Source organism: Megascapheus bottae, unplaced genomic scaffold (assembly GCF_031878675.1).
Source record: "Megascapheus bottae isolate mThoBot1 unplaced genomic scaffold, mThoBot2.hap1 HAP1_SCAFFOLD_50, whole genome shotgun sequence".
Lineage (NCBI taxonomy): Eukaryota > Metazoa > Chordata > Mammalia > Rodentia > Geomyidae > Megascapheus > Megascapheus bottae.
The window spans coordinates 36,501-97,448 of NW_028327837.1; the positions used below are offsets into that span (position 1 = coordinate 36,501).

Below are 60,948 nucleotides of genomic sequence, written 5' to 3' on the forward strand. Positions count from 1 at the left end.
GTGACAAATATCTTTTAAAATTTATGCCAGCTAGAAAAAGTCTGAAATTCTAACATAAAGTTTCAAGGTGAGGAAAATGAAGATTAAGAACTAACCAAGGGCTGGGAGTTTGGCCTAGTGGTAGAGTGCTTGCCTAGCATGCACAAAGACCCAGGTTTGATTTGTTGGTACCACATACATAGAAAAAGCTGGAAGTGGTACTGCAGCTCAAGTGGTAATGTGCTAGCCTTGAGAAAGCCCAAGGACAGTGCTCAGGCCCTGAGTTCAAGCCTCAGGACTGGCAAAAAGAAAAGAAAAGAAAAGAAAGAATGTAACCAAGCCCAATTCTGGTAGCTCACATCTAATCCAACCTACTTGGAAGGCTGAGATCTGAAGATTGAGATTCATAGCTAACCCAGGCAGGAAAGTTCAGGAGACCCATATGTCCAGTTGATCACCAAAAAGCTGGAACTGGAGCTGTGGCTCAAATGGTAGAATGATAACCTTAAGCCAATAGCTAAGGGAGAGGACACAGGTCCTGAATATTGGTACCAGCCCCAATATTGGTATATGTGTATGCATACACACACACATGCACACACATACCACACACACAATGTAATAGCTGGGTGCTGCTGCTTATGCCTGTGTTCTTAACTATTCAGGAAGCTGAGATTTGTCTGAGGATCCCAGTTCAAAGCTAATTGGGGAAAGAAATGTTTATTTTTATGCAGCAAAAAGCCAGAAGTGGAGTTTTGGCTTAAGAAATAGAGCACCAGCCTTGAGTGAAGGAGCAAAAGGAGAGCACTTAGGCCTGGAATTTAAGCACTAGTCCCATCTCAAAAGAAAAGAAAAGAAAAAAACCTTTTCTGGCAGCAATACATATAAATGGTTTTTCACAAGTATGGTAATATAGTCAGGTATAGGTAAAGGGGAAGTTTTTGTCTCTGAAATTCTAAGGAAAACAACAACATCAATAATAACAAAAAATCACCAAAATCACAAATGAATACCAGGAAACAGAAGACAGCTGGGGGAGAAGAAGCAATAATAAGTGATAGGAAAACGAGCAGAGGCAGGCAGGGAAGCGTTCCATGGGAATAAAGGCAAACTTTTTTTTATTGTAATTAGTAAAAGGGTTACATGATATTTGCCAGATAGAAGGTGCATTAATTCACATACATTGATACCCTTTCACATATCTTGGTACCCGTTTCCCTCCCCCCCCACACTCCCCACCCATCTTGGTTTTCCCCCCTTCCCTATCAAATTTCAAATATCCAAATACAAATAAATTCAATATATCAGATAACAAGATTTTGCTCTATTGTAAATCTCTGCTAGTAGAGCCCAAGGTTTCTACTGATTATGACGAATGAGGGAAACCATTGAGCCTAAGTTCCTTTGAGTCTGGCTTACTTCACTTAACATGATTTTTTCTAAGTCTTTCCATTTCCTAACAAATGGGGCGATGTCATTCTTTCTGACAGCAGCATAGAATTCCATTGTGTACAAATACCACAACGTGTTGATCCACTCATCAACTGAGGGACATCTAGGTTGGTTCCATATCTTTGCTATGGTGAATAGTGCTGCAATGAACATTGTTGTGCTAGTGGGTTTAGTATGTCCTTGTTTCTGGGTGGTTGGGTAAATGCCAAGTAGTGGAATTGCTGGGTCATAGGGGAGATCTATGTTTAGCCTTTTGAGGCACTGCCACACTGCTTTCCATAGTGGTTGAATGAGTTTGCACTCCCACCAACAGTGTAGTAGTGATCCCTCCTGGCCACATCCCCTCCAGCATCTGTTGTTATTCGTTTTCCTGATCCTGGCCATTCTAACTGGAGTGAGGTGGTATCTTAGGCAATGTTATTTCAGGGACAGATAACATAACCATTTTTTCTTCTGTCTTGTGAGTTTTATTATTCTAGTTATCTCACATAAGTAAAATTACCCAATATTGATCTCTGTGTGTATGAATGTAGTGTACCTGTATGTGTATGTACATATATATACATATATATATATGTATATATATATATGTATACACATATTAGGGCTTGAACTTAGGGCCTGACTTTTTCACTAAGGCTGGCACTCTACCACTTGAGATATGGCTCCACTTCTGGCTTTTTAGTGTTTAATTGGAGATAAGAGTCTCACTGTCTAGACTGGCAGAGGAGGAAAGGGAAGTTCTGTAGTAGGAGGAAGGGCAGTGGGCAGACTGGATGCCAGATGGTTTCTGCTTTTGTTTTTGTTTGCCAGTCCTGGGCTTCAGCTCAGGGCATGAGCACTGTCCTTGGGCTTTCTCAAAGTCAGAGCTCTACCACTTGAGCCATAGCACCATTTCTGGATTTTTTTTTCTATGTATGTGGGACTGAGGAATCGAACCTGGGTCTTCGTGCATGTTAGGCAAGCACTCAACCGCTAGGCCAAACTCCCGGCCCCAAAATGAGTCAACTTTTCTTTTCCTTTTTTTTTTTGCCAGTTGTGGGCTTGAGCTCAGGGCCTGAGCACTGTCCTTGGACTTTCTCAAGGTTAGAATTCTACCACTTGAGCCTCAGCACCATTTCTGGCTTTTTTCTATGCATGTGGTACCGAGGAATCGAACTCGGGTCTTCATGCATGCTAGGCAAGCACTCTACCACTAGGCCAAACTCCTGGCCCCTACTTCTGGATTTTTGTCTGTGTATGTGATACTGGGGAATCAAACCTGAGTCTTTGTGCATGCTAGGCAAGCACTCTACCACTAGGCTAACCTACTGGCGCCCCATTTTTGCTTTCTAACGGAAGCTCCAGGAACAGTCACCAGTGGTCATATGGATTTTAACTAAGAACACAGGCTTCGGGGCCAGCATTCCAGCTCTGTCATTTCTCAGCACTGATCTTTGAGGCCTCAGATTTTCATCTGCAAAATTGGGATTGTTTTCTTTTCCTACTCTTGTTGGACTGCAGTGAAGGTGACCTTGAGCTCCAGTTTTTTTTTAGAACAATAAAAGGCAGGCTACAAGGAAAACTAAGATGGGCTGGATGGCTAGACTACCTCTGTGGTGAATAGATAAGAAATTTACTTGCCTGCAAAGGAGTGCTGAGCCATGCATGGCCAAGGGCTAACATTGAAATCCAGTTAGATGCAGTTAGATTTTTATGGCAGCAGGAGAAGCTAAGGCAAGCTATTAGACAGAGAGGAAGTAGGGCAGAAAACCATATGGCCAGCCAAGTTCAAGTGTTCCCAGGACTGGGACTAAGTGTATGGACTGTAGTCCAGGGTGGAACTGGTAAAATAGGTGTCAGGAAGAACCCCAGCATCAACGAAGCTATGCGTGAAGTGACAAGGGCAGGCTTAGCAGCTACAAGTTATGGCCAGGCAGAGAGAAACCAGATGCATTGTTCTGGGACCCTTAGTTCAGTTTATTCCACACCCCCCACTACCTGGGAATCATGTGCTTCTCCAGTGTTTCCTCAGGGACAATTCTTACAATCAGAGTAACTCCACTGTCATTTGTCTAGACCAGAGGGGAGGAGTGCTCAGGTGGTGGAAGAAGTAAATTCATTTGTAAAATTTCATTAGGTGAGAAAAGGTGTTTCATTGTTCACTATTTTCTTTTGGTTTAGAAACAAACCATTTGAAGGAATGAACTTGAATTTGATAGTGAGAAGACTTATTTGGGTCTTGCAAAATAGTGTGTGTGTGTGTGTGTGTGTGTGTGTGTGTGTGTGTGTGTGTGTTGATACAAGGGCCTTGCAGTATCAATTGCTAGGCTTTTCTGCCCATGGCTGGGACTCTACCTCTTGAACCATACAGGCTATTTGTTAGTTAATCATAAAAGAGTCCCAAGGATGTTTTTCTCAGGTAGGCTTTGAACTCAGCTGTGTCTCCCCTCACTTCATGTATCTAGGAGTGCAGGTATGAGGCACTGACACCTGACTGATCCTGCAAAGTCTGGTCCTTCAAAATAGTGAGGTTTGGGCTAAGTCACTTGCCTTCTTGGGGGGTCTCTGGACTGGATCTTTGGCTAACATCCATTCTTTCTGGCTTGCAAAGGGATGGAATCAGCAATTTCTCCATAAAGTGCCAGAAAGGTTTTTATATGCCACCTTGTGTTCTAAGTGTATAGTGCTATCAGGAGGCTCAGGCAGGGGGAAGGGCAGCTTTTTATCCATATCTGGGAAAATTCTTTCCAAGGGCATGAGGCCCTGATCAGGGTAAGAGTATTGTTAGAATAAATTGAGGATGAATTAGATATGGCCCCATAGCCAGAATCTCATCATGACAACCAGCCTATCTCATTGACACATATGAATAATTTATGGTGTGCTTAGCTTGTTGGAAAGAAGGTGAGCATAGTAGCCAAAACTTGCTTGCAATCATGCTACTTCAATTAGAGTTGGTCTTTCATTTTCAGGGATCTTGAAAATGACTCCATTTTCAGGTTCAGATCTAGCTTATGTTTCCCAGCATAGTTATAAAAGCAATCCAATGTCTGTGCTGCTTATTTAGCAGCACTACTTGTTCGCACAGAGAAGAGGTCAGAGGCACCGCTACAATGATCCACCATGGTTTCTTTTATCTCTAGGACTTTAAAAACTAGCAATGTGGGAGAGCCAGGTGTAGGATTCAGAAGGGTTTTCAGAAGAAAAGTGTCTGGAAATAGCCTTGAATTACGAATTACCTACCCTGCGCATACAGGGTGTCAGCAACAACGGCTGTCACAAAACATGAACTAAAGTGATGAAAGAACACAAGCCACAGGGAGTTGTTATTGTTTTGTACTTGTGTTCATTCTTGAACCCTTCAGGATACGGAGGCAAGGTCTCTCCTGGAACTTTACATACCCATTTCCTAGCTTAAATCCTTACTTTTTTTTGCATTTTTTATTGTAATTAGTAAAAGGGATACATAATATTTGCCAGATAGAAGGTGCATTAATTCACATACATTGATACCCTTTCACAAGTCTTGGTACCCATTTCCCTCCTCCCCCACACCCCTCAGCCGTCTTGGTTTTCCCCCCTTCCCTATCAAATTTCAAATAACCAAATACAAATAAATTCAATATATCAGATAACAAAGAGAGATACTATAACAATATGATATAACCAAGGGAAAGCAAAGGAGATGAGAGACAACATAGTACATTAAGGACAACAATCATTCGTTATATGGCTTTTGTTTCGATATCCTGGAGGTCCTTTCAATTAGCTTCATACTATATGGCCTTATGTATCAAGATTTTGCTCTATTGCAGATCTCTGCTAGTAGAGCCCAAGGTTTCTACTGATTATGATGAATGAGGGAAACCATTGAGCCTAAGTTCCTTTGAGTCTGGCTTACTTCACTTAATATGATTTTTTTCTAAGTCTTTCCATTTCCTAACAAATGGGGCGATGTCATTCTTTCTGACAGCAGCATAGAATTCCATTGTGTACAAAAACCACAACTTGTTGATCCACTCATCAACTGAGGGACATCATCACTGCTTGTATTTTCCTTGGCAGGCCACGCAAAGGTCTATGACATAGAGTCTGGGAAAGGACCTTCAGATATTGGCCTGTCAGGAAGGTCACGACAACAACAGTGGGTCCAGCAGTTGAAAGGAAAAGGAGATGTGATACACAACAGTGAAAATTCATTATAGAAACCAGGCGCCAATGAGGAACCACTGTATTAATAGCTTCTCAGGGGCTGAGATGTGGAGACTGAGGTTCCGAGCCATCTCCAGAAGAAAAGTTCCTGACACTCAAAGGTCAAAAGTGGAAGAGTGGCTGAAGTGACAGAGTAGGAGCCTGGAGCCAAGAAGCTTAAGGACAGTGCCCAGAACCAGAATGTAAGCCTCACAACTGTTACCAGGAAAGAACACAAACATTAACCACTTCATATCTGTCTTCCAAGCTCCACTGGAGGCATAAATAGGAACATCCCAGTCCAGAGGTAAGTGTGGATGAGGGGGCATGAAGGGACAGGTGTCCAAGGAATATCATAGGGCCTGCAAATGACATCACCTTTCCAAGCTGAAATGTAGTGTCCCCTAATCCACTGCTGACAGCCACACACTTGAAGGAAATCAAATTTTCCTAACTCCATCAGACAGACAGGATTCAGCCAGGCCTCAATGCTCAGGGCCCTGTGAGGACGGGCTTGTGATTGTACACTGAGAGACTCTGTGTCAGGGGCCAGAACATATTGGGCTGAGCCTCAGTGCTTTTCTGTTTGCAGCTTGGGACATGGTGGAGTTTAGCCCTGAGGCCTGTCCACTGGGCATCCCATACAATCTTTATGGTTCCTCAAATTTCCATTGCCCTGTTCTTTCTCTTTAAAGTCACCAGCTTAGAACATTGGAAATTGTGGTTAAAGGGATACAGGACTGGGCACCAGGAGGCACAGAGCCCATCTGTATCTCCTCTAAGGTGGTGTGGCTGCTGCACCCAGGTCTACCTGGGGAGAGTAGTATTGAACAGTTGCTAGAAGAGTGAATGGATGAGTTCATGCTCAGGACTAGCAAGTGGTGAGAAAAGGGGTCATCTGGGGAGGGTGTGTCAGAAGGAAGGGCTCAACTGAAGGGACCTCCACAGATGACCTCACTTCCTTCACAGTGGAACTTGGAACCTTGGTATCCCGGCACCCACAGTCAACACAAGCCCCCAACTGCTTACCTGTGTGGCTAGCAGACGTTCAGGAGATTTTGCCCGATTTTTCTCAAATGGGAGAGGCTCAGGTCCCATAGAAGAGCGCAGAGGGTGCTTGGCCCACGTGTGCCCAAACAAGGCCAGGCCTGCCCGTGGACACTTCTGGAGATGTTGTTACTGGACCCAACAGGTGACATGGGGAGGTTCAGGGCAGTGAGAGTCTGGGGAGATGAACATATGGAAATTTCCTGGTCATTAACGGCTCTCCTCTCCGTGTGTGTGTGTGTGTGTGTGTGTGTGTGTGTGTGTGTGTGTGTACTTGTGTGTATGTGTGGTTAATAATTCTTTAAGTAATTCACCTGACCCTATGTTTGCCTATTCCATGTGCCTTTTTTTTAGCATAGAGCTATTAAGTATGCTTTGTCAATAGTCACGTGCATGCATACTAAATGAATGACAAACAAAAATCAGAGATGTGTACTCATATTCGTTGACTCTCTGGCTGATCCACACTCGTGTAAACATGTGATGACACACTACTCAGGAGGAAGCATAGGAGTATGCTTGGTCTTAAAAGGGAAGGCCAGGTGAAAGTCATCCTAAGGGAACACAAACATTGCCAGGGGTAAGTTCTTTTGGCTAGAGTCCCCTCAGCTTTCCTGTCTCAGGTTAGTACTATAGTGCATGAGACACACGTTCCTATGGCACTTGGTGGATACTTGGACATGTAACTCTCACAGAATTTCCACCTCAGGCTGCCTTTGAATCTCCTTGACATCTCAGACTCCATAGTAGCTAGAGTGCAGGCATAAGCCACTGTCACTGAGCCTGTTTCTTTCTTTTTTTTAAAATTAATTTATTTATTATACATTCATTCATTTACTTACTTATCCTGACACCCAAAGTACGTATTTTTTATATTTTTATTGTAATTAATAAAAGGGTTACAAGATATTTGCCAGATAGACGGTGCATTAATTTACATACATTGATACCCTTTCACATGTCTAAGTACCCACTACCCTCCCCCCCGCCCCGTCTTGGTTTTCTCCCTTTCTCTATCAAATTTCAAATAACCAAATACAAATAAATTCAATATGTCAGAAAACAAAGTGAGATACTGTAACAATATGAGATGCCCAAGGGACAGCAAAGGAGATGAGAGACAACATAGTACATTAAGGACAACAATCATTCATTATATGAGCCTCTTTCTTTCATCTTAGAAAAGGAATGAATCAAAGCAGTGCAGGACAGATGACTTTTGGATTGTTTGTTTGCTTGTTTTTGTTATGCATTGAACCCGAGACCTTATTCTTAAGATAGACAACCCCCGAGCCTGTAAACCTTAATCACTGTTCTTTTTTCAATAACCGGACTCCTCATTAGTACATTGTTGAGTATGGAGGATATTCAATGGGATAGGGGTACCTTGCTCCAATCCTCCTTATGAATGGTGGTTATCCCATAGGCATGTGGTTCAAGAGACCCGAGGTCACCCACCCACACAGGACTGCAGCCTCTCAGAAAATGTCACTGGAATTGCAGAGAATATACACTGGACTTACAACACATGGTATTCCATTTAAATGCACAGGGCCGGGAATGTGGCCTAGGGGTAGAATGCTTGCCAGGCATGCACAAATCCCTAGGTTCAACTCCACAGTACAACAGAAACAGGAAAACCTGCAAAGAGGTGCCGAGAAACAAGAGGTAGAGCCTTGGCCAGAATCTCTAGGAAACACTAAACCCCAAATAACTACTCCAGAAAAGTAGGCAGTGACCCTGTGGCTCAAATGCTAGAACTCTAAACCTAGGAAAAAATAAAGTTTAAGGACAGCTCCCAAGCATGTATTTAAAGATATCCAGACTGATAAAAGAAAAAAATTATATTTGGCAATTCAGTCTAGGCTTCTGACACTTACATATATCCATAGAAGAGAGAGATGCACAAATATATAAGTATATATAAGTGTGTGTGTGTGTGTGTGTGTGTGAGTGTGTGTGTGCTCAAGAAACTCAAGGGTATGCTGTAACATAGTGGAGATAGAAAGCAGCTGCTCTATGTAGTCGAGAGTTCCAGTATCCCTAGATCTAATGACTCTCCTCAGTGTGTAGGCCCTTCCACTGTTAAAGAAGCTTCATTCTTGTACAGATGTTCCATGTCTGATGATGTCCTGTAATGCTGACTTCTATGCAGTCCAATAATTGCTAGAAAAGTGATTTCACTGCAGAAAATGGACAAACATATTTCTGAATTCAAATAATGCCAATGGGGCTAATAGGCCTCAAAGGAGTATGTCACCAGATGACCATGAAACTCACATTCAAGAAGCTGCACACAGAACATTCTCCAACAATGATCCACTGCCAGGATACACAAATAGCCTAAAAGAATACCGAACATGCACATCCTTGCTCATATCTGGCTGAATGTGGGATTTGTATGAGGTTACACCATAAAATAGACTTCTGATTCAAACCAGTGGAAAGAGACAATGAAGGACACTGCATATTCATGAAGGGAATGATCTAAGGGGAAAACACCCAAGAAGAGGTAAATAAACATTGATGCACAAACCAATGAATCAACTATGTACACTTTATTTTATTTTTATTTTTTTTGCCAGTCCTGGGCTTGAGCTCAGGGCCTGAGCAATGTCCTTGGACTTCCTCAAGGCTGGAGTTCTGCCACTTGAGCCTCAGCACCACTTCTGGCTTTTTTTTCTCTGTACCGAGTAATCGAACCCGGGTCCTCCTGCATGCTAGGCAAGCACTCAACCACTAGGCCAAACTCCCGGCCCATCAACTATGTACACTTTAAAACAGTGTCTTAAGGCTAACCAAAGATGATGGCTCCGTTCAACAATAGATGTTAACAATCTACTCTCAGCAAAATAAAGGATAACCCAACTAAATCATCTGTGAAGACCAGGCTGAAACATATGAGAAAACAATTACCCAATATACTTATCAGTTTGCCATATATATATAAATACATAGCTATATACTGATGTATACATGGGTTAAACAATAGGTATATATACATACTCAGAAACATATCTCTATGAAAGACACTGTATAGAAAAACATATTTTTCTTATGGGGTTTTGCTGATTCTGTTTTCTTATTTTTTTCTGTACATTTGTTTTTGTGTGTATCTTGGGTAGGAACATAGAATTCAGGACAAAAGTGTGAAAATGTCCATCAGTGATGTTCAATAGACATTGTATTGAAAGACATCTACACAAGTCACATGTAGAAACAGAAGCAGGAAACTGATAGTTTGCGGAAGGATTGACACTGGAGAAAAGGAAAAGAACTCAACACATGTCCTATGTAACTAACCATTCTACGCATCTGTGAAAATAATGTAACTTCTTTACATAGTGATAAAAAAATACAGTGAGAGCCTGGTTGGTGCTGGTGGGAGGCTGAGATCAGAGGATCACGGTGCCTGTGCAGAAAAGTCCCCATGAAATGTTCCTGCCACGTAGCCACTGAAAACTCCACAAGTAGGCATGGGGCTTGAAGCTGCAGTACTCTAGCTTTGAGCAAAAAGAGCTCTAGAACAACGTCCAGGTCCTGAGTACAAATTCCTAAAGACAGGAAGGGAAAGGTTGGAGACCTTGACAATACCCAGGTGCTCATGGGATCCAAGCTATGTGACCGCAGCTGGGAGAGACTGCAGGCTACATGGGTCCTCTGCAAGCTGGCCGCCTGCAGGAAGGAGGGGCCCAGTCCTCCACCTCACTCCTGAGGGCAGATGTCCATTCAGTCTCTCAGGCCCCTGCCAAACGCTCTAGGAATAAGTGGGAGAATGTGGGGGGAGCGATGAAGGCACCAGGAAGACAGCAGAAGCACATGTGTGTCCAGGAGCAGGTAGGAAAGAGGTCCCTGTGGCTGGAGAGACATGACAGAACATACTTCCCAGACCAGGAAATGGCCGCACAGGTCCATCCTGAAATACAGTGTTCCTCAAACCCACTCTTGACAGCCACAAAATGAGGAAGTCAAACTTCCCTTGGCCCACACTCACGCATGCTCTACCCAGGTGTCAGTCCTCCGGTCCCAGTAAGGAAGGGGTTGTGCCCTGTGTAGACAACAACTGTGTATCAGGGACAGAGCACCTTGGCCTGAGCCTCAGTGATTTTCTACTTGAAGCATGGCAACTGGTGAGACTTGACCCTGAAGCCTGACCACTGGGGAGTCCATAGCATCTCTCAGGAATCTTCATCTTAAGGTTCCCCTTTCATGTCTTAGAAGACAAGTGAAGAGCAGAGTGGGACTTGAGAGAAAAGGGGTTTAAGTTTGGGTCCCATGAGGCTGAGAACCCAATTGTGTCTCCTCCAGGGTGGTGTCAACTCCACTCAGGTCTACCTCAGGACCATAGAATTGAGGTGCTGGGGCAACACTGGACAGCTGTATCCTGCTCAGAGCCAGCACATGGATAGAGAAGGGGACCTTTGGAGAGAGAGTGTCAGAAGGAAGAGGTCAATTGAAGGGACCTCCACAGATGACCTCACTGCCTTCACAATGGAACTTAGGACCTTGGTATTCTGGCACCCACAGTCAACACAAGGCCCACACCACTCACTTGTGTGGCTAGCAGACGTTCAGGAAATGTTTGCCAGTTTTTCCTGAAATGGGAGAGGCTCAGGCCTCATGGAAGAGTGCAGAGGGTGCCTGGCACACGTGTGTCCAAACAAGGCCAGTCCTGGCAGTGAAAACTTCTGGATCATTGGACCCCACAGGTGATATGAGGAGGCCCAGGCCAGTAAGTGGCTGGAAAGCCCACCACATCTAAGTCTCCAGTCATTACCAGCTCACCATTTCCTCTATTTGTGTGTGTGTGTGTGTGTGTGTGTGTGTGTGTGTGTGAGAGAGAGAGAGAGAGAGAGAGAGAGAGAGAGAGAGAGAAAGAGACAGAGACAGAGACAGAGAGAGGCAGACAAACAGACAGACACAGACACAGAGAGAGGCATACAGACAGAAAGACATGGAGACAGAAGGATTGACAGAGTGACAAGACATTAAGACAGAGGGACAGGAAATGAGATACAGAGACAGAGACAGCAAGACATACATAGAGAGAATAGGAACTCATTTTAATGTAATTCCCTGGACTGTATGTCAGAGTCCTCTTTGGTTCCCTAGTTTCAGCTTAAACTATTCCCCTGGTCCCACTCCAGGATGAAGCCCCAAGCCAGGATGAGGGCTGCAGGGCAGGCACCCTGGAGCAGCTGGTGGAACACTTGGTGCCTGCCCAGCTGACCGGGGAACACTTCTTCATCCCCACCTTCCTCTCCACTTACCGAAAATTCACCAGCACCGAACAGGTCCTGGACCTGCTCTTCCAAACGTGAGTACCAACTGCAAGGGCAGTGGACCCTTTTTCTCCACGGGACCCGGGGAATGACCTGCACAACTCTCAGGGCTACTGTGATCCTGTGGAGTGGGGATGGGCAGAGAAGCATCTGAAGTTATGCCAGGGCCATGGGAAATGCCTTGTGTGCTCCCTAGTAGTGTAGGCTCAGACCTGTGACGTTCTTCCTCAGGACACAGCTTTCTGCCTCCAAACTCTGAGCCCTCAGACAAAGCAGACTTTCCCTGTTTGCAGAATGGTTCCTCAACTACATGTAGACAGAGCAGGGATAGCTGAAGGCAGAGTGAGAGACCCTTGGCCCACAAGATTCTCAACGGAGAAAAGGCTTGTGCCTTTCCATTGCATAGAGGTTGAAGCCCCTACGAGTCTGGACATGTTTGTAGGGAGAAAGCACAAATAAGCCGCACTGTTGAAAGCTGGATAAAACACAGGAAGAGACAGCCAGTAACTGTCCAATTCCTCCACAGGTTCAGTAGAGGTGAGGCCTTCAAGGACTCCTCTACACAGGATGAAATCCTGCCTTTCTCCAGCCAGGATGGCATGCCACAGGACAAACTCAGAAAGTGAGTGGACTTTGGTCGCAAAGGAGGGCATCTGTGTGCAGAGTGGAGCCAGGTTTGAGTGTAGCGTGGTGGGCAAGCTCAGGATCCCAGAGATCTTGACGTTCTCACCACAGGGTTGAAGTGTGGCATATGTATGCAGGAGGAGGATGACCCATGACCGGGAGTGCTGTTGGGATCACTGGTGGAGGCTTCAACTCAGAGCTGAGCCCTGTGCCAACCCATCCTCTGCAAAGCCCCTGATGCCCAGCCTTGCCTGTCCTCACCATGGCCTCGCAAACAGGATTAGAGCATTGATGTCATGTTTTAGGACTTCTGCTGACCCTAGGAAGGCTGGCAGAGTAGAAGGCCTGGCTGGGTCACCAAGAGAACAGTGAGGTGGGGAGATAGCCCACGTGTGGCTCTTGGAACGGAGTCAGCAGAGTCCCCAGTAGATGTGCACCAGCAGCCAGTTCATGCCAGGCATACAACAGACCCCATGGAGACTCCATGCAGTGGGGAGGGATTGGAGAGCTGCAGGAGTATGGGGAGCTCCCTGGAGAGGGCAGAGTTGCTCATCCCTTGATTGGGTGCTGGCTCCCTGGAATTCTCTTCAATCCCTCCTTGGTTCCTGAGGACTGTCACTACCTCCACCACCAAAGAAGCTTGGCTTGGGGAGATACTGATGTCCATGTTTCAAATAAGTGCTGAGAGTGTCTGGGGTAGCCGCTGGCCAGGTTTCTGACTCTGCTGCCCACCATCTTCCCCTAGTGCCATCTCTTCTATCCTGGACATGTGGCTGGACGAGTACTGGGAGGACTTCTGCCAGCCTGCACACTTTGCCTGCCTCAAGCAGTTGCTGGCTCATCTGAAGAGGCACATGACTGGAACACACGTGGAGAGCTGGGCACAACTGCTCTTGGGTCAGATGGAGGCCCAAAAGCCAAGCCAGACACAGCCTGATGGTGTGGAAACTGGGTGGGAAGACAGAAGAAAGAGGCGGGATGAATGTGGGCCATAACAGGGTGGAAAGGCTCTAATATAGGCCTTCTGCCATGAAGAAGAAAGACACTGGAACATAGAGATTGTGCAAAGAAGTTGAAAATGTGGATGTGTAGAGGGATCCAGGTTGGGAAGTCAAAGGGAAGAGGGTCTTTATTCTCTTATCAAAGACTCAGGACAAATCCTCCATGGAGAGGGCCTTGTCTTCTCCTGTATCTCTAGCATTAGCCCAGTGTTTGTCTACGTATAAGAAGAGGGCAGCATTGAGCTCCAAGCTCTGGCATGCAGCCTAATTGCAGGAACATTACCAGGATTAGACCAACACCCAAAGTCAGCCTTGACTCTACTGTACCATGAGATGGGAGCAGCAGCATCAGATGTGGGTGGCAGCCATGTCTTCCCGGGACTCTGAGGCTATGTCACATGCAGTGCCAGCCTCCTTTGCTCTGCTGACTGGGAGCCAGTTTGAAACTTGGCCTCATGCCAGACTCCCAAGGAAGCCTGGAATGCATATCCTGGGGAGCAACAAGCTAGCACCTGGTCCACAGCTTGGGTAGGATCCTTTAATATATGAAGAATCAAAACAGGACCCGGCATGCTTTCCTCACAGGATCTTCCTGTCCTTCTTCAGGGAGCACAGGGGAGGGACTGAACAAGGAGAAGAATGAGGTCTTAGATTTCCCTCCCCTGTTGGTGGCTGAGCAGCTCACCAGGATGGACTCGGTGAGGCCCTGGGCAGCACGGGGTGGACGAGGTTTCCTTCTGTGCATGGCTGTCTTCTCATCCTTCTCCTTCCCCTAGAGCCCAAGCTTTCATCCAGCCTGATCTTCACCTTGGATCACGCTTCCTAGCATCACTCTCTTAAGTGCAGACACTAAAGTGTACATGAGACCTCTGTGTCCCAGGAGCTATGCGTGGAGAGGTGCAGCCAGAATTGCAGCTCCTCCGCATTTGGCAGGGACCACATGACCCCAAGCAATTATGAGGATTCTGGTGTGTGTGCCAGAGCCTAGTGCAGAAAACAGAAAGTTCTTCAGAAGCAGCCTCTGTGGATATGCACAATAGGACAGGCATGGGGTGACTTGGGGAGGGCAGAAATTCAGCCTAGGCCAAGGAGGAAGAGTCACATTGCACAGCAGACCCTGACATTAGGTAGGGACACTCAGGTGCCCTCCAGGGTTTCGAAGCGGCATGATATCCCTACAAAGCCATGCCAAGCCTCAGAGACCCCTACACAGCCTGAGTTCTCAGCCCAACTACGGGACCCAATCTGGGGCTGGGCACTGTGCTGTGGGCCAGGCAATGAGACACTCCTTCCTTTGGCAGGAGCTGTTCCTGAAGGTGGTGCCCCACCACTGCCTGCATTCTGCCATTTCCCAGAAGGACAGACATGACATGGAGAACTTGGCCCCCACCATCCGGGCCACCTTCACACAGCTCGACCAGGTGTTCTCCTGCGTGCTCACCACCTGCTTAGGGGGCCATAGCATGCAGCCCTGCTCCAGGGCAAGGGTGCTAGAGCACTGGATCTCGGTGGCCATGGTAAGACACAGCTGCTGCCTAGAGACTCTCCCTTCAGGGTCTAATGTTCTGAGGTGTGCCAATGTGCTCAGAGCCCTGTGTGGACTTCAGGGCCTCCTGCCCAGGGCCATCTTGTCTGGACTCCCACATACCACACATGCAATGGTGCTCACTCCTTCCTCACACTCAGGACTCAGGGGCAACTTCACCCAGGCCTGGTCAGCCAACTCTCCCCCCAGAAACCCTGTAAGCAGCTCCCCAGTATCCTTGTACTAACCCTGGCTTAGCCCAGCAGCAAGCCATCAGGTGGCAGCAGTAGCATGCAGTCTCACACCCCCTTCCCATGCAGGAATGCAGAGTCCTCAGGAACTTCTCCTCCCTCCATGCCATCCTCTCTGCTCTGCACAGCAGCGCCATCCAGCGCCTGGACAGCACATGGCAAGAGGTCTCCAGGTGGGTCCCTCTCTCCACAGAAGCTGTGCACACACAGGGACTAGCCAGCTTCAACACCAGCCCCACAGCCAAGCCGGTATGACCTGGGCTGCTAGCCAGGAAAACAGGGACAGTGCCTGCATTATGCCTGTTCATGCACCGGCAAATGTTCAGTTCAATGTCTCACTGAAGCTGGACAGAGACCCAGAGGAGCTGTCCAGGGTTTCTGTGGTAATTCTACATTTCTGTCCAATTGAAATCTGAGCACAGTTGTCTAATAGAACTGGGCTGGACTCCATTGGGACAGGAAGGAGAAATTTCTTCCAGCTCCTGGGTCCTTGGGAGCTTCATGCAATCATTTGAAAACCTCCTGTTCAGGCAACTTGCAGGCCTGGCTCTAAAACAAAACCAAGCCTGTCTCCCTTCTCTCTCACTTTACCATTTGTCACTTCTCTCTGTCCCTCCTACAGAGACAGCATGCAGATATATCAGAAACTGTCAGAGATCGTTTCTCCTTCATGCTCTTTTTTTTTTTGCCAGTCCTGGGCTTGAGCTCAGGGCTTGAGCACTGTCCTTGGACTTTCTCAAGGCTAGGGCTCTACCACTTGAGCCTCAGCACCACTTCTGGCTTTTTGCTATGTATGTGGAGTACCGAGGAATCGAACCCGGGTCTTCATGCATGCTAGGCAAGCACTTTAACCACTAGGCCAAACTCCCGGCCCCCTCCTTCATGCTCTTACTTCCGTACCAAAGTGCTACTCTTTCAGGTAGAGAGAAAGGGGTCAGAAAAAACAGGGCTAAGAAGGCAAAAGTGGGATCCAGTTACAAAAAGAAATGCTTTCCCGTTTTTTTTTCTCTCCATTCTGGATCTTGAACTCAGGGCATGGCTGTTGTCCACAGTTTTTAATACTCAGTGCCCTTCATTTTCAGTCACAAGCCCACTCCATGTTTGGAGTTGATTGTAATTCACAGACTCAGTGACTGTGGTTTGAACTGGGATCCTCCGATCTCAGGCTCTTGAGTACCTGGTATGTAAGTCAGCTGCACTGCTCAGGAGTGAGTTGCTCTGCCATAGGATATTTCACAGCTGTCCTTGGAGCCAAACAGACATAGCACACACTTGGTTTGAATCTTAACATTCAGAGCCAGATGTCTACCTGAAGGAACTGGGTCTCTCTGTGCTCTCCCTAGAGCAGATGGTGCTCACCGCTACACAAACACAGAGAAGGACTAGACAGGGGAACTGAAGGTGGCTGGGGGTTTTCTTGACAAGGGAGGCCAGGCACTGCTCACTCAGCCCTGAAATCTCAGCTGGACATGACTGCGAGCCCAAACCTTGAGACTCAACCATGAAACCTCCCAAGTGAACTAGTCGCTCAGATAGAGTCACCCACACAGATCAAGAAAGGAAAGGATGTATCTATCTCTACATTCCAACATACTGAGCTCCTTCACACACGATTCCACAAGCCTCAGTGGGAAGGGCTACAGATTGCACTCCTCAATGCCTTGACCCGCTTATCCACTACAGTATATCTGGGGAACTCCCCACCCAGATGCATAGAGAAAGATTTCTGTCAGGGCACAGACACATAGGGAAGTGCTTTGTGGGACAGAAGCTTTCTCATGATTCAGAGCCCCTCCCCTAGGTGAGGAAATCCAGAACTTTTTTTTAGGAAGTTAGGTGAAAGTCGATAATCCTCTCCCTCCTTGACTATTCTACCCTCCGGCCCATGACAATTATGGGAGCACTCACTGACTGGACCCTGCTCACAGAGTTAGAGTGTCTCTTCTATGATTGCCTACAGTGAAGTGGACAGGCCACCATCCCTTCCTATTCCTCGGTCCCCTCCTGTCACCTATGAAGACTGAGGAATTTGGATGATTGATGAGACAATGAGGAGAAACAAATTTCCAGGAGTCCAGAGAAGGCATTGGCACAGAGACTCAGGGCAGCACCAACAGTGGGAGAAACCACTGGATCCCATAGTGCTAAGATTACTGATTACAAGTTCCATGCAGGATGTGTTCTGAATTCCTTCCTACCTCTGTGACCATTCCCACTATGCTGGCAGCATGGGGTTTTCCCTCTCACAGCATGGAGTTTTCCTCTCACAAAAAGTGCAGGACAGAGGAGACTGGGGAGAAATTCAAGGCCAAAGGCAGGACTTGCAGTCTACTTGGGGCACATGGTCTTAGAGGACCCCAGAACTCACTGCAAGAAGCCTGAGTTAGGCCTTGCTTTTTGTGGTACTGAGGGTACAAGTTTGTAGGACAATCTTGGGAGAGCTGGTTTGCACATTGCAAAGCCTGTTGTGTCTGTGATGCTGATATGGCAGCAGTGAGGTCAGAAGGGGATTAGCTTGTGCCTCCTTCACCCTGACCTGGCAGGACCTGAAGTCCAAAGTCCTCTGAGAAAGGAGTTTTCAGCAGTTCTTTCACATGCAGAAATCAGAGATTGGAGGCATTCGGGGTCCTAACCCACAATTGATCTCTAAGTGCATGGGAATGGTAGTGGTCTCAGCCCCAGTTTGGACAGCTAAGAAGGCTTGTGTCCCTCTTCCACCAGAGCTGAGGATTCCTGATGATGCCAACATTTTCTATGCCTTGAAGACTATGGACGTCTACCATGTGGTGCTGCGGAAGTACACCTTCCCCAGGAGGACACCTGCCAAGCAGAGATCTAGCTTCAGTGTCTTCCACAGGAAGAGGAGGGGAAGCAAGGCTTAAGGAGAGCTCCACGTGTGCATGTCTCCCTGGGTCCTACTGACCATGATGACTTGAGTGGCCCTGGCCACCCTGCACCTTCTTTTACTCCAGCCCAGGATACCCACACTCCACCTACAAAACCACCCTGCTGTGCCCAGGCTACTTGCATTAGCCAAACTCCCCTCCCCTCCTTGGACTCCCTGAGTGCCTAGGGCACCCTGTGCCATCACAGGACAACTGTACCCACCACACTATCACCTGACATTTTGGACTCTACTACAGGTCACCACCACTTGTGCACTTGGCTCTTCCACTCCCAAAATCATAGTTCTGTTCTTCAAAGATTCACCAAAGGACAATTCGCGACCCTCAGCCTTTCTAATATTTGTTAGGCTACACCAAAATCCAAGCCTCTGCCATGAGGCTTGATTGAGACTCACCAAGTGATGGAAACCACACACTGCAGAGCTGTGGTGTTGTGGAAAACGCCTCTGCTAGAACTTATTCTTACATACACATGCAGACTCAGTGGCCCATTGTCCGTGTACATTTCACAGAGCAGTACCACAGACATTGGAGACCACTGAAGGTTGGAATTTCAGGAAGCATGGGCCCTTGCTCTGTACATGATTTATTTGCAATAAATATTTGTGTATATGCCAGAAAGTAAAATACTAATGGGACTGGAGGGGTTTTTCAGAAAGATAAGTTAGATTTGAATGTTCACATTTAATTAAAGTTCTTGTTTTTCTCTGCTCTGGTCCTTGTGCTTTTCTTCTTTTATCTCTATGTTACAGAGACAGTCTTCCATCTGACAGGATGCCTATGACTTTATGTATGAATAGGGAAGGCTGCCACCCTCAGTACTTGAGTGAAGGGAAGGGCCTGCCCCCCACCCCCTCCACTAAGGAAGAGGTCAACTCTGTTTCACTACAGTGGGGGCTGCCTTAACATGGTTCCCAATTAGTGGGACTGGAGTTTGCAGGTGATCTCATAAATGGTGGAATATACTCTGAAAACTGATTGTCTTTGAAAAGAATATTTGTAAGTCAAAGTAGCAGACTGGGAAGTTGCATGGCTGAGTGTTTACAAGGAAAACAGGCATTATCCTTGAGAGTGTTCTCTTGTCTTTCCCTTTCTCTCCCTCAGCATTATCTCTCCATCGTATGGTTTTGTATGGCTTTAATTGGAAGATGATGATGAGAAAAGTTGGTGGACATTAAGAAATAGTTCACAGAAGGTCAAATAAAGAAAGATAAACTATTCAAGGAGCTATAATCTAATAGCTCCGGGTATCTCTATTACTCCCCACAGAATTGCAAGTGACTTTGATCTTCACAAATATTTGTCATTGCAGACCACTTTCTAAAAGAAAACAAAAGTATTCAAGGTTGTCCCCACTGTTGGGATTCTAAAATAGATCAAATGGAAAATTGTATTTCACTTTTATGTTTGACCTAAGCTCAGAAATGATGTTTAAGAGTAAGTCATGAGTACCAACTTGTCTGCTTCATGGAGTGAAAGAATTTCCATTTCTTGGAAGGCTAATCTTTATATTAGCTCCTTCTGCAGAAAGTATTAAAATAGATCAATTTCAAACTGTATCCTCAAGTACAACAGAGTGAAGTCTATGAGATAGAAGGTAATTGAACCAAACACCAATTTGGGAAGTTCTTTCCATATTAACCTGTGGCCCGCTGATTTCTCTTCTTTGTCCTAATCCTGGGGTTAGAACTCAGGACCTGGGAGATATCTGTGAGCTTTTTGGTTCAAGGTTACTATTCTCCCTCTTGAGCCATAGCTTCACTTCTGGCTATTTTTGCTGGTTAATTGGAAATGAGAGTCTCATGAAGTTTCCTTCCTGGGCTAGCTTCAAACTGCTATCCTTCTATCTCAACCTCTCAAGTAATTAGAATTGCCACTGCCCCCACCCTAACTGGGTGGATTGATTCTGGATGAAGACTGGTGTAAAAATAAATCATGAAAGGATGTGAGGGCAACCTCAGTGTGACCTGTCACTGCCTTGATCAGCAGGTCTGATTTGGCACATTTGGCTGGATAGGTATGTATCCCCTTCCCCCCTTATCACTCCAGGTGCTTCAGGTACATCCACAAATAAAGTACCTCATGGTAGGTCTGCTACAGTGTTTCCAAAGACATTTAGAGCACCAGGAACTTGGCTAATCCATGGACTGATCACTTCTTTAATTTTTCGAATATGATGGCATTACTGTGAGGCCACGGTATATGTGAGAAGAGCCTTCCTGAGGGATTGCGTCACCAGCCATCAATTTCTCCTGAGGTTGAGATCTGAGGATCATGATTCAATGCCAACCCACATGAGAAAGTCCATAAGACTCATCTCCAATTTACCACCAGAAAACTGGAATCAGAGCTGTGGTTCAAAGTGATAGAGCACAAGCCTTGAGCAAAAGAGCTCAGGACAGTGCCCAGACCCTGAGTTCAAGCCCAACAACGAGACCCAAAACACACACAGACACAGACACAGACACAGACACAGACACACACACACACACACACACACACACACACACACACACACACACACACGCAGGCAGGCATGCACACACACATGCATACAGAAAAACTTGCTTCTAGGGTAGGTTGAGGGAGGCTCTTCCTGTAAGATAGAGGTCTAAACTGTATAGCACATGCAGCTGAAGGAGCATGGGCTCTGCCCAGAGAAGGGCTCACTGACCTGTCCTTAATGATTCAAAGCCTCCCTGAATCCCCCCAATCGAATTCCTTGTATACTTGTACCACATGTGGAAGGTACTAGGTGTCGTATAAGCTCAGTAATTGTCTTAACTGTGCTCTGTTCGTCTGGAGAGGTGGGAGGAGAAAGACAGATGCAACACTTCTGTTCTAATCATTAAAGCTACCCAGTGATACTTTGTTCTTCAAAACAGATCTTCCTCTACCAGGTCACTGAAGAGTCTTTGCACGTCATTAGATTGCTATCTTTGGTTGAGAAGAAATATTGTGGTGTGTAGATGTAGAAACTGCAGATGGGCTAACCAGGAAGCATGAAGCAGGTGGGGCTAAGATCCAGCAGAGGCTCCTTGTTGTCTACATGCTGGATTGTGATGCATTGTGACAGGAATGCAAGTCCAGGTGCTGGTACCCCTAGGTAATAGTGCTGGCATTTCTTGAGGTGGCGGGGGGTATCTGTCTGTGGATGATTTGGGTGGCATATTTGGACAAGTAGCAAAGTGGGAGCTTGGATGATGAGAAATAGATGGTTGGTGAAATGAAGCTTTCACTTGGGAACCCAAAACCTTAATTTCTTAAACCTTGAGCCACATACTCTGCTTGAACTGTATGCCTTTTCTGGTAGATTTTTACTGAAGTTTATGGTACTGAAATTGAACTTAGTCACATTGCCTACTGTACTAGAAACCTGAAAATCTGCACCTGACTTGAATTCTTTTTTCTATCATTTAGAAGACTTTTTCTTTTACTTTTTCTTTTTTTTGCCAGGCCTGGGGCTTGAACTGAGATCTGAGGATTGCAGTTTGAAATTAGTCTCTGCAAGCAAGTAAATGAGACTTTTTAGTTTTTGTGCTAGTGCAGGGGCTTGAACTCATGGCCCACTCTCTGTGTCTGAGCTTCTTTTGCTCAAGGCTAACACTTTACCATTTGAACCACAGCACCACTTCTGGCTTCTTTTGAATATTGTATTGGAGAGAAGAGTGGCATAGACTTTTCTGCCCTAATTGGCTTTGAACTGTGAGCCTACAGATTAGTAAACTAATCAGGAAGCCTACAGAGTGGGAGAAGATCTTCACCAACCAAACAACGGACAAAGGCCTCATATCTAAAATATATCAACAACTCAAAAAATTCAATCACTCCAAAACTAACCTCCAAAGTAACAACCATCCCATTAAAAAATGGGCCAAAGACTTAAAGACAATCTTCTCTGAAGAAGAAACAAAAATGGCCTATAGACACATGAAGAAATGCTCAACATCTCTGGTCATAAAAGAAATGCAAATCAAAACAACTCTAAGATTCCACCTCACTCCAGCTAGAATGGCCAGGATCAGGAAAACGAAAGACAACAGATGCTGGAGGGGATGTGGCCAGGAGAGATCACTACTACACTGTTGGTGGGAGTGCAAACTCGTTCAACCACTATGGAAAGCAGTGTGGCAGTGCCTCAAAAGGCTAAACATAGAACTCCCCTATAACCCAGCAATTCCACTACTTGGCATTTACCCAACCACCCAGAAACAAGGACATACTAAACCCACTAGCACAACAATGTTCATTGCAGCACTATTCACCATAGCAAAGATATGGAACCAACCTAGATGTCCCTCAGTTGATGAGTGGATCAACAAGTTGTGGTATTTGTACACAATGGAATTCTATGCTGCTGTCAGAAAGAATGACATCGCCCCATTTGTTAGGAAATGGAAAGACTTAGAAAAAATCATATTAAGTGAAGTAAGCCAGACTCAAAGGAACTTAGGCTCAATGGTTTCCCTCATTCGTCATAATCAGTAGAAACCTTGGGCTCTACTAGCAGAGATTTGCAATAGAGCAAAATCTTGATACATAAGGCCATATAATGTGAAGCTAATTGAAAGGACCTCCAGGATAGTGAAACAAAAGCCATATAATGAATGATTGTTGTCCTTAATGTACTATGTTGTCTCTCATCTCCTTTGCTGTCCCTTGGTTATCTCATATTGGTATAGTATCTCACTTTGTCATCTGATATATTGAATTTATTTGTATTTGGATATTTGAAATTTGATAGGGAAGGGGGGAAATCCAAGACGCGTGAGGGGTGTGGGGGGGAGGGAAATGGGTACCAAGACATGTGAAAGGGTATCAATGTATGTGAATTAATGCACCTTCTATCTGGCAAATATCATGTAACCCTTTTACTAATTACAATAAAAAAATTAAAAAAAAGAGAAAGACACTGAGCCTGTAAAAATCATAGTCTGAGTATTAAAAAGTAATGAAGATAAAATGCTTTTTCTTCTAATTTATACAAGACAATGTTCAGGGCAGGACATATGATTATTTTGTTTGCAGGTAGGCTAAAGTTCCTGGTGATCCAGCAGCATGATCAACAGGAGCAGAACTCAAAGACACACCTGAGCTTGGAAAATGGGTGAAAATAAAGTGCACCTGTTAGAACTGTTTGTTTCATCTTCTTTAATAATATAGGCTCAAAATATCAAAGTCCTTCCACATGGCATTAGTAATTAATGTATGCTTTGATTTAAATACTGTATTATGGCCTTACTTATTATATGCCAGGCATTATTGCCTGAAAAGAATATTAGATCCTGGCTAGGAGTATGGCCTGCTGGTAGAGTGCTTGCCTACCATGCACAACGACCTGGGTTCGATTTTTCGGTACCACATACAAAGAAAATATTTAGGCACAGTGCCTGTAATCCTAACTACACAGGAGGCTGAGTTCTGAGGATCAGGGTTCCATTACTTTACATTTCAGTCAACCCCCTTTTAATATCAGCTCCTGAAAGCACAGTGTTTTCTTACAATAAGACAAAATGCATCAAAATCCTTAAGACATTAATATTTCTAAATTAAATAAATTTATATATGCATATATAAACTACATATGAAAGAGTAGAAAATGTTACAAAGCAACCTATAATTATCTAGCAACACTCAATTTTCTAATCTTAAGCTATTCAGTCTTGTACAGGAGATTCTCATCAACAGTATAAGGAAAGAGGCAAAGTATACATATGTTTTTAAAGAAAAGATATAAGCAGTCTTTAAAAGCAATCTAAGATGTCTATGAAGAGCAAATAAATTTAAGTGAATTTGCATGGGCTTCATTATATAATATTAGAATAAAAATAACATTTACTTCTTTATACTCACAAGAAATAAGTTATAGATTCTGAAATATGGTAGTTGAATAAATAATAAAATATATGCAGTATATAATATGATACACATGTTAAAATCTGTTAAAGATTCCTTAGAATCTTAAAGGGTAACTGAAATATAAGGAGAAATAACCCATGTTCAAATGTTCAATGATATAATCGTGACAAGCAGTTAATTTTCATCAGGTTTATTTACACTTACGTTGCAATTTCTATACTTCTACATAGAAATAAGCAAACATATTTCACATTTTATGTAGGAATTGAAAGGATATAGATTAAAAAGGTTTTTGCAAAAATAACCAAAATATATTTATACACAATGGAATTCTATGCTGCTGTCAGAAAGAATGACATCATCCCATTTGTTAGGAAATGGAAAGACTTAGAAAAGATCATATTAAGTGAAGTAAGTGAGACTCAAAGGAACATAGGCTCAATGGTTTCCCTCATTTGTCATAATCAGTAGAAACCTTGGGCTCTCCTAGCAGAGATTTACAATAGAACAAAACCTAGATACATAAGGCCATATAGAATGATGCTAAATGAAAGGACCTCCAGGATATAGAAGCAAAAGCCATATAATGAGTGATTGTTGTCCTTAATGTACTATGTTATCGCTCATCTCTTTTGCTTTCCCTTGGTTATCTCATATTACAGTATTTCACATTGTTAACTGATATATTGTACATATGCGTATTTGGTTATTTGAAGTCAGATAGGGAAGGGAGTAAAACAAGATGAGAGGAGGGGGGAGGGGGAGGGAAATGGGGACCAAGACATGAGAAAGGGTATCAATGTATGTGAAGTAATACACCTTCTATCTGGTGAATATAATGTAACCCTTCTATTAATTACAATAAAACATATGAAAAAAAAAGAATTCTTTTTGTTCCTAATTTAGTGTGGTGGCCAAAAGAAATTTAGTGTTTTGTTGTAAGATTCAGCAGGTTAAACATTCTGGTGACTCCGTTGTTTCTAGTTAGAGGATAAGACAAGTTAAAGGTGGTCTCTCTGTTTGTCTGTCTGTGTGTGTGTCTGTGTGTGTGTCTGTTTCTCTCTCTCTCTCTCTCTCTCTCTCTCTCTCTCTCTCTCTCTCTCTCTCTCCACACTGTCTCTCTCTGTCTCTGTCTCTGTCTGTCTGTCTGTCTGTCTGCCTGTCTGTCTGTCTGTCTCTCTCTCTCTCTCTCTCTCTCTCTCTCTCTCTCTCTCTCTCAATGAATAAGTAAAGGCTGATCATTAGGGGCTTTTTAATTTGTTATGTATTTTCCTAAAATGCTTTACTGATAAGGTGCGTTTTTGGCCCCAATCAAAAATTTGCCCAATTATGTGATGGATGTCTATCTCAAGAGATGATGATGATGATGAAAAGACCAGCGAATCTGCTCATGCCCATGTTCATCTTTGATGTGTCTCATTTCATTGCTGTGAGAAGGAGGCTGTCTAAAATAGAATGACTTACCTAGGTTTTCAGATGTTCATGGGAGACGTGACAGCTGAAGACAGCTCCCTCATAGCATTTGTGATTTATTTAGTGAATGAAAAGTCTTTTACCATCAAGTCAGGGTTGGAATTTTATGTGAAAGGCAAATATTACTAAATAGCCAAAGCATGTCTCTGTGTTAGTTTCCACATATATTCTGTAGTTTAAGGTGAATAACTCATGAAGTACCAATCCTATTATGAATCAGAGAGGCTGGACAGACAGAGGAAGCAAGGAAGGGAGAGAGGAAGCAGAAATGTAGATGAATGATCAGCTCAATTTCCTTCATAGCAAGGGAAACGGAACATCAGGAAACCCACGAAAACAGTGTAAACAGTGCTTTAGGGTCATAGGAAAAGAACTCCTTGTGAATCTTACATAAGTTTTTATTTAGCACAGGTAATCATTTCATTGGAGGGAGAGGCCTCATTTCTAGGAAATACCCCCTTACATATGTAGTATATGTAGTGTTCGTTTTCTGGGTATTATAGCAATTTGGGAAGAAAAAGTCTCTTTAGGAACTTCCATAGTATTTGACTGTGCATAATTTAATGGTTCATGTTGATAATGAGGAGCAGAATACACATACATTGACAGATGAGAGCCATTTGTTGTCAGATACTCAAATGTAGACAGATTTGTGTAGAAAGCTGTACAGAGACTAAGTACCATGTTTGTGGGAACCCTTTGGAAGGTCAGGGAAGTGAAATTTTTCTGTGCCATTCCGTGTTTTCACAAATTGGGTAAAGAATTGAGGCTCCTTTAAGGAGAGGGAATTCTCAATGTCCTGGTGAACAATGAAGTGTTCTCTGTTTCTGGCCTGCCACCCATTGGTCCAATCTGAGAGTAAGTCAGTAAAGACATCTAGGATTACTGAAGGTAATGAGGGAATAGAAGGAACAGAGGAAGCAGAATATTAGCTATGATCTCAGGTTGAGTTCCCTTGAAGAGTATTGTATTGAAATTCATACAAGATGTCAAGAGGTACTATGGTAGGGGTACTGGGAAAAATTCTTCTACCTTGCATGAAACCGGTCCATATTTAATTTCCTGAACAGATTCAACTGTATTTCTGTGGTAAAATGAAAATACTGCTTTTCATTTGGTTCTGGTCTGTTAGTTCACACCGGAGTACCAGAGCAAAGAGCTAGAGGGAACAGAGGAGCTGGAGATGGAGCTGTAGCTCAAGTGGCAGAACCTGTTCCTAGGATGAACGCAGTTATGGTTTTAGTACCCAGCCTGCAGAAAAAGTTTGATTTCCTCTACAGTTTCCAACTCAATTTTCTGTGTCTTTTTTTTACTTATATTTTAGGGATGACACAACCTTAACCGCCATTGCGGTTTGTGACTCGAGCATTAACATTTGGTGAGTTATCTGTCATCTGAATGTAAATTCATTTGTGGTGTGAGTTTAGTACACAGTCTATATGACAGCTGATCGTTGTCTTCATTATTCCTCCTCCTGTATTGAAACTAAATAGAAAATGACAGCATCTGGCAGCAGATACTTGGTCATGGTCTACTGTGAATTCAAACATAGCAACCGTATCTTTATTTACCTATTCTCTACCTTATTTACTTATTGCCTACATGCAACTTTTACTGAGCCAATGGAGGTAAAAATCACAGTCAGGCACAGTGAGGTGTTCTCCGTGTTTCTGAGGTGAAAGAGCTGGTGGGCCTCTTTCATTCTCCAGAAATCTGATACTTGGACAGGCCCACTGACAGTTATGATGAGAGTCCAGCTTCTAGGCTGTTGTTCCTTGTCCTTTGGTGAGAAGCAGTTAAGAATACAGCCAAGTATGTGAAAAGAAGGAGGGAGAAGAGCAGACTTAGAAAGCTGAAAATCAGATTGTATAGTGGATTGATTTCTTCTGAAGTGAGTTACATGTACAAATGAACTAACGCATACCAATAAACAGTGTGTTAGGTTTACTAAGAGAGAAAAATTATTTGACCATGCATAAAAGCTTTCTTTTGTAGAGGTAAAAATATAAGTTCCTGCATACGAATTTCCTTTCTAGGGAAAAAAATGGAAATACCTTGTTCATTTAGCTAAATATGTAAAAGTTTCAATTTCTTCAAATTTGTCAGTGTTAGATTAACTTACTACCTTGAGTAAAAAAGTAAAACTATGATTGCACATGGTATTTGACTGTATATAATTGAATTCTCTTTAGCTTGGATAAGAATGACCCAACAGAATTTGGGACAGAAGAATTCAAGCAAAGGTCAGATATCTATAAATAGAAAAACATACATAAATATATATGTTATGAAACAGACTGATCATTTCTGGGTAGTTTCCAAATATTGTCAGTGTACCTTCTGTCTGTCATATTACTCCTTTTCATTTTGATGAGTAAATGAGAAATGAGTTGCACAAAATGTTTTGCTATTTTAGGGAGCAGTGAAGGAAAACTCCTAAACCCCCCACTCACATTGCCAGTGTATAAGATCCTAACAACTGGTTGTGTTCCTTTGGTTTGGTGGCAATGACATACAATCCTTTGCATTTATTTTGTGCTATAACAGTTTCTTCACAGGTGAAGAAATACAAGTGTCAGATCAAAGTGACTACAAGTTTGTTCGGGCCTTTCCATATTGTATTGGCTATGTCCAGTTCTTTGATGGGTATACTCTTTCTCTATATCTCTTCTTTTCATTGTGAACTTCATGCCAACTTTTCAAAACTGTGGTTCTAAGGTTTGTGACACTGTGAATACTTTATGGACACCATTTATATTGTATAGACAGATGACTCCACGGCGTTATGACAAGCTCCTTACTGCTCACACCTGTGAATACAGGGTTCGTGAATAAATTTATGTTTGCAATGAAAGAGATAGGAGACTAAGAGAGAGAGTGTGTGTCCACATGTGTGCTTTAGGTAAAGGGGCTCCAAATCAGGTTTCCAGGATTAATCTGTTTTCTTGCTTATCATTGGGCCTCTGCTTCTTGATCCACACATGAAGTGCACCCTTTTGTTGATTCAGTGGAGATGTACTTCTGCAGAAAGGAATACCCTGGATGGCTTTCTATTGCTATCCTGCCTTATTTGCCCCGTCTGTAAACCAAAGGTCTGCACATCTATCTAAAATTCTGTTGAAAGCCTAATGGGAAGGGTCATTGATCAGGCAAGCCTAGGCATGAAGGATCAACATGCCATGATCATGGGAGTAGCAAGGACAGTGCTCTGAGTTCTGACCTCAGGAAAAGAAGGGTTGACAGAGACAGAAGACCTAGACACATAGTACATTTGACAGACCACCTGTGTAGAAAAACAAGGCCACAGTTTTCTAACCGAGTAGTGTTAGAACATTGTATCATTTCCTCCCACATTTTCCCACTTAATTTTTTTATGTTTTGATATGTCCACAACAAGAACAGCAACTTAACAACTGTTATTGTTCCTTCAAATGAAGACATAAGTAGTGTGCGAGCTGATTTTTTTTTTTTTGGTCATGACAAGGTATAGAGGGGTTACACTTACATTCGTCAGGTAATAGGAAGATTACTTGTCACAAACTGATTCCTCTTTTTCATATTTTTTCCCATTTCTTTTCCCCACCCCCTCCCAATCATCTTGTCTTCCCTCCTTTCCTTTCCTATTTCAAATAACCAAATAAGAACATATACAATATACTAGATAATAAAGTCAGATAAAGTCCCAATAGGAAATTGACCATAAAGAGGAAAAAGGAAAAGAGAAATAACATAGTACCTTAAAAACAACAATCACACAAAATAAAGCTCTTGGTTCCATTTTTTTAAAGTTCCTTTCATTTAGTGTAAATTGAGTTTTTTGTCATCAAGTGATAAATCAGAATTGGACAGTGGTGACTTTTCAGGATACAGAGGACTACCTATGAATATAATATCATATGTAATCCAGATGTGTTTTGAAACTAAGCAGGATATGAAGAGCAGATCAAAAGAGAGTGGTTCATGGAGTGCTGTGATGTCAAGAACTAGCACCTAGAATCCCTAGGTGCCTGTCAGCTACTCACAATGAGCCAAGGTTGCAGGGAATCCTTTTCTGAAACAAAAAGGTACTCTCATTTGTCTGTAGTTCCCAGGAGGTAAGACACTGATAAAACACCAGCACAATGCAAGGGACATTTCACAGTCCCTCTACCCACACTGGCAATGCCTTATCTCTGACTACTATTCCATCTTACACATCTGGAATATCAGCTTGACTACCACATCAAAGTTAGTGTGTTTTGCAATAGTATCAATTTTTTCCCATTTCCTTTAAGTAAGTTAAACTTTCTTTCTTGGTTTATCAGTCCTCTGATTGATCAATTACTTATCAGTTAACTTTCATATCTAATATAATCTCTAATACCTTTAGTATTTTTGTAGCTCTATGTCCTTAAATAAGATACACTGCTGCTGTCATTCTGGCCACTCAGCAGGCAGAGATCTGAGGATCACAGTTCAAAACCAGCCCTGGCCTGTGAGACTCTGTGAGTCTCTTACCTCCAATTAACCACTAGCAAAACCATAAGTGGTGCTGTGACTCTAGGGACAGGGTAGTAGTAGTCTTGAGCTGAAGAGCTCATGGAAAGAGCCCAGGCCTAGTGTTGAAGCCACATGAATTGAAAAAAGTAAGATACACTTTTGATTTCAATTTTGTTTTTCGATTTCTTCAGACTAGGTTAGTAGCTCAGCATCTGATCTTCTGGTAGAATATATATTCTTCAGCTAAAAGATGAAATGTTTTCAAGTGTCTTCTAAACAAATTTGGACTGTAGTAAACTTTGATGTTTTTTGAGTGATATTTTTTGTCTAACTGATCTTTCCTTACTAGCAATGGATAGAATGCATCTAATGTCATTCAAGTGTATGTCTCCTTGAAGATTTCATGCTGTTGGTTTTATAGAAGAGCAGTTTCCTGCACTATATACCTATATTGTTACAATGACTATTCATGGTTGTTGTTTTTTTGTCGGTCCTGGGGCTTGAACTCAAGGCCTGGGCAATGTGCTTGGACTTTCTCAAGGCTAGAGCTCTTCCACTTAAACCATAACACCATTTCTGGCTTTTTTCTATGTACATGGTACAGAGGAATCGAAACCGAGTCTTTCTGCATGCTTGGCCAGCACTCTACCAGTAGGCTAACCCCCCGACCCCCCCTTTTAATACACTTATTTGAAATAGAGAAGAGGAGGGGGAAAACAAGATGGGGTTTCTATTTTTGTTAGTTTTATATATTTTAACCTGAGTTCTCCATAAAGAAAGTATAGAGACAAGAACTTATGACTAATTTCCTTCTTTGGGTATAACACCTCAGAAAAGCAGAAATCAGGAGATATCTATGCTGCCATGGTTGTTTATTTGATATAGTTCACAAAATTTCCTGCCAGTCTTGATACTTTTCCACTGTTTACTGTGCTGTTATTTTAACTGCGTAACAAGAATTTTCTGTCATTGCTTACATTTGATTGTTTTCCAGAAATAAATTCCTCCATTCCATACTCACTCATGAAATGCGAGTTTAGTGGGCAGTGTATCATTGAGTCAAGGTTAAATTCATTATATTTAAACCATTAAAACCATTGGCATCTTTCATTAAAGAGAATAGTCCGTATCACCCAAATTCTGCTTGATCATAAGGGACATATTTCTCACATTTCTTTTTCTTTACTGTATCCTTGTTTCTTTCCTCCTTTGTTTTTTGGAGAAAGTGTAGAGAAAGTTTTATTCTCTTCTTCTTTGTGTATCTGGCCTATCAATTTACTCTTTACTACTGGCAGTAGTTAACTTAATGAACAACAGGAAGCATATGGTTAAAAGATTTAATAATCAGTAAAATCTGTGTGGGTGCAGAATTTACACTCTAACTTTCCAAGTGATACATGCCTTCATGTGCATATATGGTAATACTAAGAAACTGTTGTTAAGTAAGGGACAGTTCCACTATTAGGAATCATTAACAACATACTTTCATTCGAATCAAACTGATGACCTAGCTTCATTTATCTACTGATTTTAATTACTTATATGTATACTGAAGTATGAGGTATCAGTGTTATAGCAGTAGAGAAAATTGATCACTTCATGTATAAAGTAGGTAGCTATTTGACTGAAAATGTAGAGTATAGTTGTGCCTTATGATGAGACTTTCTTATCCTGGAAGAAGTGTCTGTAGAATGTTATGTGGGATCTAGCACTGAAATGTGAGTTCAAATCTAGGAAGACTCTCTGAATATATATATATACATATATATATCCACACATATTTCTAAAGGCAGCATGAAGGAAAGAAATATATTTGTGCGTACACCAACAGATGTCAAAATGTGAAATAAGAAGTATGGGAAGCAACTAAGACACAGGCATGACAGCCCAGCTACTGAGAGACAAATGTACATCTTTCTTCCTTCTTTGTAACAGCTAGGGTGAGGGAGGAACAGGTCATGAGGAGAATTTCTTCTAGTCATTATGTCAGCTACACTTCCCAAGATGTTACAAATGCAGTCAACCAAAGGATAGAATCCTTTCTGGAACAAAGCAGTGGCATTCTAAATAGGAATATCGGCAGGAAACCCTATGAGATTCTTATCCAGTTTACTTCCCGAAAGCCAGAAGTATGGCTCAAGTGGTAGAGTATTCATTTTAATAGAAAAAGCTAAAGTAGAACACCCAGGCCCTAAGAGGAAACCCAATAGTACCTGCAGAGAAACATAATAAGAAAGAGAAAGAAGGAAGTCCACTTCCCTAGCAGAGACAGTCACATGCTTGATGTGAATGGATGGAAAGAGATATTCCAATATGGCACCCAAAAGGAAGCAAATGTAAATGTACTCCTATCTGGCAAAGAAAACTTGAAAGTATTACAACATGAAAGTCATTTCATTTTGCTAAAGACACTGTAATGATTAACAACAAAAGGCAACTAATCCTCAATGCACCCAATTTGACACAACAGACATCGCTGATCATAAATGAGTTGATGGATCCCAACCATGTTAGATCCTTTCCAAAGAATCCGCAAGAAACCAGATTTAACTGAAGACCCAGAGCCAAAGGTAGCACATATCTGCAGAATATTCCATCCAGCAGTCCCAGAATAAGTATCATCCAGGCAACCCCAAGCTTTCCCCAAAGGAAATAATATTTAGAGCATAGAGGCAGCATTATTCTCTTTTTTCCTTTTCCTTTCTCTAATACTCCTCCGTAGTAATTCTTCAAAGAGGTTTCTTGGCAGAGTCTAAAGGAAGTCTTAACAGGACATGTAAGAAAAGATAATATTACCATGTGCTATCATACTATGGTGGAATTCAACTAGAAATAGACATGGAAATAAACAATAGAAGAAATTAAAATACATAGAAATGGAACAAAAATCTGAATATTTAATGGGTTATGGAAGAAAGAAAGGAGGGACATGTAATCAAATGTAGAAAATCATTGGAGCCTCTGACTATATATTTTGGTTTCATTCTTTAGCGATATTTTATCTGATACCTCAACTGAACTTGACAAAGGAACCAACAATGAAGGGTAAGGTCCAAATAAACATACAATGTCACCCATGTGTATTTATGCATATTTACATGTATGTAAGTACAGTCATCCATGAAAGGACAGTCACAGAAAAGAAAGTAATTGAGATTAGGGACCCGTAAGTGTAGATGACAATTGAAGGTCTTTGATATTTTTCTAATTTACTTTGGCCATAATATCAGTAGTTCTTTTCTAAAATGTTAGCTATTTCTAAGAAGAAATATCAAGAATGTTTCTTGTTCCTAATCTATTTCAAGGGCCAAAAACAATTTAATGTTTTGCTGTAAGATTTAGCAGGTTAAGAAACTTCTTTCTATTGAATTTGTTTTCTCTAGCTAGAGGATGGTTATCTCCCTCTCCCTCTCTTTCTTCCTCCCTCTCTCCCTCCCTCCGTTCCTCCAGAATGAATGAGTAAAGGCTGGTCATTACTGGGTTTTAATTTGATATGTATTATCCAAAAATGCCTTACTTCTAAGTTCACGTTCAGGCCTAAACAAAAATTGACACAGTTATGTGCTGGATGTCTATTTCAGGAGATGGTGATGAAAAGACCAGAGAATCTTTTCATGCCGTATTCATCCCTGATGTGTCTCCTTCAATTGCTGTGGGAAGGAGACTGGTTAAAATATAATGACTAGGATATCAGATGTTCATGGGAGACGTGACAGCTGAAGACACCTCCCTCATACCATTTGTGATTTATTTAGGGGATGAGAAGGCTTTTACCATCAAGTGAGGGTTAGAATTTTATGTGAATGTGAAATACTACTAAATAGTAAAAGCATGTCTGTGCGATCATTCCAACATATATTCTGGATATTAATGCGAATAACTCATGAAATACAAATCCTTTTTATCACTCAGAGAGGCTGGATGGATAGAGAACAATAGTGCCAGCATGGAGGGAAGAGAGAAAGCAGAAATGTAGGTGGTAGATCAGCTTGATTAATTCCATAGCAAGGGAAATGGAAGATAAGGAAACCCATAAAAACAGTGCTACCAGTGGTTTAGGAAAAGAATATTTCAGTCTTGCATAAGTGGTTGTTTAGCACAGGTGAACGTTTCATTGACGTGAGAGGCCATATTTTTAGGAAAGCACACGAAATACCCCCTTGCATATACAGTATATGTAGAGTTAGTTTTCAGGCAGTTATAGCTATTTGGGGAGAAAAAGTAGGTTTTGAAATTCTCACAGTATTTGACTGTGTGCAATTTAATTATTGATGTTGATAATAACTAACAGGATGCACATGGATGCACACAAGACAGCCCTAAGTGGTCAGATACCCAAATGTCGACAGACTTGTGTAGAAAGCTGTACAGAGACTAAGCACCATGTTTGTGGGAACCATTTGGAAGGTCAGGGAAGTGCAATTTTTTGTGCCATTCTTTCTTTTTGCAAATTGGGTGAAGGATTGAGACTCCAGAAGGAGAGGGAGTTCTCACTGTCCTGGTTAGCAGTGGAGAGTTCTCTGCTTCTGGCCTGCCACCCATTGGTACTCTCTGCAAGTAAGTCAGTAAAGACATCCACGATTGTTGAAAATAAGAAGGGAATAGGAGGAAGAGAGGAAGCAGAATATTGACTGTGACCTCTGGGTTGAGCGCCCTTGAATTGCATTGCATTGAAAGTCATACAAGATGGCATTAGGTACTGTGGTAGGGCGAACAATTCTTCTATCTTGTGTAAAAACTTTACTTTTCTAAGTTCCATATTTAAGTTCCTGAAGAGATTCAAATCTATTCTATTGTAAAATGGAAATACTGCTTTTCATTTAAGTACAGGTCTCCTACTTCACACCATAGTACCAGAGCAAATAGCTAGAGGGAACAGAAGAGCTGGAGATGGCGATGTAGCTCAAGTGGCAGAGCATGTTCCTCAGATGAACACAGTTATGGTTTTAGTACACAGCCTTGTAGAAACAGTTTGATTTCTTCTAAATGTTCCAACGGATTTTCTGTGGCTGATTTTCTATTATTTTATTTTTTAGAGATGACACAGCATTAACTGCCATTGCAGTTTGTGACCCAAGCATTAACATTTGGTGAGTTGAATTTTCTGTCATCTGAGTGTAAATTCACTTGTAGGGTGAGGTTAGTACCCAATCTATATGACAGCTGATCAGTGTCCTCATGTATTCCTTCTCTTGTATTGAAACTAAATTGAAAATGATAGCATCAGGCAGCAGAGACTTGGTCATGGTATACTGTGAAGTAAAACATAGTAACCGTATCCTTATTTACCTATTCTCTACCTTATTTACCTATTTCCTGCAACTTGTACTGAGACAATGGAGGAGAGAGTCCCAGTCAGGAACAATGAGGTGGTCTCAGTGTTTCTGAGGTGAAAATGCTGGTGGGCCTCTTTCCTTCTCTAGAAATCTGGTACTTAGTAGACAGGCTCATTTTCAGGTATGATGAGAGTCCAGCTTTTAGGCTGTTGTTTCTTGTCTTTTGGTGAGAAGCAGTTAAGAAATCAGCCAAGTTAGTGACAGGAAGGAGAGAGAAGAGCAGACTTAGAAAGCTGAAAATCAGATTGTATAATGGATTGAGTTCTGAAGTGAGTTGCATGTACAATTAAACTACATGATACCAATAATCAGTGTGTTAGGTTTAGTAAGAGAGAAAAAGTCTTTGACCGTGCATAAAAGCTTTCTTTTGAAGTGATAAATATGTAAAAGTTTCCATTTCTTACAAATTTGTTAGTGTTAGGTCAACTTACTACCTTAAGTAAAAAAGTAAAACTATGATTGCACTTGGTATTTGACTGTATATAATTTAATGTTCTTTAGCTTGGATAAAAATGATCCAGCAGAATTTGGGACAGAAGAATTCAAGCAAAGGTCAGATATAGACATATACATCAATGTGTATAAGTATATGTTAGGAAACATATTGATCATTTCTGGGAAATTTCCAAGTATTGTCAGTGTATCTTCTGTCTGTCATATTATTCCTTTTTCATTTTGATGAATAAATGAGAAATGAGTTGCACAAAAGTGTTTTGCTATTGTAGGGAGCAGTGTATTAGGTTTACTAAGAGAGAAAAATTCTTTGACCATGCATAAAAGATTTCTTTTGAAATGATAAAATGTAACTCCCCTACCCCAAATTAAATTCCTTTGTTCATTTAGCTAAATATGTAAAAGTTTTGATTTCTACAAATTTGTTAGTCTTAGATTAACTTACTACACTGAGTGAAAACGTAAAACTATGATTGCACATTGTATTTGATTATCTATAATTTAATTCTCTTTAGCTTGGATAAAAATGACCCACCAGATCTTGGGACGGAAGAATTCAAGCAAAGGTCAGATATCTACAAGTAGATAAACATACATAAATATAAATGTTATGAAACAGATTGATCATTTCTGGGTAGTTTCCAAATATTGTCAGTGTACCTTCTGTCTGTCAGATTGCCCCTTTTCCATTTTGATGAGTAAATGAGAAATGAGTTGCACAAAAGTGTTTTGCTATTGTAGGGAGCAGTGAAGGGAAACGCCTAAAACCCCCCACATTGCCAGTGTATGAGATCCTACTACAACTGGTTGTGTTCCTTTGGTCTGATGGCAAAGACACAGAATCCTATGCATTTATTTCCTGCCATAACAATTTCTTCACAGGTGAAGAAATACAAGTGTCAGATCGAAGTGGCTACATGTTTGTTCGGTCCTTTCCATATTCTGTTGGCTATGTCCAGTTCTTTGATGGCTATACACTTTCTGTAGGCCTAGACCTTAAATTATACATATTATGTTCATTGTGCATTAATGCCAGCTTTTCAAAACTGTGGTTGTAAGGTTTGTGACAGTGTGAGTACTTTATGGGCACCATTTCTATTGGATAGACAGATGGCTCCACAGCATTATGTCAAGCTCCTTACTGCTCACATCTGTGAATACAGGTTTCGTGAATAAATTTATGCTTACAATGAAAGAGGTAGGAGACAGAGAGAGAAAGATCGATTATGTCCACACGTGTGTGGCAGAGTGGCAATACTCTGATACTATGGCTTCAAGTCAGGGCTCCAGGAATATTTTACTTTCTTGTTTATCACTGAATCTCTTCTTCCTCATTCACACATGCAATGCATTTTGCTCATTCAGTGGAGATGGACTTCTGCCAGAAGGAATACTCTGGAAGGCTTCATATTGCTATCCTATGCTGTTCACCCCCACTGTAGACAGAATCTCACCTGTGAACCCAAGTCTACACATCCATCTACCATTCTGGTGAAATCCTAAGGGGAAGTGTCATTGAACAGGCAAGCCTTAGGTAGGAGGGATCACCATGCCATCACCATAGGAGTTGCAAGGACAGGGCTCTGAGTTCAGAGTTCAGTACTGGAGAGAAGTTTTGGCAGAGACAGAGGAGATAGAGGCATAGTACATTTGACAGAGCATCTGTGTAGCATGCACAAGCTATGGTTTTCTAACCTAATATTGTTATAAATACAACATTCCTTCCCACATTGTCCTACTTAATTTTTATATGTTTCAATTTGTCCACAGCAAAGACAGCAACTTAACCACGGCTGTTGTTCATTCAAACGAAGACATCAGTACTGCGTGAGTTAATTTTTTTTTTATTTTGGGGATCATGTATAGAGTGCTTACACTTATTTTCCTCAGATAGTAGGTGAATTTCTTCTCACACATTGATAGCCCTGTTTATGTTTTCATCCCATTTCCCTTCCCCTACACCTTTCCAATCAACTTGCTTTATCCCCTCCCTCTTCTATTTCAAATAAACATATGTAATGCTCCAGGTAAATTTTCAGATACAATAACAATATGAGATTAACAATTAAGGGGAAAAAGGAAAAGAGAAATAACATAGTACATTAAGAACAACTATCACACAAGGTAAAGCTCTTGTTTCTGTATTCTAGAATTTTTTTCATTTACTGTAAGTTGATTTTTCATCTAATTGATAAATCATTTTGGAAAATGATGGCTTTTCAGAGCACACAGGACTGCCTGTTCATATCACACATAATCATGACATGTTTTCAAACTAAGTAGAAAATGATAGAGCAGATCAAAAGACAGTGGTTCTTGGTGTCCTGTGAAGACAAATACTAGCACCCAAAACCCTTAGATTATCATATCTCAATATAGGCCCAAATTGTCACCATACCAAGAACAAAGGAGTAGCAAGGACAGGGCTCTGGGGTGAGATCTCAGTAGTGGCAGGAGTGGCAGGGACAAAAATGGTACAGATGAAGCTCTGTTGGCAGCATTTTTGTGTTGCATTCACAAGACCTTAGTTTCCTAACTTAGTGTTCTGGAAAAAAAATGCATGATTAATTCTCACATTTTCCCAGTTAATTATTATGTGTGTTTAATATGTCCACAGTGAGGATAGTGGCTTAAGAGCTGTTATAGTTCATTCCAATGAAGACATCAGTAGTTGCTGAGTTGATTTTTTTTGTCATCTAAGTGATAACTCATGTTGCACAATGATACCTTCAGGGTACACAAGCACTGCTTATCGATATTGAATGTAATCATGATGTGTTTTGAAACTCAATAGAAATGATAGAACCTGTCCAAAGACACTTGCTCATGGTGTGCTATGAAGGCAACTACTAGCACCCAAAATTCTTAGATTATCACGGTGCCTGTCAGCTACTCCGAATGTGGCAAGGGACCTGGGAATCCTTTGCTGAAACCAAAAGTAGGCCTAGCAGCAGTAGCTAAGAGGTGATCCTTCCTTCTTTTGAATGCTTAAACCCTGAAAGGCCCACATTCATACTGAAGGGGAGCCTTACTTCTAGACTGCTTTTTCTTACTCCTATCTGAAGAGCAGGAGCAGAAGCAGGGAATATTAGATGATATGTAAGTCTTGAGTTCTTCTGAAGTGAGTTGAACGTGAACAAGACGTCATTATCTACTAGAGTAGGTAGATTTGTTGGGTTATGGTATACTTTTCTTTCTCCCTCTCTCTCACTTTTTATTTTTTATTTTTCTTTTTGGTAATCCATTGGCTTGAACTGGGTGCTGTCCCTAAGTTCTTCAGCTCAAGGCTATTAGTGCTCTACCGCTTGTGCCACAGCACCACCTTGGGTTTTCTGGTGGTAAATTGGACATAAGAGTCATGGATTTTCATGGCTGGGTTGGCTTTGAACCATGGTGCTCAGATCTCAGCCCCTGAGAGATTTGTGGATCACTTTCGTTTCTAAGACCATTGAAGCGTTGGAGAATGACTCAGTCATGACAATATGCTTCAAGTACATTGTTAACATTAGTAACATATTCCTCTAGAAAACATGACGTTTCCAACTTGTGAGTCTGTAATCGATTGGACCAAAGGAGCAGATCCGATGTGCAGAAAAGTAAAAGAAACAAAAATAGAGGTTACTGAGTCTTCACAGAACTGCATGTATAAGATCAAGATCATGCATGCATCCCTGATAGTTCAGAGCCCTGTCATTGTGAAATTAGCACTGTGTCTTGCTCTGCCACCATGCAAGACTTGTTCTTATCCAAGTCTGTTACACACTGAAAAGGCTCGACCTCGTGCCACACATAGTATTAGAGCAAGGTAGATATTTATAATGATGGCAATAAAAAGTTGGCACAAGGAGTGGAGAACCTGGAACTTAACTAGGAAGAAAGAGGAAATTTGGACTGAGAAAACAGAGGGCCATTAGGGAGAAAACACAAAAAGCTAAGAGCACTGCTTTCACTTAGTTGTAAGTCACGAACATAAAGATTTTGTTCTATCTAATCATCTCAGATTAAATTTTTCCCTTCCCCTAATACTCACACTTATTTGCATGGAAAAGTGGTTGATAAGTTTCAAAGTGATGGATTGACATGGGAATAAATGTTCAATAGAGGGACTACACAAAAGTTCCTTGCTCCAACAGTCACTCTGATGATTTCCCCAGCATGTGAATGGAGGACACTGAAGTTTTCAGATCAGAAATGAGTCTGTAGCTACTTTTTCTCATCTAACTGTAGTTACTTGGAAAAACTGGAGGTTTTGATTAGATGTGAGGAAGGTCATGGATAGTCGACGAGCCCACCTTCCCCTTAGTGATTTGAGGCCAAATTTCTTTGGTGGCTTGGTGAGTAATGTGGTTGTTTTCTCTTTTGGAGATGACCTTGCACCTGTCCTCCTTAATGACACACTGAACTAGAAACACACTCACTCCCAGAATGCCACTCATGCTAACTGTCATTTTTGTGTCATCAAGTGTATTTCTTCATGGTCTGAAACTGTAAGGTTGCATTTATTTCAAATCAACGTGAGAAGAGAACCAGTTATAGGGAAAACAGTGCATGAATGTAGGACCTGCATCAGAATTTGACCCAGAATTTGAACTCTTCCGTATTCATGTGATATGTGACCATAGGTGTTTTTGTTACTTTAGCACAACTGCACATGATCCTTGTCCAGCACCTGATGATGGCAATGTGACAGAAAGGTAAGATATAAACCAAGACAAGTGTAGAGGTGGAAGTTTATGTTCACATTATATATATATATATATGTACAGACACATGTACTCATAAGTATGCACATACACATGGCTGGAGCTGAGCACTTGGACACAAAGAAACACCAACACCATGAAAGGACTGGTGGCAGGCGTGATGCAGCGCATGGCAGAAAGTAAAGATCCTGTGTTGGAACACCAGTGCTGCTAGGAAAATGAAAGAAGCATACATCAGGAAGGGTCAGCCTGTCACACATGCCTCTCACATGGCTGTGTGGTGAGTGGAAGTTGGATGTGATCTCATTTAGAAGCCTGCTTGGGAAGGCACTTATCTCAAGCCGTATCATTTTTATTCTAATTAAATGGTGACCCAATTCACTTATCTTCTGATTTTAGCTACTAATATGTATGGTGTCATATGAAGTAGCAATATGACATGAGCAGTGAAAATCGATTGGTTCATATGTAATCAGTTTTTTGACTGAAAGCTTATGCTAAAAAAGAATCCTTTGTGGAGCAAAGTCGAGGATCACACATAAGCTCTTCTTTAACCAGTCCTAGGTCATCTTGTGAGCCTGTCTGCCTAATTCCACATTATGGTGAGAGTTTTATGAATATGATGATACTTTTTCTTCCTATGGCATTTTATCATCAGGGTCATGTAGTTTGGTTTCTCTTCAGATTGTATAAATCTTTCACTTTTTAATAAAGATACTTTTATAATACTATTTTCTGAGGTCCTCATTGCTAGCCTATAAAGTCCTATTGTAGTAAAAATAAGAAGTTCAACAATACATCTTTCGGCATTTTGCTGCTGTTGTTAATCCATGGTCTCAAGGTACTCTGAGCTCTCCTGGAATGATCTTTCTTCTCCTGCGTTCAGTGTGCATTGATTACAGGCATGCAGAACTATAACCAGGTTGAAATCTTCTGTCTTCACAGGCCTGATATGATCAATTAGAATCATTTTCTAGAACAGATGACATGGTAGATTACTACGTGTAAAGTTTAGAAGATCAGCTTGCTAGTTAAACATTAATTATAACTAACTTGACCCAAACTGACATGGTTTCTTTTGCATTCCTTTTTATTCTTTAGCAAAACTGAAGTAGAAACCAAAAGAGTACCTACAAGTGGATTACCAATTAAAATGTAAGATAGAAAGTACAGTGTGTGTGTGTGTGTGTAAAGAAGCAAACATGGAGATCACTGTATTGGCATCCAAGTGTCCATAGATTTCTTTCAACACTGTTCTTAAAGTCTTCTCACAATTAAGATTTTTTAAAAGAATTATTCTTTATTTTTCAAAGAATTTTATTTTGAAAAGGTATACAGACTTGTTTATTTGCCTCATATTCAGAACAAAAAGAGCAAGGGCCCCACCCACTGATGCTGGCTGAGATGGAAGTGTAGCATTCCTGCCATTCTTACTGGCCCACAGCAATGGGAGAAAAGCCTGCTGTCAGGAGCAATAGCTCCTTAGTGTTCTGAGGCATGTAGAGACATAGGCTTTCTCATGTTTTCTGGGGTTCCGTGTCTTCACACTTGGTTATTTTTAAATTAGCTGCACTGCTCCAGAAGCAATCAGAGGAACAATACTGGATCGAGTGTTGGGAGTCCTCATCCAATCCATCTGCTCATCTGATTCGGGTTCTACCAATCTATTTTATTGCTGTTCTTTTACTCTCAGAAGCACATATGAGTCTGGATCTAGTTTGGTAACTGCCCTCTAGAGGTTCACCTTCTGTAAGTTGGGAGGCATGTGCTTTAAGGTGACATTTTTAAGATAAGTGTCCTTGTGAGCCATGTGCTCTTTGGTGAAGGGAAATTCCTCTGGAGAAAGGCTGCAAGGTTCCCCTTCAGGATCCTGTCTTCTCCTTCTCTAGAATGTGAGGGAAAAACTTCTCTATCATTGTGAGTCAATACTGCAAGCAGCTGCTAAGGACATAACGGATTCTCTCCATCTCGATTTGACGTATACTAACCTTCAGATCTCCCTTTTTGGCTCTTTTGAGATTTTCTTCCATGTGATCCAGCTGTTCTGTGACGCCTTCTACAATTTCACACTTGCTCTCCAGAAGTTCAGGAGCAAATTTTGCATCCTCCAGGCCTGCTCCAGCCTTTCCATGAGCTCTGCAAGAGTTAGGACCACCTCCTCACTGAGTCTTGCCCTATGAAATCCAGTTCCTCTGTCATCTTCTCTGAAACCAGGAACCTCACCTCCCGCCATCCAACTCCCGCACTCCTGCACCAAGATTTTGTTTTTAACTTTAGACTCTAGATATATTTATGGCTATTTTCCCCATATATTTATATATCTTAGTTTACTCTAGAAGATGACAAGACAGCTTCCCCCCAGTAAAACCCTGTCCTAGGTAAATTTGCTTTACTTAGGTAGCAAGAGGATAACATTAAACATGGAAGCTTTAATTTGTGGCACTGAATGATGGCCTAAACAGGGCACCCTTCAGAAAGTACAATTAATGACCCACCTAGCTTTTCAGCAATACAAGCATGTTGAGGTCTTCCAGCCCATTTGCTTGACATTCGTGTTTTATGCCTTGAAGCTTCTTTGTAATGGCATGGAGTTCACACAGATCATTTGACTTTTTTTGCTCCCACAAAAATATCAACTCTTCTAGAATTTGTAGTTTCAAAGCTTGCATCATACAAAGCATAGTGACAACCTGTTTCAAGAAGCACTCCCCCCAAATGCTTGAAAGGATCAGTTATGGTAACACCAACATCTCCATCCAAAATTACTTTGCCTTCTTCAACAATGATGTAAGTTTTGTCTGCAATGAGACAAAAAAGGACAACCTTCTTCCTTTTCTTGCTTTATTCTGGTGTGGAGAATTTTTAAACTTCCATGTCATAGAAAATGTGACACACTTCAGCAACTTGCACTCTAGAGGCCATCTTGGCTGGGGTGGTCACAGGGACTGGAAGGGCTGGGAAGGGAGACGGCCAGTGTCTAGAGTTCAGAGCATTTTCCTCACTGAAGCGGGCATTAAGATCTTTACAGACTATTCCTCTGTCTTTTGTTTGAGATAGGATATGTGTAGCAAGTCATTTAAGTGTCTAGCATGGGCAAGTTCTTGGGTCCAATCCCCATTACAATGCAAGAGAAAGACAATTGGACAAAGGGAAGACATAAAAGATGAAGACACAGAAGAAAAAGAGTAGGGGGAGAAAGTGGCAGGAAGAGGAGAAGAAGGGGGAGGAGGGAAGGGGGGAGTGATTTTCTTCTTGAGGGAATCATCATTCCTACATTTGTCACTTAGATACTTCATGTGGACTCTCTCAGGGAGATTAAAGTTCTCTTAAGTTTTACAAAGCAGTAGTGATTTAATTATTTTATTTGGAGGTAATAGGATGTAGGAGGCTCCACTGTTTTCTGAAGACTCTTTAGCAGAAAACAATGAAACTAAAATCCTAGAAGTATTCATTATCCTGCCAGAGTGCTTCTGCTATGGTGCTTCTACCAAGTGAAGTGAGGGCCACAATTCTAATCCCAAGGATCGAGCTCCTGCCTCAGGACTGTGGTTTCTGAATCCTATCTGAGACAGAAGCTTCAAGATGATGCTGAAGAATGGATGAGATGAAGGAATCAGCAAACTGGGTGGATTGAGGGCATTTACACCTCCAAACTGCAGCTGATTGAAAAGACAAATCAATGTTGTCACTGACATTTGATTTGATTGTGAATGCCACAGCTCAAGTCTTGAGTCATCTCACTTTACGGTTAATATATTTCATTAAAAAATTATCAAGTATCACTGGGTGCCATTGGCTGACCCCTGCAATCCTAGCTATTCAGGAGGCTGAGATTTGAGGACTGCAGTTCAAAGTCACCAAAGCACAAAACTCCAGGAGCCTCTAATTAATCATCAGAAAACTGGAAGTGCAGCTATGGCTCCAGGAGCATAGCACAAGCTTTGAGCTGAAGACTTCTGGGAGAGCAGCCAAGCCCTGAGTATAAGACTCTGGACCAACGCCCACCGCATTCTCCCCAAAAATCAAGTATCAAGCCAGGTGAAGGAAAAAGAAAGAAAGAAAAAAGACAGACAGAGAGAGACAGATAGAGACAGACAGAGAGACAGAGACAGAGAGATGGAGAAAGGGAGGGAAGGAGGAAGGATGGAAGGAAGGGAGTGAAACTAAGAAAGAAAGGAAATAAAAGAAAAAAGTAAACAACTGGTCTGAGTGGGTGGTCTACTATTAGATTGCCTATCTAGCACACAGGAAACCCTAGGTTTGATTCCTAGGTACTACATGCACATAGAAAAACTCAGAAGTGCTGCTATAGTGGTAGGTTGTGATAGAGTGATAGATTGCAACAGCTCAAGGACAGTGCCCACACCCTGAGTTCAAGACCCAGGACTAGAAGGACAAAACCAACTAAACAAAGCAAATCAGCCGAAAAACTCAAGGTTCAGTGTTTCATCTCTGTGAAGACATATCAAGACTTTATAGGGCTGTGAGAGAAGCTCCATCAGGAATGATGAAGGAACTTGTGAAGGCCTGGGGCACCCACCTAACATAGAGACAACACTACCTGAGAGGGAAGAGCACTTGTAGGATTCTTAGCTTCACTGAACTTTCTGAAGGCACCTCTGCTTCCTGCCTACCACTACCTCATGCTGTTCCAAATGCGATTGTCTTTATGTAGCCACCCCAAGAAGAGTCTTATATCTAAACAAATAAATTCCAGGAGACAGGAGACTCACCTGAGAATTCTCCATGTGTGTGTTTTTATACATATACATATATATATATATATATATATATATATATATTGGCACTGCTTTGCTGAAATTATGGAATCATGTATACTATGTACCTCATGAATACTATACACCTGGTACTTTTTACCTCAGTCAAGGTAGACGACACAGATTCTGGGCAATGGTGTCTCATGCCTGTAATGGTCAGTACTGTTGAGATCTCATGAAGACCATGGTTCAAAGACAGCATAGGCAGGAAATGTATGAGATTGTGATTTCCATTTAACTTGCAAAAAGCTGAAAGTATGGCTCAAGTGGTAGAGTCCCAGAGTTGATAGAGAAACCTAAGGAAGAGCAACCAATCCCTAAGATGAAGCCCTCGTAGTTTCAGCACAAAAATATCCCCAAAAGAAGTTCACCTCCTTAGCAAAGACAAGTACAGGTTGAAGTGAAAGGATGGAAAAAGGTATTCCCAGAATGGAGCTGAAAAGGAAGAAAATGAAAATGTATTTCTATGTAACAAAGAAAACTTGAAAATAATACAAGATGAAAGTGACTTCATGTGGCTAAAGATACTGCAATGATTAGCAACAAAAAGGCAGCTAAGCCTCAATGCACCCAATTTCACACAACAGACACCGCTGCACATAAATGAGGAGATGGATCCCAACCATGTTAGATCCTCTCCATAGAATCCACAACCGATTCAACCGATGACATATAGCCAATGGAAGCACATATCTGCCTATTATTCCACTCAACAGTCACAGAATAAGTATCATCCCAGCACTCCCCAAGCTTTCTCCAAACGAAATATTTACAGCACAAAGGCAGAATTGTTCTTTTCCTTCTCTATTGCAATGTAATTATACAAATGGTTTTCTTTGTAGAGTATAAAGGAAGTCTTAATAGATACACATAAGAAATGATTGGGGGAGCTCTGTTTAGTCTTTTGAAGAAATGCCATACTGCTTTCCATAGTGGTTGAACGAATTTGAACTCCCACCAACAGTGGAGTAATGATCCCTCCTGTCCACATCCTCTCCAGCATCTGTTGTTATTAGATTTCTCAATCACGGCCATTCTAACTGGAGTGAGGTGGAACCTTAGAGTTGTTTTGATTTGCATTTCTTTTATGGCCAGAGATGTCGAGCATTTCTTCATGTGTCCATAGGCCATTCATATTTCTTCTTCAGAGAAGACTCTTAAGTCTTTGGTTCGTCTGTTTACTAGATGGTTGTTTCTTTGGAGATTAGTTTTGAAGTGATTCATTTTTTTTGAGCTGTTGATACATTTTAGATGTGAGGCCTTTGTCTGTTGTATGGTTAGTGAAGATCTTCTTCCACTCTGTAGGTTGTCTAGTTAATTTTCTAGCTATGTCCTTTGCCATACAGAAGCTCTGCAGTTTAATGCAGCCCTACTTATCTAGACATAGAGCTCCCCTATGATCCAGCAATTCCACTACTTGGCATCTACCCAATCGTCCAGAAACAAGGACATACTAAAGCCACTAGCACAACGATGTTCATTGCAGCACTAGTTACCATAGCAAAGAATGGAACCAACCCAGATGCCCCTCAGTTGATGAGTGGATCAACAAGATGTGGTACTTATACACAATGGAATTCTATGCTGCTGTCAGGAAGAACAACATCGCCCCATTTGGAAGGAAATGGAAACACTTAGAAAAAATCATATTAAGTGAAGTAAGTCAGACTCAAAGAAACATAGGCTCTATGGTGTCCCTCATTTGTCATAATCAGTAGAAACCTTGAGCTCCCCTAGCAGAGATATACAATAGAACAAAACCTAGATACATAAGCCCATGTCGTATGACACTAAATGAAAGGACCTCCAGGATATAGAAACAAAAGCCATATAATGAGTGATTGTTGTCCTTAATGTACTGTTATCTCTCATCTCTTTTGCCGTCCCTTGGTTATCTCATATTGTTACAGTATTTCACCTTGTTATCTGATATATTGTATATACGTATATTTGGTTATTTGAAAACAGATAGGGAAGGGGGGAAAAAAAGATAATGTTCCGGGAGGAGGGGAGGGAAATGGGGACCAAGACATGAGAAAGGGTATCAATGTATGTGAAGTGATGCACCTTCAATCTGGTGAATATAATGTAACCCTTCTATTAATTACAAAAAATATATGGGAAAAAAAGAAATGATTGTATTACTGCATGCTATCATCCCATGATGGAATTCCAGTAGAAATAGACAGCTAGATAAACTACAGAATATATTGAAATACATAGAAGTAGAGCAAAACATTTTTGAACGGTTGGTTGATGGTTATTGGAGAAATATGGGGGGATATGTAATCAAGTCTAGAAGATACCTGACAATGTGCTTTGTTTTCATCCTGTAGCGATATATTGTCTGATACCACAACAAAGCGTGATGAACTTAACAACAATGAAGGGTATGTTCTGAACATATATGCACCACTCACCTAGGTATACTTATAGATATTAACATGAATGTAGGTACAGACACACATGAAAGTATAGTCAAAGAAAGGAAAGTGATTTAGATTAGAGAACTTTCTTGGAAGTATTGATGACAATACAGGATTTTTGATATTTTTCTAAGATGCATTGGATGTAATATCTGCAGCTACCTTTCTAAAACCTTAGCTGTCTTAAGAATAAATATCAAGAATTCTTCTTATTCCTAATCTATTGTAATGGCCAAAGCCAATTCAGTGTTTTGATGGAAGCCCCAGCAGGATAAGAAACTACTCTGCAGGTGCTCCATTATCTCCAGCTAGAGGATACAACACCAGCATTGATCCTCCTCCTCCTACACCACCCCCTCCTCCTCCTCCTCCTCCTCCTCCTCCTCCTCCTCCTCTTCCTCCTTCTTCTTCCTCTTTCTCTCTCTCTTTCCCTCCCTCCCTCCCTTCCTCCCTCCCTCCCTCCCTTCCCCTTCCCCCTCTCTCTCCCCCTTCCCTCCCCCCCTCTCTCTCACTCCCTCCCTCCCTCCCCCCCTCTCTCTCTCAGAATGAGAAAAGACTAGTCCTTAGGGAAGTTTTAATTTGAAATATGTTTTCCTATAATGGCTCACCTCCAAGGTGTATTTCAAGCCTTAAACAAAATTCTGCCCAACTACGTGTCAGATGTCTATATCAAGAGATGATGATGAAGACACGAGAATCTTTTTGGGCCCGTGTTTATCCCCGATGTACCTCATTTCATTGCTCTGGGAATTGGGTTGGCCAATATATAATGACTTGACTAGGTTTCCAGTTGTTCATGGAGAACTGACAGCTGAGGACAGGCCCCTCATATTGTATGTGCTTTATTTAGTGGATGAAAAGTCTCTTACCATCAAGTCAGGGTTAGAATTTTATGTGAAAGGTAAATATTACACTAAAGATTCAAAACTTGGTGTATGGTATATGTATGTTTGTTTCCTCATATATTCTGGATGTGAAGGTGAAAAACTCATGAAACATAAATGTAAATATTTTAGTTGTTTATTAAAAGCATTTCATTATAAAACTGGTGTAGAATATCCCTTTAAATTGATATTATACAGGACTTTGGTTTTGGTTAATCTTGTACAATGCATGCACTTTTGTTTGGATTTGCACCAAAGTTTCGGTTCCTAAGACCAACAGATTACTCTTTTCCTAAACAGGTAAAAAAGCCATATCAAGAGAGACAAAATGTGACTGATTTTATTTTTGTTCACATTTTACAGCAACCACATGAAGAAAATTGCAAATAAAATTCTACTGTCTCTATCATTCAGGTGGGTAAGACTGTAGAAATACAAGCAATGAAGTATGTATATAAAATATAACATCAATATTTGAAGTGAAAAGAATCTAAGAAAGTCCAAACTGAGCAACAAGAGTTTCTACTGTTAAGATGTTGAAAAATAACCCGTGTGTGCCTTCATACTATAATCCAATTGATCTTGGAAAATTGTCTTAAGCTGGTCTTATAACTCAGAAAAAAATGGCATTTAAGCAAGTCTATGTAATGACATATGGCTATGTGTTTTTCTACTCATGAAAGTAAGTAAATATAAGTTGGGTGCTGGTGGCTCACATCTCTAATCCTTGCTGAAAGCTGAGGATTACCACTGGAAGCCAGCTTGGACAGGAAAGTTCTTGAGATTCTTATCTCAAATAAATGACCCAGAAAAAGCCAGAAGTGGCATTTTGGCTCAAGTGAGTTTGCTAGTCTTGAGCAAAAGCAGCTCAGGGACAGCACCTAGAGTACAAGGCTCAGGAATGGAAAAGGAAGAAGGAAAGACAGAAATACTGGAAGAATGAGAGGAGGGGTGTGAGGGAGAGGGAGAGGGAGATTGAGAGGGGGAGGGTGTGGGAGAGGGAGAGGGAGTGCAAGGAAGGAAGGAGGGAAGCAAGGAAGGAAGGAAAGTAGGAAAGAAGGAAAGAGGGAAAAGTATGGAGGGAGTGAGGAAAGAAGGAAAGCAAAAATAAAGGAAAGAATAACAACGAAGTGTTAAACTTTTGGAAGTATAGGTTGTATTCTAATAACTCCCTTATTTATGTGATTCCTCCATTCTGGAAACACGTTCCTTAGGCTTCCACTCTACATATGAGAATAATTTTATACTGTGCCTTAGAGTACATAAAAATTAATAGTATTTTCATTTGAGTTTCAGTTTTAAAGACTTTGAAATCTTCTCAATTCATCGTCATAACGACATAAACGATACAATCAACCAATGGGTAGTTCGTTTAAAATATGTGACAGAAAGGCTTCAAAGCACTTAGAGTTCAATTCCATAAATATGTATGGAATTGAATTCTTTTTCATGTGTCCATAGCTGCGCAAGGAGTACCCCCAAATAAATAATCATATACATGTTAAAATCCTCAATAAAAATCTTAGGATCCAAGTGGGCATTAGTCGTTTTAGGGCCTCATGCTTCCTGGAGAGGCATTTCACTGACTGAACTAGACTTCTAGCCCTTCCTGCTTTCTTATTTCTGAGATAAGGTTTGGCTTTTTGCTCTGACTGGCCTGGACTTCAGTAGGAAGACTGAAGTTGCCTTACTGACCTGGCTGGGACAAGAGGCTCACATCATCACACCTAGCTTGTCTTGTTGAAGTGGGTTTGTGGAATTTCTTTGCTGGGGCTGGCCTTGACCTGGTATCCTCCTCAGTCTCATGAGTAGCTAATATCATAGCTATGAACCACCGCACACAGGCAGGTAGTCCTTCAAGCGCTAGGTCAGTTATGCCTTCACTGAGCTTTAACTATTACAGTCTGACAAAGATTCAGATTGATGACTTTTAATGTGCTAAAAGAAACTGATAGATTCATCTTCAGAATTTATCAATATTTAAAGAGTTTATACTGACAGACTAGTCATTTCATTTCCATTTTTGTTCTAGCTTGCAGTTATTGTGTGGTTTCTACATACCCTCCAGTATACTGTTTAGGAGGGAATGTTGTTCACTATTCAGTGCTTCTATTGGATAAAAAAACTGAACAATGTTTTTAGATAGGAATGCACTCATTCTTCATACCACTGGCCACTATAATCTTAAATAATGTCTTTTTAGCATCTGACATATAGCTTTAGGAATTGTTGAAATGTGGTGCCAAACTCTCATTGTCTTTATTTATTTTAGGATTTTGGCAATACTACTGATTTTTGTCGATCTTGGTCTAATGGTAACAGATATTACAGTTACAACCAGCAAACTCCATATTCCATTAGAGTACAGATCACTTTCCCTTGTGATTGCTATATTTTTCCTTTTGGATGTTGTTCTACAAGTATTTCTGAAAGGGTAAGTTTTGTTCTCTCTGAAGCCTAAATCTGAAGAACCCTACTGAGACTGGCTCCTCCACCAAGTAGCTCAGGCTCACTATTTCCCTTAACTGTGTGCTTGAAACTCCCATTTATCTCCTTGATTTACACAAAATAACATTTATTTGCCAGTCCTGGTGCTTGAACTCAGGGCCTGAGCGCTGTCCTTGGACATTTCTCAAGGCTAAAGAACTACCACTTGAGCCACAGCACCACTCCCAGTGTTTTTCTATATATGTGGTGCCAAGGAATTGCACCAGGTTCTTGGTGCATGATAGCAAGCATTCTACTAGGACAAACTCCCAGCCAAATTTTTTTCAGGATACTAAATTAATTAGAAGATCAATCCAAACAAATGTGTGCCTCTTGAAAAGCATTCTTGAAGCCAAGGCCCAAACCCAGATTTTCATTGAGTAGCTTTAATTAGTTTTATATTGCTTGAGACACTCTCATGGAGTAGTTGAGAAAAGTCTTTGAACAGATAAAGCTTAAAGGGATTTACCAAAAGGGACCAGGTAATTAATATGTCAATGTGTATGTTAAGAAGGAGAAGTATGAGTGCCAGGTGTCTGTCCTCATGGTGGAATGCCTGCCAAGCATGCAGAAAGACCCAAGTTCAATTCCTCGGTTCCACATATAGAAAAAGCCAGATGTGGTGCTGTGGCACAAGTAGTAAAGCTCTAACCTTGAGAAAGTCCAAGGACAGTGTTCAGGCCCTGAGTTGAAGCACCAAGACTTGAGAAAAAAAAAGAAGAAGAATCTGGGCCCAGTGTCTAATGCCTGTAATCCTAGCTACTCAGGAAACTGAGATCTGTGAATCACAGTTCCAAGCCAGCCCAGGTGCTAAAGTCTGTGAGATTCCTATCTCCAGTTAACTACTAGAAAACCAGAAGTGTTTCTCTGGCTCAAGTGTTGCATGGTATCTTTGAGCTAAATAGCTCAGGGACAGTACCCAGTCCCAGAGTTCTGCCCCATGACTGTTAAAAATTAGAAGGAGAAGTATATACTTGAGGTCTATAGATCAATACTTTGATTCTGACTGGAATTTCAAGTAACGTTTGATAGTATGTGAAATACTAGATACTGCACTCTAAATAGTCCCGAGTTCATTGAAAGGAAAAGTTTCAATGAAAGCATCTGCAGGTGATGTGGAGATTGCTTATCATCTCATTAGTGAGATGTAGCAAGAAAGAAATAGATTGCTTCCCTTTCCTGCTTGCTGGTTTTCTGAAAAGTAGGATGGGTGAGGCAAGCCTTGGGGATGGGCTGCTGGGCGAGTCAGGCACTGGGTTTCCTAGCCTCCCTTTCTCCAAGTCATTTCAGAAGGTAGTGTATGTTCTTTCCTGAGGACTTGTTCTCCTTCTTCTCTTGAGCTAAGCAGAGTTATTCACTGCCAGGTTAGTCTGATCCTGACAGACTGCCTCAGAGTGTGAAGATGGTTTTCCTGGAGGACTAGTGCTCACCTCTGCAGGAGTCAGTGGTGGAGAGGAGTCTGGTAGATGGATGTCGGTCTTTGTCCTTTTAAGGACACAGCAGCCCCGTGGGATTCCATTGTGGGTGCAAGGACAGATTATGAGTTCAGAAGCGCAGTTCATACCCATCTCATATGATACTCATATATTGATCTGGGGATAGTATGATGTACTGAAATTGTTGCTCAACAGAACTGTTGCATTTGTCTTCTTCCAACTCCATGGGAGAAGGCAGTGCATACCTCTTGTCCAATGGATGGGGTAGATGGCTTATTCATTAAGCTTTGATTGTCATCAGGTATGCAAGTATGTAATAATACAAATTTAGTACTTGAATACCTTCCACCAGTATTATGTTTTCTCTTTCCCAAATCCAGTCCATCCATTTCATAGAATCTATTACAATAACAATTTTAATGAAGTTGAGTCAAGTACTTTTTGCTCTAAAGATTTTCCTCTATCCCCTTAAAGAAGATAACCATTTTTTTTTTACTTTCTCTTACAGGAAAAAGCATTATTTTTCAGATTTCCTCAATATTACAGATGCTGCCATCACTATCATTATTTTATTTATGGACATCACATACATATTCTTTAATGCTACATTTTTTAAAGATATCCAAAGGTAGGAAGCCCATGACTTAACTGTCACACTTTTCTTTCATTTGTTCCTTAATTTGTACTTATTCTTGGCTTAAATTGTGTATATTGAACTGATTTCTGTTTAAGTTCTGAACCTGATACATTTTTTGAAAATAAAATATTAGGGAAGATGACATGGATTGAGTGGTAGAGGCCTACTTAGCAAGTGTAAGAACCTGATTTCAAGGGACTGTAACACAAAAATGGAAGAACAAATGAAGGGAAAATGATACATTTTCATACCCTTGAGATCTAAAAACAGACAGCATTTAAAGCCAGTTAAAGGTGTCTTCACTAAAGTACTTCCATTGGATATAGGAACTGGAACATCATTTTGAAATCCCCCCTTGATGATCTACTAATCTGCTTTTCCTAATGTTGCAAGTGTATTGACTTGAACATGTATGAAGTTTCAGTGGCTCTAGTTATACTTCTCTAAAAAATAGCCGATGGAAACCAGGAAATCCCGTATATGGCAACCCAGATAATGGATTTTTGCAATGGCAGTTTGGTAAAACGAAGAATGTTAAGGCAAAGTTAAAGCAGTAAGGGATTACTAAGTAATATGTGTATGGGTGTGGCTGTCTGTCTGTATCTGTGTCTGTGTCTGCCTCTGTCTCTATCTCCCTTTCCCTAAATGAGATAGAAAAATACCAATGTACATTCGAGGGCTAATGTTAGGAGGCTTTTAGCTATATTCATTAGAAGTCAAAGAAATAGATGCTTTCTTACCAAAATTTCTGAGAGGTCCAGTGTGATCCCCAAGTAAATATTGCTTTGGCTAGGGTTTGGATCTTGAAAATAACCTCAATCCATATGGTCCTTCAATGGGCAACCTCAACACCACTTGAGACCTTGGTAGCAAGACAACACTTGAGGTAGCAGCTACAGCAGCTGAATCAAGATGGATCGGAGTCAGAGTCGTGGTCATGGCCAGAGGTAGCAAGAAGGATGATAAGGACAAGAAAAGGAAATATGAAGCACCTGTACCAACTAGAGTGGAGAAATAGAAGAAGAAAACGAAGTGACCAGATGCTGCCAGCAAACTGCCACTGGTGACACCTTAAACTCAGTGTCGCTTGAAATAACTGAAGTTAGAGATAATTAAAGATTATCTTCTCATGGAAGAAGAATTTCTTAGAAATCAGGAACAAATGAAGCTATTAGAAGCAAAGCAAGAGGAGGAAAGATGGAAGGTGGATGACCTGGGGGGGACCCTGATGTCGGTAGGCACCTTGGAAGAGGATCACTGATGACATTTGTGCCATGGTGTCCACATCTGTGGGCTCTGAGCACTGTGTCATCATCCTTTCCATCCTGGACAAGAACCTGCTGGAACCAGGCTGCTCAGTCCTGCTCAACCACAAAGTGCATGCGGTGATAGGGATGCTAATGGATGACACGGTCCCCCTGGTCACAGTGATGAAGGTGGAGAGGCTCCCCAGGAGACATATGCAGATATGGGTGGCTTAGACAACCAAATCCAGTATATTAAGGAATCTGAGGAATTGCCTCTCACTCATTCTGAATATTATGAAGAGATTGGTATAAAACACCCATCATTCTCTATAGGCCACCTGGCACAGGTAAAACTGTTGGCTAAAGCAGTAGGAAATGAAACATTGGCCACTTTCTTGAGAGAGGTGGGCTCACAACTTATTCAAAAGCACCTAGGCAACGGGCCCCTACTTGTATGGGAATTGTTTCGAGTTGCAGAAGAACACGAACCATCCATTGTGTTTATTGATTAAATTGATGTCATTGGCACCAGAATGTAAGATTTGGACTCTGGAGGTGAGAGAGAAGTTCAGAGAACCATGTTGGTGCTGTTAAGCCACTTGAATCGTTTTGATTCAAGGGGGGATGTGAAAGTGATCATGGCCCCAAACCAGATAGAAACTTTGGATCCAGCACTGATCAGACCAGGCTTCATTGGCAGAAAGATTGAGTTCCCCCTGCCAGATGAGAAAAAAAAATAAGCTCACCTTCCACATTCATAAAAGCATGACTGTCCTGGCAGACAACGTGACTCTAGATGACTTGATCAGGGCAAAGATGATCTCTCTGGGGCCAACAATAAGGCAATCTGTACGGAAGCTGGGCTGATGGCCTTGAGGGAACGCAGAATGAAAGTAACAAATGAAGACGTCAAAAAATCTAAACAAAACCTTGTTTATTAAAAACAAGAAGGCACACCTGAGGGGCTCTATCTCTAGGAACCACAACTGCCTCAGGAAAGTGATGGGAGTTTTCCTAGCTCTCCACTGGGAAGCCATTAGTGCCTGCCCAGTGGAAACCATGGGTCAGATGATTTTACTAAAAATTCCCCTTTGTCTTAGCAAATGTGGCTTGTAGGTCTCACATCTGGCAATCTCTGTTGTCTATGCTGTGCAGCACTCTGCTTCCCAATAAAGTGCGTTTTTCAGAAAGAAAGATAGAAAGGAAGAAATGAGGAAGGAAAGAAGGAAGGAAGGAAGGAAGGAAGGAAGGAAGGAAGGAAGGAAGGAAGGAAGGAAGGACAGAAAGGAAAGAAGGAAGAAAGGAAGAAAGAAAGAAAGAAAGAAAGAAAGAGAGAGAGAGAGAGAAAGAAAGAAAGAAAGAAAGAAAGAAAGAAAGAAGGAAAGAGAGAAAGAAAAGATGAAAGAAAGAAAGAAAGAACACATCAGCCTCCACCCTAGACCACTGAATTGGAAACTCTGGGATCTGTGAACCATGGTTGAAGCAGTTCTGCCAAATGAATCTTGTTGGACATGTCCACACCTTTGTGTTTCTGCATGGAGGAGAAACACCAGCCAGTATGCTTGGGAAGTATTGCAACCTGTTCCCTGCCTGATATGCATGTACTAGCTGTAGGGAGCCTCTGTTACTAAAAGGAATAACACCAATGTACAAACAATCAAAGTTCATTTGGGGGGAAGATGAAAACTAAAATAGTCTATAAATCTGAATGAACTCATTACTGTTTGTCCAGACAGTAATTTCTCAATCTTAGCATTACTGATATTTTGAGAAGATAGTTATTACTTGGGTAGGGAAGAGAGGACAAAAACATCCTATCATTCTTCCTAGATTCATATTTATTGTAGGGTGTTTAGCAGCAGTCCTAGATGTGATTAGCACCTGCATCCATTTGGTTGTGACCACCAAGTATGTCCATATGTTACCCAGTGTCCTCTGGGATGAGGGGTATAGCTGACTGTTAGAGCACTAGAGCAGAACGTGGAGGCCATGGGGGTGGTGCAGAGCAATGTAACATATGTACACAGATTTAAACGTATGTATTGATGAACTCTGCTCTTTCTGAACTAAAAGTATGTATCTATAAATTTTTAGAATGATTGTATTCTTTCGGCTTCTGAGGCTGATAACACTTATGAGGATCTTTCACCTTGCAACTCAGAAAAGACATCTAGAAAAATTAATCAGAAGACTGGTAAGTGGGCAGGACATGTTTGCTTCCCATCCTGGTAAAAGTTTTAGGTAGCAATATCAAATTCTTTGTGGTTGACTTCTGTTTTACAGCTTCATCATTTTTGTTCCTCCCAGGTGTCTGGCAATAAGAGACGATATGCCAAGGATGGATTTGACCTAGATTTAACTTACATCACTGGTTTGTGAAACTTAACTGTTGATTGACTTCTCTTAATTATATTACTGTTTTTTGAAACTTGTCATGTGATTGACTTATGTTTAATCCACATTTTCCTTTGAAGTAAGAATATTCCCTTTGATTTTCCCAAACTACAATGTTTTTTATCTAAGGCACATTGGTTTGTGCTTTTTGTTTTTGATTTGTTACTACGTTGGCTTCTTTGGTGGTTCTGGGAAAAGAACTCAGTCTCTTGCTTGCTTGGGAGGCTCTCCTACTTCTGCCACACCACTAGCCCTTTTTATGTAATTGTTATTTTCAAGGTAGGCTCTTGCTTTCTGTCCCAGCTTTTCTGAGCTACAGTTCTTCTACTTGTATGCCATTGTACCAAGCCATTTATTGAGATGAAGTCTTTCCATGTTCCTCAGATCTTTGCCTCCTGAATAGCTGATTTCCAAGATTGAGCCAAAAATGCCTAGCTTTTTTGCTTTCTCTCTCTTCTTTTTTGTTTCTCTTCTTTCTTCCTTTCTCTGTCTCGCTTACCTTCTCTTCTTTCTTCTTTCCTTCCTTCCTTTCCATACTCTCAAAGTATTTTTCTCAATGATTTCATAGGCTACTGTGTTATGGTAATATATTGGTAGATTACATCTGGGCACAGGTAATCTCATTCATTTCAAACCAAGACTCCCTGGTGGTAGACAGTAAATACGATGCAATTTCAAGTGGCTCCATTAAAATTTCACTTATTATTTATTCCGTTTTGTTAGCTATCTAAGCATCCAAGAGAAAGAGACCTTAATCTTCTAAAATCCCAGAGAACAAGTTCATTATCCATGAGGTCAGGTTTGCTAAGGGAAGACGGCTTCAAACACTAAGTTCCTGTTGAGCCTAAGGATATTATGATATTGCATAACTTATTTATTTACTTTTGTATTGTATTGTCAGTCCTGGGGCTTGAACTCAGAACTTGATAACTGTCCTTGAGCTTCTTTTGCTCAAGGCTAGCACTTTACCAGTAGAGCCACACTGCCACTTCTGGTGATTTCTCTTTATGTTGTCCTGAGGAATCCAACTCAGAGTGTTTTTGCATGCAAGTCAAACGCTCTGCCACAAAATCACCTCCCTAGACTTCTATTGCTTCATCTTAATGCATCATCTTGGTTATGTCACTATCATATCAACTCTTCTTGTACTCTGAGAAAAGAACCTGGATAGATGTACAAATAATTTTTGTTATTATTGTTGTTCCCATCTGTACTGACTTTCCTAATAGGGATTCTTTTGCTTTCCAGACCGTCTTGTCGCCATGTCATTTCCATCCTCTGGGATACATACATTCTATAGGAATCCAATGCAGGTAAGCATATTTGTGCAGCACAGAGTGAACTCTATAGACTCAAGAGCTTAGTGTTGACCCAGGCAAAGCAGTGTTCTACCATTTTATTCTTTCTGGTGAAAAATCATAAAAGCATGGTATCAACTTGCTTTTGTTTATGCGAAGCCCTGGAGGTCCTACTGATTAGTAAGAGCACCCATTTATTTATCTCAAGATAGAGTGGTTTGAACATTTGGATGGGGCTTAATGGAGTGGTTCCAATGATTAGGTACAGGACAGGCTACTTCACTGGGCTGATCTGGGCATCTCTGATCAGTTGCCGCTCCTCTGAGGACTGGCTAATCTGAATTGGCTTTTCTGATTGCCTCTCTGTTATTATGTCTCTTCTCCCAGGCAGCTAGGTCTTGGGGACCATTGAGATAGCCTTAGGAACAGTAAGCAAATGAATGTAATTCCATTAAGACTAAGTCTTCAAGTGAGTGTGAGTGGCCTTGAATTCATTAGCTAAGACAAAAATGAATTACAAAAGCAGTCTGGATTCAAGGATCAGAAAATAGGCTCCATCACAGGATGAGAGGAATTGTGTCCCCATATGTAGTCTTTCAGGGAGAAGAAAGCCATGTCTAAAAATATATATGTTCTTTCACATAGATTCCCTGATAATTAAATAAGGGAAATCCCACTTTGGGCTCTGTAAGTGACTAACTTAATTTTAAGCCCCTTGAAGCTCCTTACTAAGAAAGCACATAAAATTTGGGGTTAGGGATATATGTACGTATGTATTCACATACAGTGAATACCTGTAGTAATTCCTACTGTTTTTCCTTAATGAAAGATAATTGGAGATCTGTGTATGGGTTCATATATAATGTATATACATTCAGTGGTCAATGACAGGAAATGCTCTGATGGGTGATCACTCAGTGTGTGAACAGCAATGAAATGTACTTGAAGTAAGTTCCTGGAATTCTCAGCAGCTTCATCCCATAAGAGTACTGTTGTGTAAGCTGGGCATCAGTTATCCAAACATAGCCTCAGGACTACAGGTCTCTTTCCCCACACAAGGCAAATAATAAATGCTCCACAACTCTTATGAGAGAAGCGAGCAAGTCCTAGTAGGAGAGTGCTTTCCTAGTATGCATGAAGCCCTGGGTTCCATTCCTTGGTATCACATTCACAGAAAAAGCCAGAAGTGGTGCTGTAGCACAAGTGATAGAGCCCTAGCCTTGAGAAAATCCAAGGAGAGTACCTGGCGCTGAATTCAAGCCCCAGGATTGGTAAAAAAAAATAGTGTAAGAGAAAATGTAGAACCTCACTCATCATCAGAAAAATGCAGGTGGAAACCACAATGTGATAGCACTGCAACATTCCACAAGCATGACAATTATTGAATAGTTAAGAGGTAACACATGCTAGTAAATTTGTGGAGAAAGATGGCCCATGGCAAGCTATTGATGATATCAATTAGCATAGACATTCAAGAAAACAGTGTGAAGATTCTCAAACAAATCACACTTCAATGATCTTGGGATCCAATCATACCTCGACTGGGTATTGATGTGACTTAAAGAGATCATTATGTGGCAGAGACATATGTACCCCTGGTTAAAAGCTCACTGCTCAGCAGTGAATAGCAAAGGGATGAAATCCACCTCTTAAGTTTCCATTCCAAGGTGAATGTTTTGGCACCTCTACATGATAGTGCATTGTTTACTCCTGCAAACAACTGTCGTTGTCAATAACACAAAAGGAGAAGTTATATGTTAATCAAATAAGCCAAATGGCAAGTATGGAATATGTGAAATAAAAAAACATTGATCTCAATGAAGGTGAGCCTAGACTAGTGAATATCAGAAACTTGGGTGAGTCAGAAAGAGGAAGGTTTGGACAAAGGTTGATCAATGAGCAAGAGATTATAATGATATAAGAGGTAACTTTTCACTGAGCTGTTACACAGTAGATTGATTACACACAACAGCATTGTGTTATATATTATTAAAGAAGAAAGGATTTTAAAGTTTCACTATGATATTATCTAATGCTTGACACAGTAGTTGTATTTAACCTGATTTATGTACATGTATGTATGTGTTTTTGTATGTGTATACGCATATACACGTGTGTGTCTCAAAATCTCATGTGATACTTAGTAATCTGCATGACATTTATTCTTCCGTATGTATCAATAAAGAACAATACGGTACCACATACCTAGAAAAAAGCCGGAAGTGGTGCTGAGGCTGAAGTGGTAGAGCTCTAGCCTTGAGAAAGTCCTAGGACAGTGCTTAGGTCCTGAGCTCAATCCCAGGACTGGCAAAAAACAACAACAACAAAAAACAATTGGTGTTTAACTGAAAAACCATCATTATGTAATGCATGCTTATATAAATAAATCTTTACGGATGCAGACTCCACATTGCCCTCATCTTACATTTGTCTATTAACGCAATTATGTATGAGGGCATGCAATGAACACCACTATCAAATTGTTGACAATGTTCTGGCATTTATAATCACTTTTCAAACACTGAAAGTGTTCTTTTGATTTTTCATTGCCATAGATCAGTTTTAATGTTTCTTGAGTTTCTCATAGTAGAATCATATGTTAGCTCTTTTGTAACTGAGTTTCTACCAGCAAAAGAAATTCTAGTTTTGTGCCCTGGTTGTTCTTTTAAAAATAGGATTAATATTTATGGATCTATGGAAAATGCACGCACAGAAAGTATAGTGTTAAATACTGCTCCAAAGTGTCATGAAATGCATTATATTCTGCAAATCCATTTGGTAGAAAGGAAAACATGCAACTATGACAAAATAAAGCTGG

General features: G+C 41.4%; 1 protein-coding gene and 1 long non-coding RNA gene across 2 annotated transcripts; both read left to right on the forward strand.

Moving 5' to 3' along the window:
- The first annotated feature begins 32,963 nt into the window (after positions 1-32,963).
- LOC150039034 (uncharacterized) lies at positions 32,964-38,515 on the forward strand. Its single transcript, XR_016534549.1, has 5 exons — positions 32,964-33,096; positions 35,088-35,141; positions 36,356-36,406; positions 37,611-37,667; positions 38,458-38,515. It is a non-coding gene; the product is annotated as an uncharacterized LOC150039034 (long non-coding RNA).
- A 1,967-nt stretch (positions 38,516-40,482) lies between these two features.
- Positions 40,483-57,067, forward strand: LOC150039035 (phosphatidylinositol 3,4,5-trisphosphate 3-phosphatase TPTE2-like). The gene is made up of 7 exons (XM_090328056.1): positions 40,483-40,534; positions 41,645-41,698; positions 47,658-47,711; positions 48,995-49,045; positions 50,904-51,065; positions 53,063-53,182; positions 56,533-57,067. Exons 4-7 carry the CDS (start codon positions 49,002-49,004, stop codon positions 56,681-56,683), a joined length of 477 nt encoding a protein of 158 aa, XP_090184182.1. The 5' UTR covers positions 40,483-40,534; positions 41,645-41,698; positions 47,658-47,711; positions 48,995-49,001; the 3' UTR covers positions 56,684-57,067.
- The last annotated feature ends 3,881 nt before the right edge of the window (positions 57,068-60,948 follow it).

What these genes read in the sequence shown, in the direction of transcription:
- LOC150039035 (XM_090328056.1), top strand. Translation starts at nt 49,002, where the DNA reads ATGAAGAAAATTGCAAATAAAATTCTACTGTCTCTATCATTCAG. An exon ending in CTACAAGTATTTCTGAAAGG is followed by an intron (nt 51,066 to 53,062) that starts GTAAGTTTTGTT and finishes TTTCTCTTACAG; the next exon opens with GAAAAAGCATTATTTTTCAG. An exon ending in TTTTTTAAAGATATCCAAAG is followed by an intron (nt 53,183 to 56,532) that starts GTAGGAAGCCCA and finishes ATAAATTTTTAG; the next exon opens with AATGATTGTATTCTTTCGGC.